The 72,089-nt window shown below is 31.9% G+C and overlaps 3 protein-coding genes and 1 long non-coding RNA gene across 4 annotated transcripts in view; all 4 read left to right on the top strand.

Moving 5' to 3' along the window:
* Nucleotides 1–3,009, top strand: part of LOC111718134 (uncharacterized) — a 4,190-nt gene extending 1,181 nt beyond the window's left edge. The window contains exons 2-3 of the long non-coding RNA XR_002768994.1: nt 2,254–2,345; nt 2,949–3,009. This is a non-coding gene — a long non-coding RNA (uncharacterized LOC111718134). The remainder of the gene's footprint in view (nt 1–2,253; nt 2,346–2,948) is intronic.
* Nucleotides 3,010–5,064: 2,055 nt separating this feature from the next.
* Nucleotides 5,065–16,207, top strand: LOC111718135 (kelch-like protein 20). Its single transcript, XM_023493646.1, has 10 exons — nt 5,065–5,173; nt 5,661–5,735; nt 6,155–6,188; nt 6,983–7,054; nt 7,604–7,655; nt 8,216–8,359; nt 9,362–9,457; nt 10,463–10,579; nt 14,600–14,665; nt 15,798–16,207. The coding sequence occupies exons 1-10, from the start codon at nt 5,081–5,083 to the stop codon at nt 16,015–16,017; spliced, it is 969 nt and encodes a 322-aa protein (XP_023349414.1). The 5' UTR covers nt 5,065–5,080; the 3' UTR covers nt 16,018–16,207.
* A 1,880-nt stretch (nt 16,208–18,087) lies between these two features.
* LOC111718152 (uncharacterized) lies at nt 18,088–21,106 on the top strand. The gene is made up of 4 exons (XM_023493665.1): nt 18,088–18,104; nt 19,446–19,579; nt 19,919–20,045; nt 20,996–21,106. Exons 1-4 carry the CDS (start codon nt 18,088–18,090, stop codon nt 21,039–21,041), a joined length of 324 nt encoding a protein of 107 aa, XP_023349433.1. The 3' UTR covers nt 21,042–21,106.
* Nucleotides 21,107–29,860: 8,754 nt separating this feature from the next.
* On the top strand, nt 29,861–46,011 carry LOC111718178 (protein zntD). Its single transcript, XM_023493700.1, has 17 exons — nt 29,861–29,947; nt 32,005–32,125; nt 32,366–32,438; nt 32,816–32,894; nt 35,010–35,178; nt 36,365–36,411; nt 36,688–36,733; nt 37,838–37,905; nt 39,420–39,535; nt 39,933–40,019; nt 42,796–42,863; nt 43,329–43,405; nt 44,215–44,267; nt 44,383–44,441; nt 44,885–44,963; nt 45,327–45,445; nt 45,813–46,011. Exons 1-17 carry the CDS (start codon nt 29,862–29,864, stop codon nt 45,957–45,959), a joined length of 1,494 nt encoding a protein of 497 aa, XP_023349468.1. The 5' UTR covers nt 29,861; the 3' UTR covers nt 45,960–46,011.
* The last annotated feature ends 26,078 nt before the right edge of the window (nt 46,012–72,089 follow it).

Here is a 72,089-nt window from a genome sequence, read left to right as displayed (position 1 = left end):
ATGCATGAACTTGAGAAAAACCCAGTTTTAGCGTCTTCTTACACCCAAGTCAAGTCAAGACTTGGGTTTTGGATGGTCTTGGGTTTAGTAAAACCCAATCGCCTTGGTTTTTTTTCACTTTTTCAAAAAGCTGATGATTTCGTAAAAACTATTATATTTGTACATTTAAAATCTTGGGAATTATTTTAAAGTTTCCAATTTGATCAAAGGTAAAAATAAACATACTTTGAAAATAATTGATCTGGGTAAAGATTTATAAGCATGTGTTGTATGCTAGAAAATTTTAATAACTATTTTGTCAATATTTTAGAGTACATTTATTGCCTCTGGATACAAATACATGATGAATTACGAGTGTATTAACCCTATATATTCCTGCTGGGGGGGGGGGGGTCAATTTTAATTCCCCCTTGTTTTTTTTATACAACTCAAAAAGCATTGGTCTGAGACTGTTGAAATTTTCTGACTTTTCCTGAATACCCATAGCCCTCCCTTTAGGTACAAAACAGGGCTTTTATACTAACTGCCTTGAGTCCTCAGGTACACTGCCTGAATGACTACTTTTTCCTGTAACGAACTAAATCTTTGTTTTGACCCAATTTTTAGTTGTCAGATTTCGAAAATTTTTAGCTTTTTGGAAAGGAAACGGATTGCACAAGTTTTGAAAAGAAATTTTTGCAAATTATTTGCATGCAACCGACCCGTCAAAAGAAATTTGCACATTTTTAGCTTTTTTTAATTGCACATCAGGTTCTTTAAAATGTTGCTAACATTTTTGAAATGGCATTGATAAGGCCTTTTTAAAAATGTATATTTTGTCCTTTTTTGGAAATGTTTTTGCAAACTTTTTTATTATATTACTGGATTTTGCCAAAAAAAATTAAATTTTTGCGAATTTGCCCATTTTTTTGCAGATTCTAAAAGTAGAGCATAAGAGCTTTCCAATGATGTATCATATTCATTTGGACATAAAAAAATGGGATGTAGAGGGGTGGGGGCTCAAATTCCCCCCCCCCCTCCTTGTGAATCCTGGTTTTCAAGTACCCCAGCAGGGATATGGTTACAAGAAGGGAGAGCACTAAACAGGCGCCTTCTATAGCCCTTAAATTTAAATTTAAATGTTTTAAATTTAATTTGGATTTTTAAGAATAGATTATAAAATTTCCCCCTCCCTCAAAATTTGAACAAAAATAGCTAAAGTGAGATAGAATTATAAACACATAAAATGTTTAAAAATATGAAGATGTTAAAGTATTCTAATATATGCCAATATCAATAATTTTAGAGAAAATTAAAAAAAATTGAAAAAATGTTGGAAAATGAATAAATCCAAAGGGTTCCTTCCCTATTAAAAGTTATAATGACCAACGAAGAAAGCTCTTCTAGTAATTCAGTTGGTAAGCAGGACTCCTTCGGTAATGATATTTTTTTTATATCCATATATTGAAATACATACTAAAGATATCAAACGAAAGGTTCACTTTTTCATTAAAAAAACTAAAAGTTTGAAATATCAAAGGATTATAAATTATAAATTTGATTTTGCAACAAAAACTCATTTTCTTTGCAAGAGAATATTCTTCTGAAAGTAAAAATAGGCGACATTTTTTTTTGTCTTGCATACAGGGTGTCCCACGAAACATGATAGTTGGTGATTAGTTTGAAATGTCTTCTTCCATAATTAATATGTCAAGTTTTTTGTTGCCAAACAGAATAATATAACTATTTGATGGCATCCATATTATAGTAAAATTTATTTCTAAGTAAAATATATTTAAGTAAAGTTTTTTTAAAACTATATAAACTGCGAAAAGTCTTTAATATCTGATAAAGCATATTGAAGAAGAAAATTAAAACTATTCACAATACTGTCATCTTTCGTGGGACATCCTGTATCTAGGGCAGGACAGATAGAAAGTGCAGATTTTAAGTTTGGAATTTTTTAAATACTAAGTATTGTTTATCCCCCATTAAACTCCTGTCACTCTTACGGGAATCCAGAAAATTTAACAAATTCAAAAACATAACGTCCTACGTCCTTCGTCCCCCCCCTAGAATACATATATTTAGACCACCCAGCTTATATAGGGTTAAATATGTAAATAGATTTTATTATCTAGTTAGTTCCTGGACATTAACTAGTTTTCAAACTTTTATTATGAACAAAGTTTATCAGCAAAAATTGTATTACATTTCGTTTTTATTTGCAAAAAAACATTAATGATAAAATTTTGACCTGAAATATTTCTTTAGTAGTCTGCAGAGTTAAACTTTACGTTTTACAATATGGTTGTTCTGCGAACTGGACTTATTTTTCTGTTCTTTGGCTTAGTTGCGGGAAGCAGGTAAAAATGCAAAACATTGATAAATTCTCAAAGAAAATTTAAACACTTTTTCTTAAGAAGCTTTTGGATTTCTAGTTCATAGCCAATAATTGCCTCTCTGCGTGTATGAAAGAGGTTGAGAGCAGGCGCGTACACAAAATTTCAGCCGGGGGGAGTTCGCGAAGCGCGAAATTGTTTGTCCCCCCCCCTGTCTTTTTAATTGCTCTTATTCTATCTAAAGTTTACATATCCCCTTAGTAGTCCACTGTATTCCCAATTTAAGGACTATATATTAAATAATGTAGTCCACTGTAAAGTTCTGTAATACTTCCTGAAGTCCTGAGTAGTCTCTTGTAGACAATGGCAGTTGCAAAAAAGTTGTATTATGATGCATATTGCTATAATTGTTTAACATTACAGGGGGAAAACATCTCTTTTTAAGAAGAGGGCAATCTCATTTTTACCCACTGGGATGCTCGGGGGGGGGGGGCGGCAAGAGGACTACTGCCCCCCCTCTGTGTACGATTGATTCTACAAAAGAACATACCAAAAGTTTTTAAAAATAGAAAACTTTAACAGTATTGTCCATATTAATGGAAAATATTGATATTAATTATATTTAAGAATGTTCAAGAAAATGAAGAAAATCTCTAAACCAACATGGGATAAAGCTAGAAATACACAGGAACAATTAAATATTTTTTTTTCAAGCTTGAATTAGTATGAAATAAAATCCTAATTTGGAATTTTTGAACTTGTTATTTTAGTCATGTAGATACATCCATGGATATATAATAGAATGGATATATCATGGCCAAGATTTGATGTAATTTTCTGGGTGGAGTGTCATGCAGTACGTTAGACATTGGACCTTGATATTGACCTTGATAGACATTGATTTTTGTAAAGTTAGTTTGTCAAAAGAATACTTAAAAACATTGCAAGTCTTTAAGATTTAGCCTCCTTCATAAAAATTGTCGGAGATACTAAAGAATTAAACAACTTTGGTTATATTCATTACTTTTAATTTTAGACTAATTTCTCAATATCTCAGTCAATTCTTAAGATATAAAAACCTCAGACCACATTTTGGAAATTTGAAAACAAGGCGCATTTGATGCTACCCAACTTTTGGGGAAGCAATGTTATGTTTACAAGATTTTAGCGACAGTATCTCATTTCTGCGTACTCCAGGGCCCACGATCTACCAAAGCTCTTCTTTGATTTGGACCCTGAACTTCAATTCAAACTTTTTAAAAGAACAAATTATTTTTATAGAATGAACGACAGCCAGAGTGAAAAGTTGTTATGAGTGAAAAGCAGAGATTTAACAAATTTCCCAAAAAATCTAGGGTCGACTCAGCTTTAAGAGTTAGCTGTGAAGCACACCCACAAAATTACATGTACACTAGCTCAGAAAAGTATAGATCGATAGATAGAGGCATATCTATATGCGGGCCATGGATACATCTTTCACAAAGACTTGGTATCTTGTTCATTTCTAGGGTTTCCACGAAATGGCTAACTCTTTTGCGCAAAATTTGCGCTATTTTCGCGCAATTTTTTTGCGAACTTTTGCGCTATTTTTGCGCATGAAACGCAATGAGTTTTGCGCGGTTTTGCGCTATTTCTTTTGCGCAATTTGCGCAAAACCGGAAATATTTTTTGCGAAAGTTGCGCATGAAACGAAATTTTATATTTGCGCAATTTGCGCAAAACCGCAAGTTTTACGCAAAATGTAACTTTTTAGGTAAATTGTCAAAGATTTATTCCATACATAAAAAAAAATATTAACATACGAGTATGATAACGATTATACTACACTCAACTGGTTACTTCCAGTTACAAAAAGTTTAAATTAAGGGACCAAAATTAATAAAATAGACATTAGAGAGTGTGAAACTTGGCAATATTTTAATCCTATTAAATAATTTCAAGTGACCCTTAAAAGCTTTGCCTAATCAAGTATGAATTATATTCTTAAATTTTTTTAATCAAATTTCTGAAATCTTTTTAATCTCATATAAAATAATGCAAGAAATTAACCAATGCCTGAAGAATCCACTTTTAGGAAATATGCATGTCCAAAACTAAAATTGTCGAGAAAATTGTGAGTTTGAAATCTTCTTAACTGTCATTGGTCAATTATGTAAAAGTGACCAATAGGAAGACATTCCAAAACAAGATTTTTCCAGAATTGAATTCTAAGAAACACACACCGTCCCCAACCATTTGATTTTTACGAAATTGCGTTGCGGAATTGCACAAAACTTGAGTTTCGCAAAAGGGGAAAGGGCAATTTTGCGCGAAATGACTTTTGCGAATGATTGCGCAAATTGTTTTTTTTTCGCGCAAAACTGATGCGCAAAGAAAGAAAAATTTTGCGTTTGCAAATGGAAACCCTATTCATTTCAAAACCAATTACAATTATTCATTACCCCCTTCTCATATAGAAACCTTAGGATGTCTTGATTAGTTTTTTTTATAAAGTTAAAAATCTATACACATGAATGAAGGATGGAAATTGTAACAATAATCTATCTTTAATTGGATGATAAATATTTACTTATTACCTAGATTGTCAAATATGATATTATACAGTGTGCAGGGGTTTGTCTTGTCAAGAAGGATACTTGCAATGTCCTCCAATATTATTTGGAAAATTGACACTTTCTGCTCAATTGGGATTCCGGTATTTGATTTTTTAGAGCATATCATTAGAACATTTATTGTTTACAAAGATAGTTGAGTCTAGCATGATAGAGTGTTCTGGAACCTGTGCTAGGATGAAGGATAATTGCAATGCTGTGCATTTTGAAGCTTCAAATAACACGTGTTCACTTGCACAGGTGGTGAGATGACGTTGTTTGCTACAGTCTGATTTTCAGTAAATGTAACAAAGAAAAAGCATAAAGTGCAAAATGTTAAAATTGTATGGCTCTAAAATTGTGATTAAACATACAGGGTTGCCCAATATTCTTTTTAAATGACTCAAGAAAGTGCTCTAGCGTTTAGTTTTTATTTTTAGAAGGGGTTGTTTAGGTAGCATTTTGGTTGTTTGATTCTTCTGCTTGTCGTAAAACAATGTCGAATGTTCTAAAACCTTTGTTTACTTTAATCTGTTAATGATTTTTTTTCTATTCAAATCTAAAATGCAGAGGGAAAAAATATGCATAGAAAAATAATGAATAATACTTAATCAAATTACTATAATGTTTGAAATTTGAAATTACTTCATAAAGAGGCACAAATTTGATGCTTTCACATTGTTACAGTGTTAGAAAAAACATTAAAAAAAATAAAAAATTAATAAATATACTCTTTATTTCTTTAAAGTTGATTTTACTGGAGGAGCTACCTGAGGAGGAAGCATTTCCTGTGTTCATTGAAACTCAAGCATTCAACTCTCTGGTGAATAAGTAAACATGTGAATAAAGGAAGTGGGTTTTATTAGCTTGAATGCAAATACAAGCCTTTGCCTGCAATGAAAGTTAATTCTGTGCAATTCCTTGATAATTGTGTGCAAAAAATATAAATATTTTGCAAATCCACCTAAACTTAGCGTTTTGTCTTGTTTCTAAGAATATCATAACATAGTTTTTTTTACATAAACTTTCATTAATAAAGTATCGTATTGTACTTCACTCTATGTCACCTGCTTAATTATATGTCACCAGAAGAATAAATTACAAAGTAAAGTTAAACCACAAGACTGAAATGGTAGGGTTTCATAAAATGATTAAAATATTTTGGTGTATTTTGGATATTTTCTGACGGATTGATATATTTGTTTGAGTTTAAAGTTGTAATAGTATTTTATTTCTTTTTAGGAACAGAAAGAAAATTTTCTTCTAATTGGACAAGGTACATAAAAAGTAAACAAAGAATTTGTTCAAAATTATTGTATGAATGACAAGTGCAAGCATTTTAAAACTAAAAAAAAGGAGAAATACGTGACAAATTTTTATACATATTGAATAAATAAATTTTTATTTAGAAAATGTCTATTCTACTTACTATTTGTACATGTGGCTTAACACTTATTTGTTTATTGTTTATTTTGCACAAAATCATAAAATAGAAATTAAATATTTTGGATAAAAACATCCGACTGGACATCTTTTTAGATTCCAAAATACCCTCTAATATAATTTCATCATAACATCATGAATGATGATTCTTACTGGCATCACCTGTTTTTTTTTACTTTTTCTGAGGCAATACAAAATGTTTGTAAAATATTGTTTTAAAATCTAAACTTCCTAAAATTCCTTTTAAACCCTAAAACAAATCATTTCCCCAAGTTAATACACAGTAATAAAAAGTATTATTTTGATTGAACTATATGAAAGAAAGTATCAACACAGAAAAAATATTTAGAAAAAAAATCAAACCTTCTGTTTAAATAGTAAGATTATGGTTAATCTAAAAAATCAAACAATATTTTAAAATAAATGACATATTAAAGGGGAATTTGAATAATAAAAAGCAAAATTAAACTCAGGCATTGAAATTTAACACTTTAAATTTACTTTTGTAAAGATGATAGTTTAACCGTCTTAAACAGCTTCATATAATTGGTGTCTAATTTAGCTTCGATGGCCTACTCAATTTATGAATTTATTTTTACTTTTTCCACATCACTATTTATAATTTAGGGATTGACAAGGTCCAATCATATCCGTGTAATTTTACTTTGCCCATAGGAAATATAGATTTCCAACTAGGAGGTAAGATGATTTTTTTTTTATTCACTTTACATCAATAAGAACTATCTAATTCAAAGCTATGCTTCAGCAACATTGTCAAATTCATTCAGCACAAAATGTTTTTGTAAATATTAATTTAATAGTGCAAGCTAAAAAACACTGAAACACTGAAATGTTAAAATGTTAAAATTATAAAAATCTGTTAAAAATTTAAAAAGTTATAGGCAAAAAGCAGAAAAATTAGTACAAATTTCCCAGAGTCCTCCAAAAAATTATGTTTTGGCCGTAGATCAAACAGTTTCTAAATAAAAAAAAATGGGCAATATTCATTATTCACTATTTAGATGCACTTGTTGTGTAATGAATTTGTATAATTCATTTGTATTGAATTTTACAGTTAGCATATTTCAAACAAAACATTTAAAAATGACCACTTCATGATTTTTGACCTTTTTTAAATCTCAAATTTTTTTTGTTTAAATAAACAATTTTTGCTGAATGTTGGTAATTTTGAAAGACGTAGAAACATAGAAATGTAATATTCTAATTCTAGTCCAATTCTAACTATAGGGATTGCTGTACTGAAAGGAAAAATTCACATATACAACTTTAAAACCAATAAGTAAGTAATTCATTAAAATGTCCATTTAAAAAACATAACCATCCTTTTTTTAAATTTTTAGAAATTCTTCTTTAAATCCATCCTTAACAATAAAATCTGCTATCAGGAAAAACGTATGATCGAGAAACTATAAAATAAGAAAAAATAAGGTTTTTTTTAATGAATATTGGGTTATAAAATGGCTTTACTTTTCATACAGTTTTTATTAAGTTATGAAATATCAGTCATTTTTTAGAAGATAGATGTTAATACTTTTATTTAAAAATATCACTAAAAAACTCAACCACCAATTTTTGGTTGACTCTTCGATGGCAAATAGTATGTTGGTGTCAAGAAATACTATTAAACTAAACCCAATTTTTGTTGATTTTCCTTCATTATCGGATATTTAATATGTTAATCATAGGAGAAAAACATATTTGTTTAAATCCTGGTCATAAAACTGATGATCATATGCCTTCTCTGATACATTTTTAAAAAAAAATTTCTTGCCATTAAATTCCTCAGAATGCTGTTTGCCAATAAGCATTCTAACATCAATTTTAACTATTCTCAAACAGGTGTTACCACCGTAGCATGGTGTTGTCTGGACCCTGGGACGAAACACCAGACTGTGTTACACCAGCTAGAAACAGCCCCACTATGACAACTGTTGGAGAAAATATATTAATGACTGGCGGATATGTAGAAAGTAGTTCATCAAGGTGATTAAGGTGTATTGGCAAAAAAGTCTTAAATATTGTACTTACTTAAATGTTGGTCTTGGCAAAATTGAGGTATCAAAAAGGAATTTTTTGAAGATTAATTGAAAAGTCCGTTAACAAACAGCAAAATCCGTTAATTTTTAAATTGTTAACAAAGAGAAATAGCTATTCTTTTTTTATTTCTTTTTAAAAAAAAAATGCCCTTGGATATGGTTAAGGAGACAAACAAACTTTTCTTGACCGAGTTGATTCCAGGGCAACAATCCACTCTTCTAAATTATAACATTATTAACTCATTGTATCACCAGTCAAAGGTAGGGTTTAAAGCAAAAAGGGAAAATCATTTAGCAAAAATTTTGCATTTTTCCAGGAAATAATTTTTCCCTGAATATTTTGCATATTTGCATTATGTTAGATCGCAAAAAAATGCAAAAATATTTGCTTATTTTACAGAATGTTGCTTTTAGCTGTTTCGTGAAAAATGCAAATTTTCCATAAATAAGCAATGTGAACATTTCACAAAAAATGTACAAGTTTTGAGAAAAAAATTCTCTTCATCCAACATTAATTAAAGTAAAGGAAGAGCTATTATTAATTATTATTAAAACTGCTGAGATCTCAGAGCAGAGAATTAAGAACTTTTCAGATATCTGATTGTTCTAAATGTTCATTGCTAAGAACTGAATGAAATGTTTACAACCTTTTCTTTTCTCTTTTATAATACTGTTTGTTAACAATTTCAATCTTTATTAGTGTTATTATCTAAAGATATTTTAGAAATCTTTGTTAAGAGAATCTTCCATTAATTTACAAAATGTTTCTGTTTGCTAATGGGAAGCTGTTCAGCCCTTCGAACAAGTTATTGTATGGGGAAGTAATCTCAGTTTATGATTGTTTTGATGGGTTGTGCTTCTTTTTTAACAATTTAAAAATTTGATTAAATTTTTGTTGTTAAAAACGTTTACTAAAATTAATTTTTTTTGTTACTTTTTTACTTTTCAGTTTGGATACTATTGAATCCTTTGACGGTACAACGTGGACAACTCTTAGCACTAAACTTAGTCGTCCAAGAATTGCTCACTGTTCTGTAGGGATAAGGTAATATCTACCAAGTCTTATTAAGTCATATAACTGAAATGTTGAAACTGTATTTAGTAAATTAAAACCTAACATAACTCCAAGACTTCCTTTCATTATTATAACCCAGAGAGCTAGACTTCCTCTACTAGAAGATAGAAAAGCCAAGATGAAAAGAGCTAGATCTCCATCCCTAACTTCCTCCCACTATTCCCCAGCTAGATGGAACAATTACACCATCAACACCTAAGATCAATTTTCTTTTATGGCCTGAGTATACTGAGGAATCTGATTCTGCGTATGCACCTGAACCTGAACCTGATCCTGATTCTGCTCCTGAACCTAAACCTGAGACTGAGTCTGCACCTGAGCCTGAACCTGAGTCTGAATCTGGTCCAGAATCTAAAACCTAACCTGAAATCAAATCATAACCAACTGTGAACATTGCAAACCTAGTTTTTAGTTTCTGTGAAGAAAACATATGTAAAGTTTGCCCAGTTAGACTTAGAGCATATGAAAAAGGCGATAACCAAATATAATAATAGTTGGTTAATAGTTATGGAATGTTAACTGTTGTTTCTCAGTAATAGGAAGTCAGCTGTGAAATATTGCACTGGAATTCAAAGTCTAATCTATGTTTCTCATATGAATCATAAAGTAATATAGAAAATAAATAATGTAGTTTTTTTCCATTAATGAATTTGTGAACTTTTAATGAAATTGCAAATTTTTAATCTCTGCTACAAAATAAATATTTAGATTTGAAAAAAATAGTAAAGTGTTTGAAGCGGAAAAGGCAAACAATTTTTTCTGCACAAATGCACAATTATTTATAGTTTAAAAAGCAATAAACAAATCTTTTTAAACAAATTATAAAATTTAATTTCAAAAAATTATTAAAGTTAAAAATGGTTTTAAAAACATACAAAATACACTTAAGATTTAGACAATAGCTCAAGAAAGTTGATGAAAGCTGGTCTTAAATGCAAAAAAATCTATTAATAAGGATTTATCTTGTTGTTTTAGTTATACGGAAATGATTGTGCTTGGAGGTATGAATGGCCCATGGCAAATGAGACTAGTAGAGAAATATGATGCTGATGGTAACATGATAGAAACTTTACCAAACCTTATCACTGGAAGGTAAACTTCTATTGTTGAATCCAAGGATTAATAAAGGCAGTGCTAGATATGGGGACCCCCCGGCCCCTTCCCTCCATTAAAGTGTTAAAGGTACGCTCTCCCCCTTGTATATCTTATTAACACTCATTCTTGGAGATTGTATCTCTACTCCTTGAGGCTTTTAAAGCTTCGCAAGGTTTGCAAACAAGAATCCTAATCAAATTTGGATTTACTAACGCTAATTTTACTTCTATCCATTGTACTTTGTAGAAAATGGCAGAGCTCATGTAAATTCAATAAACTTTAAAACTGGTCCTTTATATGTTACAATATCTATATAAATTCTGGGTCTAATTAGGGTTATTCAATTCTAGACAATATTTCATAATACTTTTTTAAATTATATGATGAGAGTGTAACTTCTTAGAATATTCATATCTGATGTTTAAATTTTTTTTTATAAAACACAGACGGGATTTTAATATTTTCCAATAAATGTTTTAAAAACCCGCTCCAGTCGTAAAAAAAAGTTTTCAAGGAAGAATAAGATTTGATTATTAAATTTTTAAAGGATCAGTTTTGAATATAATTTAATTATTAATGGTTTGAATGGAATAATGAAACCACACTCTTTGGTATTAACCTTTCTCAGCAATTTTCTTAATAACGCAACAGATAAAATAAAAGTAAGATTATCAGTTCAACTCTAGCAGCAGGTCCTAGGTAATTGACATTGGAGACCTTCTTAGTACCAAAGAAGGGAGAGAGAGAGAAAAATGGCAAACCCAGTTAAACATTACAAACATAATAAACTTAAAGAATGAGGGTAAATTTAAGGAGATGGCAATCTAAAAGCACAAGATGCTCTGCTTCATCAGTTAACACTGGAGAATAGAAGCTTTTTACCTCTCTAGGTTTAAGTTTAGCTATTGTAAAAGCTTGACATACATTCCTTAAAATCATGTCTGGTGCAAGCCAGTTTGTAAGTATATCCTTCACTGTTCAGTGAGAACTGAATATTCTTCAAACATTGCCCTTGTGATGTGGAGAAGCATCCAGTACAAGTATCATTTACAAGTGGTTCAATGGAAATGCCTCAACACGGAAACGGACCAACAAGGAAATGGACCAAAAAGTGACTTTTGGTCCGTTTCCTTCTTTTTCAAGAATTATCGGAAATCCCTCAAAAACTGAAAAGTTTTGAGGGATATCCAAATATTTTTGATCCATTTCCGATATATTTACGTCTGACTCGTTTTCCGTTTTTTTTATCGGTTTCCGCATATTTTTTGCTGATTGGTTTCTTTTTTTTTACGATCGGTTTCCGCATATTTTAGGTTGGTTTTCAGTTTGTTGGTTGGTTTCCTGTTTTTTTTTCAATCAGTTTCCGCAAATTTTGGTCCATTTCCGGCTATAAATTTATAAATTTTTAGTTTGTTTGTCGGTTTCCTTTTTTTCGATTTGTTTAAGGATTTTATGTTCATTTCTGGTTTTCAAAAAAAAGTTATAAATTTTTCAGTTTTTCGGTCGGTATACTTTTTTGATCTGTTTCCGCAAATTTTTGATTATATAATAATTATATAATATATAATACAACACAGGTCACAGATAAATGAAGTGAACAGGGTCAGACAAAAAAGAAGAATGTTGGAAAAAGTGAATATCTGCACTATATACATGTATCAATTACCAGTTGCTTAAAAATTGTAATTTTTAAAATATATGAAAAAAATACCCAATTTGTTAAAAAAAATTTTACACAAAAGTGGCGCCTTGGAGTTTTTGGTAGGAGGGGGTAGGGAGGTGCTTTTAGTATTCTGCAGTATTATTACAAGGCTTAAGCCTGACCCCCTTTCGTTTTACCTTTATTTTCAAAAAAAATATCTCTTTTCCCCTATTTGAATAAACCACCCAATAAATGTTTGTACTCCACATACACAATACACATAACTAACATTGTGTGGTAATTTCTTACAACCAAAAATGTATGATGAAATAAACTGGCAAACTTAAATTAGCAAACTTTGATAAGATCACACCTCAAGTTATCTAACCTTTATGTGATCAATTATCTTTGCTAATAGATAACATCATACATCAAGTTATCTCCATCACACGGATCAAACCTTTATACGATTACTTATCTTTGTAACCTGATAACATTATACATCGGGTTATCACCATCACACGGATCAAACCTTTATACAATTACTTATCTTTGCAACCTGACAACATTATACATCGGGTTATCACCATCACACGGATCAAACCTTTATACAATTACTTGTCTATGCAACATTTAACACCCACATTAATAAATATATTCTTATTTGATTAATCACATTTATTTCAAATATATTCATAAATGTATACATAATCACAATATAAAGAGAAATAGATGGTTTAATGATCAGCCATGATCCCTTAACATATTAGGTTCCTTAGCTTGAGCTTTGAGCGCTTTCTCAGTTAATCTACCAAGTCTCAAGTGCATGATTAATATATTAGTCAGTCCATCAATCAGATCTTTATCTCTTTTATTCCAGGTTTGCCGGTCAACAAGGAAATGGACCAAAAAGTGACTTTCCTTCTTTTTCAAGAATTATCAGAAATCCTTCAAAAACTGAAAAGTTTTTGAGGGATATCCAAATATTTTTGATCCATTTCCGTTTTTTTATTGGTTTCCGCATATTACAGGTTTGCTTCCGGTGTTTGGAAAAAGTTATAAATTTTCAGTTTGTTGATTGGTTTCTTTATTTTACGATCCGTTTCCGCATATTTTAGGTTTGTTTTCAGTTTGTTGGTTAGTTTCCTGTTTTTTTCAATCAGTTTCCGCAAATTTTGGTCCATTTCTGGTTATAAATTTTAAAATTTTGAGTTTGTTTGTCGGTTTCCTTTTTTTCGATTTGTTTAAGGCACATTTTATGTTAATTTCTGGTTTTCAAAAAAAGTTGTAAATTTTTCATTTTGCTGGTCCGTTTCCGGTTTTCAGAAAAGTTATAAATTTTCAGTTTGTTGGTTGGTTTCCTGTTTTTTTTCTATACATCTCCGCAAACATTTGGTCGGTTTACAATTTTCAGAAAAAGTTAAAAATATTCCCTTTGTTTGTTGGTTTCCAGTTTCCGCAAATTTTTGGCCTGAGTCCAGTTTACAGAAAAAGTTATAAATTTTCAGATTGTTGGTCAGTTTCCTGTTTTTTTCACTTTGTTGCCGCAAATTTTTGGTCCGTTTCCGGTTTTCAGAAAAGGTTATAAATTTTCAGTTTGATGGACGGTTTCCTGTTGTTATTTTTGATCCGCTTCTGCAAATTTTTGGTCAGTTTCCGGTTTTCAGAAAAAGTTATGAATCTTCAATTTGTTGGTCAGTTTCCTTTTTTACGATACGTTTCCACATATTTTGCTAAATATTTTTTACAATTAAAATCAAAACAAAAATTATGGTTTAATATTATAGTTTTATTAATATCTAGCTTTTAAAAAGCATTGATACAGAAAGCAAGGAAATAAAGAGAAGCTGCCAATTTGAAAAGCTTCTCTTTAACTACTTGTAACCTTGTAATTCGAGAAAACCTTGTTAACAATAAAAACTTAAATAAAAAGTCGTCTTCATTATACTGAAATTATTTGCCTACCACCACAGTATAATACAACACAGTTAAATGAAGTGAACAGAAAAGAATAAAGTTGGAAAAGTGAATATCTGCACTATATACATGTATCATGTACCAGTTGCTTAAAATTTTGTAAAAAATCTAAAAATAAAAAATACCCAATTTGTTAAAAAAAAATTTACACAAAAGAGGCACCTTGGAGTTTTTGGTAGGAGGGGGTAGGCAGGTGCTTTTAGTATTCCGCAGTATTATTACAAGGTTTCAGCCTAACCCCCTTTCGTTTTACGTTTATTTTCAAGAAAAAAATCGCTTTTCCCCTATTTGAATAAACCACCCAATAAATGTTTGTACTCCACATACACAATACACATAACTAACATTTGGGGAAGAAATGATTTTTGAAGAAAGGATATATCCCCTGCTTTATTTAGAGGTTACTTTGGATGTGGATTTTATCAAGGAGAAATCTATGCAGCAGGTGGAAATGGCATGTCGAGGTATAAGAATCAATCAATTTTTTTTCAATTGTAAAGATATTTCTTTACAACGATATATTTTTATTTTCCGTAAGCTATTTGAATTTACAACATTATTGCGGATCAAATATCACAATTATATATGTACGGAAATATGCTTACATTTATAAGCAGTTAAAATGTATTCTGTGTAAAGTTGAAACTTAGGAAGTAAAGCTTTTAGACATATAACTGCTTGAAATCACCAACAACATTAACCTTCTTTATATATGGAAATATGGTTACATTTATGAGCACTCACGATGTATTCTGTGTAAAGTTTGAAACTTGTAAAGCTCAATATCCAGCTAAGCTTTGAAAAATAAATCTGAACCATCACGTATACAACATCACGTATACAACATCACGTATACAGCATCACGTATACAACATCACATATACAACATCACGTATACACCATCACATATACAACATCACGTATACAACATCACGTATACAGCATCACGTATACAACATCACATATACAACATCACGTATACAACATCACATATACAACATCACGTATACAACATCACGTATACAACATCAAAATACTTTAATTAGGTTTGAAAGCTACTTTAATCACAAGTAGAACTACCCATATTAGAAGAAACAGTACAATTATTTTCTATAAACATTGGTAAAATGATTAGGAGTATCTTGGAATTTCCAGCCCTTAAAAATGAAAGACCTTCAGGTGGTTAGTTTTTCGGTCGTTGTTTCCTATATTTTCTCTCAGTGTCAAAATTTGGCCTAATAAAGAGCAGCAAATGTCTTCTAAATTGGTTGTTCTAAACATTTTTTGTTCTTTAAATATGTCAAATTTTGACCCTGACAAAAGATACGTTGAAAGCATGACAAGAAAAAAACCCCAAAACAAAAGTTTTCGGATGGTTTAAAAAAAGCAAACTTTAACATAATTCAGTTTTTAAATGTTGGAAGTTTTATTGAATTGTTTCTAAAATCGATTAACAAAACTACTTACAGTGGGAAAGGGTTAATTCTTTTTGCATGAGATGCCACTAATAGATATTAATGTTCAAAATGAAAATAAAAGGGCAAAGAAGGCTGATATTGTTCATTGTTTTATTATAAAATTAATTTAATTGTTTAGTGTGGAGGTGTACAATATGCAGAGCAAGAGGTGGAGAGCAATTGCCAACTTAAAATCAAATGTATTATTCCCTAATTTTCATGTATACAAGGAGAAGCTTACTATGTTCGGTTCTGATAATTCAATCCAGATATATAATGGAGAAACATGGGAGTTTGCTTCAGAGTCTCTTAAAAACAACTTCTACAGGGGTGTCTCAGTCAAAGTACCCTGCCATTGAACATCTTGAATTTTGCTCACCAATTTTCATTATTTGCTGTTTTGCTTCAAAAAGGAGCATATACATTTTTTAGGAGGCCTAGAATACCATCAAGCATGAAGCAAATAATAAAATAGTAGCATTTATCAATATTTGGCGTTAATTAACTTTACAAGCTAGCTGTGCTGTAAACTTTTAAGATTATAGAATAGTTTTCTTTAAAGAATGTTTAAAAACCTTTTTTGTTGAAAACTAATAATTTTTTATATTTAAAATCAACTTGTTGAATTTTTAAAAAAAAATTTTAATTCAAAGATCTTTTTTTTTTTTTTGTGAAAATCTAATCTCTAATGTAGGCAAGAAAAAAATCTTATAAATAAATCAAAATGGGTTTCAAAAATATCTGCTTTGAAACATTCAGAAACAATCATACAAATTTATGAAATTATAAACAAAAAATCATTTTTTTGGGAAAGATTTCAAAGCATATAAAAAATAGTCTTTTAGCTTTAAATCAAACAATTTTCCAAAAATGAACAAATAGATGTTAATCAACGTACAGTTCAAGATTGCATATTGAAACACCCATATTAACATATTTTCAAAGAATTGAAAAATCAACTTAAATAATGATATGTTTTATTTCATTTCATTTTAGCTGTATAAAAACGCCTTTTTTCCATATAGCAAACATCATATCAGAATGTGACAGGAGATTATAAAACAATTGATCCAGTATTTTCTTTAAACTTAAGATTTTAAAAATTTACCAGTGCACCTCCCCCCATTTTTATATGTTTTACATATGGTTACAAAAAGTAAGAAATTCTTATGCTTGCTTCATTTTATATTTAAACACCTATTAATGTTATGTATATGATTTTTTTCTTTAATATATACTAGCTGAAGAGCCCGGCATTTCCTGTGGAAATTTTTTTTTTAAAATATTGAAAAAAATATCTATCTTTTTAGTCTATAACTTAGTACGTAGCCTTTAGCTTATTACGTCAATAAAATTCACCAAACCCATACTGCAGTCCTTTAATTATCATACAGGGAAATTTTCATCTTTCAAAACATCCCAGGAAAAGATTTTACAGGTTCTTTAATCAAAACCGAAATTTGATAAAATGTTCCTTTAATTCCGTAAATTTAGGTTTAAGATGTTTCTATTCATTAATTGATTTTTGGCTAATTCAGCAATTTTTTAATATGTTAGTTTTTTAATTCATTAATCGTTAGATCATTGATTCATTAATTCATCAATTTAACAATTTTTCGGCTAGTTAATTCATCAATTCCATAATTCATTAGTTTCCCAAATCACTAACTCGTTAGTACAATAGTTCATTAATTCATCAGTTTATTGCTTTATTCACTCACCAGTTCATTAGTTTATTAATTCATTAATTCATCAGTTCATTGCTTCATTATGTCATTAATTCATAAATTTACCAATTCAATGCTTCATTATGTCATTAATTTATTAACTCACAAATTCATTTTGCCAAGTCATTCATTCATATTTTATTAATTCACTTGTACATTCATTTATTCATTAATCTTCAATTCACTAATCCATCGATTTACCGATTCATCATTTTTCTTTTCAAATACTTCCTGAAATGTATTTTTCGTTTAAATACATTTTTTCTTAATTCCAATGATCCTAAGTCTTACTTTCCTTTTCATACGTTTAAGTTTATTTTTCAATCAAGAAATTTTGCATTTTTTTAACGAAAAAATCCGTAGCTACAACAATTAATTGCGCAAAACATTTATGGAATTCTCTGCTCAAAAATGCGAAAATTTTGCGAAACGATTTCCCTTTTTCGCTTGAAACCCTAGGCCTGCTTCAGCTAATATGGTTGTGTGGTAAATTCTTCAAGCTAAGTCACAATGTCAAGCTAAGTCACAATGTCAAGCTAAGTCACAATGTCAAGCTAAGTCACAATGATTGTGTTTACAGGCTCCAAATGTACATGATGCCTCTGAACGAAAGTCAAAAAGCAATTTCTAGGTTGTCTGAAAGGAACTTGATTTCCAAAATTTATTCCTTTAATTTATGACAATATTTAAACTCAAGATGGCATGGCATTAGTTAACAAGTCAGTACTAAATGTTTTATGAATTAGTTAGGAGGCAAAAAAATAAAAGTTTGACATGATACAGTAAGAACCAGAAAACATGGAAAAAGTAATTTACATATTTTAGAATGAAGTTATGACTTTAAATTGTCAAATGAACATGAAACACAGAAAATGTGCAGTGTAAAAAGACCCATCTAACTAATAATAATTTTCTGGTAAAACTATTTGCTCTGTAACAACATCCAGAGATTTCTGGTTCTTATTGTAGCTCCCCCTCCTCGACTGGGGGGGGGGGGGNGGGGGGGGGGTATTGTAACGGTTTTGTCACAATACTCCTCTTAAAATGGATTTGTCTTGTGTTTCATGTTGAGAATGGACAAAATGAATATATTCTGATATTCTATTCATTTACAAACATTGTTTTAACTGTAGCTAGCACTGATTTATAATAATTTCAATTTATAATTACTTTTCCCGTTCATATATTTATTTTTAAATGGATCCTGTAAACCTGCAATATATATTGATGTCATCTTTGTTACCGCGAGTATTTCGAAAGAAAAACATATATTTTATAGCAAAAGCACAGAAAGCACAGGGGTTTCGGGATAATCTAAATATATAAATAGATTCTAACAGCTATATAGGAAAGATTTAGGGACTCCAGCAGCACCCCAAATCCTTGATTTAGTCAGAGTAGCGTGTTGAAAAATCCTATTTTTAGAGTTTTCAATGACATAGCGGGTTTTCTGTCATAATTCTTAACTAAAACATAACATTTAAACAACTTAGAGACTTCTCTCAATAAAAATTCTTAAAGGGCAAAGCCTTATTTGACATTAATAAGAGGTTTATGGAATAAATTCATTTTGACCGACTGTGCAACCCTCCCCCCATTTGTTAAATGCAATTACAAATTCTTATTAATCTATCATTTGATTTTGTAAAAGTGCTCGAATTTTAAATAATCGGTTTCCATTATATATATTTTATTTATTCATATAATAAATTCTACTTGTTTTTAACCTTTTTATTGTTTTACGATAATTTCAGGAAAACTTTAGTTTCACGACAGTATAGTTTGAAAAAACATCCCGCATGTTCTTTGATATTTTTTCAAAAAAAAATTTCAAAATGAGATTATAGCTTGGTCATGTATGTTTGTGTTTTCAGGACAACACAGCATGATTCATGATTGGCTAAGGCCCAAAGTCTTGTGAAGGAAAGGGGAAAAAGGGAAACAAAAAAAACTTAAAATACGAGAAAAATTTGTTTGCCAACGTTTTCGTCTGTTGGAAACCCTAAGCTGGAGTATATCCGTCATATAGTGTCCGGGTTCATTTCAGTTTCTAAATACAGAGCAGTGATCGGTCATAGTCCCAGAGCGGCACACCAGTTATATTGGTCCTGTTCATGTTTAAGGACTGGATGGTGCCACCGCATTGACGAATGGTTTGAAGTAGTCCTATATCTGTTAGCCGACTACCTTCCAGGTTAAGGGTCTCTAGAGCGTACAGTGTTCCATTCTGAGCCTCACCGGTTATATTTGTTCCACTGATATCTAGTGAACGAAGCGTGTATACTGCAGTGTACAGGCACAGCTTGGTTTAAATTTTTATATTATTCCTAATTCTCAGAAATTGTAAAAATAAAATAATAATCATGACATATGTGAAAACAGTTTTAAAGAGCTCCATATAATTATTCAATTAAAAACTAAATATCTGCAGCATTCCGTTGTAAGCAGGCTCAGAAATCAATGTTTCATAAATTCTTTAAACGTCTCCACAAAGGTCTGGTATAAACTGTATGCACAATCTCTTTAACTATAGTGAGAGATGAGCTGACCAGCCTCCTGCCCAACCTCTACGGGATCAGAAGAGAGTTCTTCGCCACCAGCCTCTACTCCCTCTTCCTTCAGCAGAATACCCTGCCCAAAAACCTCTCCTATATTTACAGGTTTAGAGTTATATTCATTAATGGGACTCTTAATAAACGATTAACAACAGTACCCTTTGAAGTGATGCTAAAGACTTTGTTGTTATTTTCTCTTGAAAATTGTTTAATTCTAGCAAATTTCTTTTTAATTTATAACTTTTTAACTTGATAATTTTTGCTTTTACCAAGGTTTTCAAATCACAGGGTACTCTTGGGAATCAAACAAGACCTTCTTTTAAATTGAGGGTGACCTTTACTTACATCAGTTATTTGTATTTGTTATTTGTATTATTTTCATAGATTAATAACAATACAGATACAACACTAGATGTCGTCTTTTCAAGATTTAGGATTTTTTGTTCTCAATTTAACACTGAGGCAGAGGCCCAAAGGAGTAACTCGTATTCTCTCTCTCTCTCTGCCGTCTATTTCAACGCTGTTTGCGCGGAACTCCTTTGGGATCTGCCTCATGGTTATTGTGAACAAAAAAAACCCTTCAAAATACGACATATAGTGTTATATCTGTATTGTTATTAATCTATGGTCTTTTAAATCCTCAACGTCTTACGACATAACCAATTTAAAATTCGTCTTTACAAAAGAGACTGTCGTGAGTGCCCCTTTATTTAATCAATAATGTTAAACAAATCATCTTTTTTCTCCAGCAGAAATCCGTAAATCAATAATGTTGGGAAACCACAGTTAAAAATAATCAATTTCGTATTAAAACATGGATAACATATTCATTCTTTAGATATCCATATGAAATTTTTATATAATTATACTAATTTTTGGTATTTAACAAGCGTTTTTAGATGCTTTTAACTTCCCTGCTTTTCATTATTTCTATATTTTTTTTGTAAAGCCTTAAAATAAATATTTGGGATGTTTTCAGCATTGTATTGGTATAAATGCCTAAATAAAAGTAAATTTAACAAAACATATACCTCAATTAATCTTTAGTATTTTAGGGAAATGAGTGAATATGTCCTGGTGAAGCTCAAAGCAAAATTTTGATAAAATGTTTTTTGATATATATATATATATATATATATTCCATGCCAATAAACAAAATATTTTTACTGGGTTAAAAATGGATTTCGAAGCCGAGCTTGCATATCTGGAGGCAGTATAGTAGGGATTTACAGAGGTGTCGATAAACAATGTCATGAAAGACACACACAACCACTAAGAATTACGAACCGGAACATAAAAATGAAAAACCGGATTTGTGGAATAATATACATGACATGAAACTTAACAGATATTTCTAGAGAAATCAAACTCAAGGTTCCGAAATATCTAATTATGAACTTTGAACAAAAAGTTGTAAACAAATTTTGGCCAAGTTCGAACTTGGAACAATGATCACGAGGGAGGGGGTGCAGAGGCGCGATGATCCCCGAAAAAATGACCTTCCGAGCCTCAGGATTTGCAGAATTACCTCCAGGCCCCGCAAAACTGGTCTCCCAGCCTCAGTGACGTTGAGACAGAATGCCTCTGCACCCCCTCCCTCGTTCAACTTTTCAAGAATATATCTATAACTTTTAATACCAGATAAGTCACATGTCAGATTTCTGTAAAATAAATGTCACAACCACAGGGTAAAGGTTCCCTACTGTAGGATACTGTGGGGTACTGCAGGGTACTGCAGGGTACCAGGAGGTACTACAAGGTACTGCAGGGTACTGTGGATATCTTTGGGGTACTGTGGGGTACTGAAAAGTAATGGAGAACTGTGGGTGACTGCAGGGTACCCCGGGGTACAAGGAGCATGGATACTGGGGGGTACTGGGTGGTAAGGGGGGGGGTACCGGTACTGGGGTACGGGAAGTTCTGTGGAGTAAGAGGGGTACTAAGGGTACTGGGGGTACTGCTGGGTAATGGGAGATACTGCAGGTTACTTTGGGTGATGCAGAAAAGTGGGCTTCACTTCTTGGTATTGCAGAGTACTGCTGGTTAATGTGCGTACTTGAGGGTACTAAGATGTACTAAGAGGTACTACGCTAAGTACTGCAGGGTGTTGTGGGTAATTGTGGGGGTAGGTTACTGGGGGGTACCCGGTACATTACCCTGTTGTTCCCGCCATACCCTGCACTACTTCGCAACACTCTGCAGTAACCTCAGTACCCCCAGTTCCCAAAGTACTCCCCAATACCCCAAAGCACCCCCTCTTATCCCTAGTACCGCCACATACCCAATATTACCCCCAATACCTGGAAATATGCTGCAGTACCCTCAGTACCCTTCAGGACCCCGTAATGACCTCCAGTAACTCCCAGTACCCTGAAGTACCCCTGGTTCCCCCTGGTACCCCACATTGCCCCCCCGTACTCCCCCAGCAGTCCTGCAGTACCCGGCAGTAACCAGCACTATTCTGAAACACCGAACAGTATCCGAGGAATCCCAGTATCCAAAATTACACCCCAGTATCCCCCCCCCCCCGGTACCGCCTAGTACCCCCAGTCGGGTAAAGCAGGGGTCGGTATTGTCGGGTAATGTGGCCAAATTAACGAATTTGAGCTGCGGCTCAAATATTGTTATAGGTCCACTTAAAACTGTAATTAATGTATGTTTCAAGATTTCGGCTGGCGTTCAATTGAACCCGGTTTTTGGCGAATTTGAGACGCGGCTCATGTTCAGTCGGTCGGATGATTAATCTAAAATCGTCTTTGAAGTTTAATAGTGGGTAACCCTGCATGTATATTTTTCAATGTACAGGGTTACCCATAAAGAATGAGACTTCAGTGATTTCTTATAATTACGATTCCTTGCAACTGTAAACTTGTTTGTTCTTTGCCAAATCTTTAAATAAGCCATCAGATATATCTGTCTAAGGCAGAATACATAATTAAACCTTAGGATCAGCACATTTTTTTAGTTTCCGGTCGTCTTCACAGTTTCAACAATTGTGGGTAACCCTGTATATATCGTAGAGGGGAAAGCTGATACAGCTGATACCTTTCGAGCAATTGCAAAATATCTTCACAAAAAATAACTTGAATGCGTATTCATAAACTAATTTATGTCAGGAAGGGAGTTTGCACCTTAGTTAAATCTTTAATAAAATGTCGTCTTTTCGTATTTGCAGCAGAAAAAAAACAAATTTTAAACCTAACGTTGCGTTTTGGAATGCGTAAGCAGAGAGCATAAAAACGGGTCACAATCACGACACATGAAATCTAAAAATATCTTTAATAAAAACTAATAGACTAAATAATAAATTACGCAAGAGCATTGAATAATATATGTTTTGTACACTGTAAATAAAGTAATATTCCCTTCTTGAAATGTAGACATGACCCTGCTTAATATATTTATAATAATATTATGTCATGCAAACAAAATTAGCCCTTAATGACTTTTTTCCAGTGGACAAAGAGGAATTGGGCCGTCTATGTGTCTATGTGTCTATGTGTCTATGTGTCTATGTGTCTATGTGTCTATGTGTCTATGTGTCTATGTGTCTATGTGTCTATGTGTCTATGTGTCGTGATACAGCAATTTAGTAGTGTCCGACGTAGGGAAGGAAATTCTTAATTATCAATTTTTTATTCATCATATTTTATTTCTTTAATTTTCCCCCCTTTCCTTTCTAATTTACTCATGAAAATTCTCTATCACAAAAAAAAAATATTTTGCGTTTACCAAGTTGAAGAAAGTATAATTTTTTGTAAACCCTGTAGAAACCAGGGAAAAGCAGTCGAGCCTAACACTGAGAGTCAGTACTGCTCAGTGTACGCTCTCAGCAATACCGGAAGTGTACGCAGAATGCGTAAAAATCCATTGCGAAATAGGTCGGAAGTTACGCACGAAGGAAGTAAAATGTCAAATTTAATTCAAAAATCATAATTTTTAAATATCAAAATATAGTTTTTTATATATTTCTAATCTTGTGTTTCAATGTAAAAATATAATTTTCTAATAAAATTGTGTAAGTATGTCCAATAGTCTTTAAGTGATAAATTCAAAATCAATAATTTTCTTGATTTTTCTTCAAAAAGACTTTCTCTTTGATACAAATTCGTAAAATTAGCTTTAAACTCTTAAATACAATTATATTTATAATCATAAATCTAACCAAAAATGCCCTTAAATTTAATTTGAATTAAATGATTTTTTTCTGCGCAACATTTTTTTGCGTCATGCGTGAATAAATTATGCGTAAAATGGGGTGTACAGTGTACACTTTTTAAACAATTTAAAATTACCGGAAATTTAAGTTGTAAAGATTTAAAAATTGATTACAATTTGAAATAAACAATATTAGATAAACAACAATTTCAAACAGAAACTACAATTTGAAACAGAAACTACAATTTGAAACAGAAACTACAATTTGAAACAGAAACTGCAATTTGAAACAGACAGGCCACAATTTGAAACAAACAGACCACATTTTGTAACAGATAGAACACAATTTTAAACAGATTGAACACAATTCTAAACAGACAGACCTCAATTTGAAACAAATAAAGCACAATTATAAACAGACAGACCTCAATTTGAAACAGAAACAATAATTTTAACAGATGATCTAGATACAGATAGATGCAATTTGAAACAGATAGAAATCAATTCTGAACAGATAGAACAAAATTTAAAACAGACAGAAAACAATTTAAAACAGATAGAACACAATTTGAAACAGATAGAACACAATTTGAAACAGATAGATAACAATTTGAAACAGATAGACAACAATTTGAAACAGATAGAACACGATTTAAAACAGATAGACAACAATTTGAAACAGTTTGATCACAATATAAAGCGGATAAAATAATTCTAATCAGATAGAACACAATTTGAAACAGACAGAAAACAGTTTGAAACAGATATACCACAATTTAAAACATATAAACCATTAGTTTGAAACAGATTGACCATTTATTTGAAACAGACAGAAAACAATTTAAAACAGCTAAAACACAATTTGAAACAGATAGACCATTAATTTGAAACAGATAGACCACAATTTGAAACAGACAGAAAACAATTTAAAACAGCTAGAACACAATTTGAAACAGATAGACCATTAATTTGAAACAGATAGACCACAATTTGAAACAGACAGAATACAATTTGAAACAGATAGAACACAATTTGAAACGCCAGAGACAGACCAATACAGAAATTAATTTTTTGCCAACACAGAAGATTTTTGAGTTCTCTGAAGTAATTCCCATGTTTATTGAGACATTATTGAGACAAGTTTTTAACTATACTCACTAATCGATATTGGATAAAAACTTTTCTAAAAATACAATCACGCAATCAAACTTTCTCATGTATTTTAGGAGAAAAAACATTGTTTAAACACACAATTTTAATGAAACTCTTAAAATGAATGAATTCCTGATTTTTTTCTCTATCAAGTCAAATTCGCTGTTTGTTTGTTTAGACGTTTGATATTAACTCATCAAACCCTTGACCAATGATTCGCCCTAAATTTTAATTGTGGAACTTGGTAGAACATGTAACGTACTTATTCTGGTTTAAGACTTCTAAGTTGAGCATGGGTTGGATAAACTACCTGCAAAGTACATTTTAACGGAGGAACAAGGTGGAACCACTGGAATGGTTTTTAGCTTGCAATAAAGAATTCCAAAGTTTTGCTTTCCAGTGGAAGCTTCAGGTTTTCAAGTTTGGATTTATATAAAATCAAAAATGTTCTTTATTTTTTTTTGCATTTTTAGTGGATCAAGATTAGGTTGCTTTATTTGCGTTTTTGCACCAATTTGTTCCAGATGTTCAAAACTCAATTATTACATACATTGAGAACCAGAAATGGGTCAGTTTACACTGCACAATCACTGTGCCGAATGTTCGTTATGGAACATTTTTGCACCGATTTGTTTTATATATCCAAAATTCAATTATTATATACAGTGAGAACCAGAAAACTGTGGGATAGAGAGACGACATTCAAGTAATACATTAGTGTGCTGTTGTTACAGTTAAATGGGTCTGTTCATACTGCATAATTACTGTGCCTTATGTTCATAGACTTTTTAAACTCATAACTTAAGTCAAAAGGTCGTCTTTCTGGTTTCTGGTTCTTACTGTGTTATACAAGTTTAATTACTGTTTTCAATCAAACATAACCTAAGTTAAAAACAAATGAACGGATGAAGTAAGATAATTTGACATTACATGAACTATGAATATTATTGATATTCTTGAACATTTTTAGAACCTTAAAGCAATTCTTAATGTTCTTAGCTTCTTTCCTTAAAACACAGAAAATATTGAATTAAGTCCAGATCAGATCACCCGGTTTCCGTATCAAGTTTAAACTTCGTATTCAGGAATCAACAGCAGCCTGAATCAATATAACAATAAAACAATTTAATTCACTAATTCACAGTTGCAACATAAATAGATTTATTTAAAGAGACTGTTTACAATACTGGACAAGTTTTTTTATTTATATTTTCTTAAGGGAAATAATTTCGGTGTTAAATATTATTTTTATTTAAAATTTTTTTTTGTCCTTGCATTTGAAAATTGACAACTTCAATCAGCCATTCAATATTTTTCTTAAAAATGTTAATGATCCTATTTTTAAAAATATAGCGTGTTTCACGAAACATGGCAATTGGTAAATAATTATGAAAGTCGTCTTTCATATACTTTATTAGATATTAAAGGTTCTTTGCAGTTTATTTCGTTAAAACATAGTTTTCTGAAACATATTTTATTATGAAACCAATTTTACTATAACTATACTATACTGTAATATTGTCTAATTAATGTCGAACAACTTAAAAAATTATGGAAGAAGACATTCTAAACTATTCACCAACTGTCATGTTTCTTTCGTAGGACACCCTGTACATGCCTGGAGGGAAAGTCCATATTTTTGCTTAGCTGTTTTACATTTTTATTCCTTAAAAAAACTTTATAATAAGTCAAAAATTAGATGATTTAGATTTTCACTCTATAAGATTTTACCCCACTCCCGTCCGTTTTTAACCCGTGTGCCCCCCCCCATTACAAAAACTTTCATTTAACAGCCCTACAGAAGTGTAACGCATGCTCCAACTGTGGAAGTTGAGTGTCTATCCGCAATGCCTAATTACGTCAGACTGCTTTAATTTAAAATAAAATGGATTTTCATAAAGGTGTTTTGGGTATTATTTTTTCTAAAGCCGGACACGGCCAGGGCTGGGAACGAGAAATTACCCTTTTCGGATTTTCCCAGAAAAATAATTTCTTTGCATGAAAACAAATGGAGTAATTAAAACTTCTTTTAATCCACTCTTTAAACAGAATTATATGGTGTAGAAGGTGCCCCTCGGCCTCAACATAGTCGTCACCCAAATTTGTTTAGTTGTCTACTTGTCCCCCCATTAAGCCGCCATTTGTAAAGACTAGAGTTGATCACGCTTGGACCACTCTGAGTCTGAACTGACCAAAGATAACATTGTTCTGAATCTATATATTTTAACTCAGTCATGTTTTGACATGATACTGATACAGTTGTCAAACTATGTAAGCGTGATGGATCTTATGTAAATTCTTGTCAGACCAAGCATGATGAATTTTTTAACACGAATCGTTGTTTTATTAGCACTACACATAAAGTAGTAATCTCTGTCTATTTGTTTGTATGTCTGATCGTAACTCATGAACCCCTTGACCGATTTGCCTCACATTTAGATTTGGGAACTATGCAGAACCACGGGAATGTACCAAGTTTGGTTTAAAAGTATTAAGCTGAAAAGGTCGACTTGTGTAGAAAAAACTTAGTTTCTTATAGGCTAATAATAATATAATGCTAGTGCTTTATAATATTTTCTAATTATTTCACATATTTTATTTATTTTCAATGCTATTTCACATATTTATTTATTTTCAATGCTATTTCATTTAACCAGCTCAAAACATGAGAGTTTAGAGACGACTGAACGGAATATATACTATCTGTTTAGAGACGACTGTACGGAATTTTTACATCTGTCTGTTTCCTTTTCTGGAATTAAATATAAGCTAATAAAAGGCCATATTTAAGGCAAACAACTGTAATTTTGGAATCGTGATAATTTTAGAGTTTCATGTCGTCTTTACAGTCTTATCCTCTGTGGATATCTTTTGTTTTTGACCATGGACAGTCTTGAGTTGTACTTTTAAAGTTGCTTCATTTATGTAAAGTCTTGTAACAGTTAAACCCGATTCTTATCTTTAAAAAATGCAGTGCTAGCATTCTAGTAAATTTTAGCCATCGTTAAAGAAACAAATTCAAATAAACTTGAAGGACACTGCAGGTAGAGGCCCATCTTTTTTCATTTCGTTTGTTCATTGTCAGGAGGGGGCAAGAAATGACGAAGTCCACCCTGTTTTGCAATTTAGCGATTCATGAATCCAGACCCTGAGGAAATTTAAGAGCTCTTATCGTAAAATAAAAAAAGATAATTGAACGTTAGTTTATTGAGCTTATAGTTCAATCCATATAGCACTTAATACACCATATACACACATACAGAAATGTCTAGTTGCGCGCCTGGTAAAAAACTTATTTTCCGGTTGGTAAGGTTAGTTTTTTATTGTTTAAGTATAACACACATTTTTCTTGCCCCCCCCCCCTAAAAATGTTTAGGGGGGGGGCCAACAAATTTTTCGCGCTTCGCGCGAAATATTTCCCACTAGCCCCCTCTAACCAAATGTCTAGTTGCGCGCCTGGGGGGTGGGGCACATTTTGTGTGAGGAATATATGCTCTATAATACAGGGGTGTCCCAATAAACATGGGAATTCAGTGACGAAGTTGATATATCTTCTTTTTAAATAATTCTTTGATTTAGTATAGTGATACCTACTGAGAAAGCTGTAATCCGTAAGAATTTCGTCTACTATGTTTACAATTTGTTTGTTTATGTTTTGACTGCATACGGTTGTACTTAGTAAAACAAGGAAACTACAGTAACAAAGATGAGTAAACTTGTCCGTCTTCACTGTTCATCTTGCAGAGACATTATAGACACATCTTTACAGTCTTTAATCCTTTATAGAATAAACTCTAGCAGACATAATAATATTATGGCTTTTGAAATCAGGTATTACGTACAATGCTAATTCATAACAAAGGCGCGATATCGAATTCGTCACTGAAATTTTTTTTGGGACACCCTGTACGAGGGGTGTATTCCCCTCCCTCTTTTAATTCTTACCATAGACCTTTTAAACTAATCAGGACAAAAAAGTCCTGCTTCTCTTAAAATCCCATTACAATTCTCTCCCCCCAGGCCCATCCCCTCCCTCGGACCCCTGAAATCTAAAAGGTGAGAAGGGGCCAAAAAGATTAATTAGATTAACTTATAATGCATTACGCCCTGAAACTTATAAATATACTGTCTAAAAAATTACTGTTTAAATATTATTTCAAATTTGAAAGTTTGAATTTGGCGCCTTATAAATGTTTAGTAGAATAGCGCCTACACTATTCGTACACTGTGACACTACCCTGCATGAACGAATTACGGTGTACAGTTGTACTGTGGCGGGGAAAGCCTTTCTTTTATTATTTATTAAGCCGTTTTGATTCTAAATTGATTTCCTCCTTGTGTCTTCGAAACTCTCCTCGGCTGGAAGTGAAATGTAGCCATATTATCGGGTCCGTCCTAAAGAACGATTTTTGGACCCCCCCCTGGCCCCCCTCCTATTAATTTTGTACATGACCACTTAAATTTTTATTTAGGGTTAGTTTAAGACATCTTTCTGGGCCGAGCGCTGCGGCTATGACAGGCTTTGGGGGCCGAGCGCTGCTAAAATATCCTAATATATCTTTAAACGGACAGTAGTTAATAGAATATTTAATTAATGTTTATTTCAGAAGTATGGATTTATTAGGGACCAAGTTATTGTCCATGTTTCTTTTAGGAGGGATTTCTTTATTGATAGGTCTCCTAGTATGGAAAGCAAGGTAAGGTTTTTCTAAGGGTGTGAATTTCTTAAAACCATTCCTACCTTAAAAAAAAGTTGCACCAAGCAGCAAATTTTGTTTAGGGTTTTATTCGTGGGTTTTTAGAATATAAATGAATTTTTGGATAAAAAGTTTGAGAAGGATAAAAATTCTTGAGTTTTGATGTCTAATATTTTTTTTATTCTATTGAGAATTGAATTATTATTTAATAAAACTGTGGGTGAAATTTATTTGTTCTAATAGTTCTTCTCCTGTTAAACCGGATAAGCATAGTAGGAATCCAAGGCTTAACCAAATTTAAGTTCCAAAAGTTTCAAACTCTAACTTTGCAACCTGAGCTGAACATTTTAGAATGGTGGATATCGAGATTAATGCTTGATCTCCTCTTTTTTTAAATCTCCAAGGCTGGGAACTTTTGAATGGTGAAAATCGGGATTAATGCTTCATCCTCTCTTTTTCTTAATCTTAAGATTAAATAATGATTGTTTTCCTCTTGTTATTAAGCTCCAGATTAACTAACCGATCGGGATTAAGGATATCACATTCTAAAGTTTTCAGCTCTGATGGTATTTAAATCTTTGATATTTCAATTTCTCCAATTCAATCTCAATTCATAATTTGAAATATTAAAGTTTTACAACATTATTTTGCTAAGAAAATATAGCCTGCGAGGTATCACTTAGATTATTTTTTTTTTATAATTTTTAACATTTTCGGTTTAAAAAAAGTATGCCCCATATTTGTTAGTATAGTGATTGTAGTAATAAAAATCTGTTTATATTTACTTGTTTATAAATTTTATTTTTATTTAAATATTACAAAAAAGTAAAAAACTTGAAAATAAATAAAAAAGTAGGGGTGCATTGGGGGGGGGGGGGTTACAAAATGTATAACTCTCCGGAAAATTTAGACAATGTTTAAACATAACTTAAAATTTTCGTGTAACGCTGAATTCTTGCATGCTAACTCAAAAATATGTATTGTAACGGCAAAATTATTTTTTAAAAGTGATTTATTTCCGATTAAGCTATGATTTAAAGATACAAAGAATTATGAGGATGAGCTGTCGAGTTCTATGAAAAGTTCAAATTTCTCTAAAATATATTACAAACCACTCCCCGGACTAGGCCGACATGTTTGAGATATATAAATATCTAAGTATCTAAATATCTAAATATCTGAATATCTGTCAATATGTTTTTGTGAATGTATCGGTTTGCTTCTAAAAGGAGACTGTCTAGTGTCTACGTCACTCCTGTATGTCGAGTCCATTAGCGCCTGATCCAATCAGGGTTCAAGCATGTGTTTGTTGTCTATTCTGAACCAATAGAAATAGTTAGACGGTAACATCTATCTTTCTATCTAACTCATTATCCAATCAGAGTTATGAATCCTTCAATCTGCGCTATCTGCAGTAAATGGAAATATTTACATCTACTGAAACTATGGTGACGTATAGTTTCAAATCAAATTTTATGTTATCCTTGGAAGGCATTTGAGATAATTTATACCTTAAAAGACAGAAATACGACAAATAGTTGATGTAAGGTTAATTTTCAAATTCAGCGTGTAACCTATTAATTTTAAGTTATTAGATACACCTTGGGATGTTTTTTTGAAAAACAAAAGATTTTTTTTTATCATATCATTTATTTTACGACGTTGAGTAGAATAAGGTTGAAAAGATTGAAAACCATTAAAGAACTATATTGAAAGTGTGAAAAGTAATTAATAAGTCATTAAACAATCAAAGAAATGTAGTCATCATTAAAAGAGCTGAAAAGTGAAACACGTCAGACTAAAGTAAATTTCAATAAAGATTGAAATCTTATGTTTCTAAACATAAATTATTTTATTAAAACGCTATAGATACGTCAAAAAATGTATTGAACAAGATATCCTTATTTGTCTAGCTAAAATTTGATTTATTGATTGATATCATGTGTACTCTACTTATCTGTAGAAATGTTAAGAACCTAAACAATTAATTCATAATTCAGTTTAATTTTGTTCTTAAATCTAATTAAAGGGAGAAAGAGTGCACAGATTTTTTTCAGTGGACTACTGGGGTTTAGGAAACAGAAGAATGGAAGACGACAATTAATCTTGACTTCTCTTCTCCTGTGTTTTGGTGGTGGAGTTCTCCTAGCTACAGCGCTCCTTCATATACTGCCTGAGGTATGTTTTTTACCATCCAAAAAAGACACATCAAAAATGAAACTTGACTTTTTAATGTCCAATATTTGTTTTCAGACCATCAAAAATCATTATTATATTATTATTATAAAGATTTATTCACACACAAAGATATAAATATATATATAAATGGTGTAGTTAAAATTTGTTTAAATAAATTTTTTTGAAAATACAGGTTTCCAAAAGAAAAGAAATTTATGCATAAATTTATCCATCTCCTAGGCCCAAGAAGGCCTGGAACTGGAAGCTGAGAAAACTGGAATACACTGGTTAGGAGAACTGTGTTTATGTTTAGGTAACAAATAATAAATAAAATAATAAAAAAAATCCAATTATACAAAACTAAAATGGTAATGCACATTAACGCATATGATATTATTTAAATGGAAGAAAACTGAGTTTCATACATTATTCTTGATATTCTTTTGAAGTGGAGATTTATCACGGAATAGAATGAACCTAAGTTGATGTTTACAAGTATAAGTTTTAAGGGTTAAACTTCTAAATTCAAAAGTTTTAATTGGAGTTAACGATGGGATTTTAGAATTATCAGGCAATTTTATATAGTAAAGATAGAATTATTGATAGTGAGAGAGGTTTTTAGAAGAAAAGTTATTAATTACACACAAACTAAATATTCTATTCTTCAAACCCTTTTATGTACACTTACAGGTTTTTTCCTGGTGTACATGGTCGAGGAGCTGGTACACCTAGTTCTTCATGTTACCAAACATACAGAACAAATACACAGGTATGTTGTATGTACAGTATGTACTGTAGTGTTCAGTCTGTGATTCAGCAGGGGTTTATTTTTTTTGTTGAAAAAAAAACTTTTTTTTCTCGCTTCCATTTAAAAAATTATTTTTTTCTTCAGTATTTTGTTGATGTTTAAGGGAAATAATTTTTAACTGACAAATTACGTCAAATTAAAGTAAATTGCACCCAATATTGAAATCTTATATTAGTAGAATCATAACTCCGCTTACTGAAAAACTGAAAATTGCAGTATATTTCACGCAATATTGAAATCTTATATGAAGAGAATAATAATTTCGCTTTCTGAAAAGCTATTTAGAAGGGCATAAATGTTTTGATTTTTTTTTAATAAAACCGGATAAATTTTCTTCCAGATCATAATTGTGCGCCGAATAAAAATTAGAGGAGCTATATAGTCACAAAGTCTGACCAGTAATGTTATATAAATGTGAAATATTTGTAATTTTTGTTTAAAATATCAAAAAGGGAAAATCTTTGAAAATTTTTTTTCGCTGTCCTCCAAGTATTATTACTTTCCTAGTGTCTAAGTCTCATGTTTATAAGACCTCACTGTATTAAGACTATATATAAAGCAGATGTATCATATAATCTCAGTGCATTCAAGTTTATCATTAAAAAGGTTGTTCAAGCGTTAACATTTCTACATTTTATATTCTTCATGGTTTATAGATCTGCCTACCACCCCCTTTGATGATTAGTTTGTCCTGCCCTCTCCCCTTTGATGATTAGTTTGTTCTGCCCTCTCCCCCTTTGATTATTAGTTTGTCCTGCCCTCTCCCTCTTTGATGATTAGTTTGTCCTGCCCCCCCCTTTTGATTATAGATGTGTCCTGCCCAGTGCCCTCCCCTTTTCTATTGTCCCGGTCCTTGTCCTTTCCCTCTATTCGCCACATTTTCCCCTAGTTCGGTCATCCTTTCTCAACCCCTAGTTTCCCTTCCCCTTTTCTCTTTTGCTTTTCCCCCTCCTTAGAGTTTCGGAGTTTCGTATTTTTCCCGATCAATTTCCTAGCTCTTGTATCGTCCCCTCTTTTTTTTCACGGTCTATAGACATATTTCCAACACCGTGGTTTCAGGGAGGGGGCTTAAAACTTGATCAAATATGACAAATTATTATGTACTAATACAGGGTTATTTACAAATATTCAGACTTCAGACAATCTCCTATTAAACATGTCCCTGCAGTTGTTCAACTCGTACAACTTATATTATTATTTATCCGTTTATTGTACGTCAAATTTTGTTCAGGATTAATTTGAAGTTTTTAAATCTTTAAATTATTAATACCTTCAGACACTTCTGTCTATTTATTAAGATCGTGTAAAATTGTGAAAACCAAAAAAATAGTTCAAACTTCTGTGTTCTAAAAACACAACAATTAGAATTCTTGCAATTAAGGATAAGCTGTTTATTCCTGCTTTTTCAAAGATTATATATTTCCATAAGGGAGAGAGGTTTATTAAAAATAGGAATATAAATGAAGGCAAAATAGGATATATTTAGATATGTTTTATTGTGTGGTATAAAACGTACAGGGTGTGGCACATTCAAAGCCTAGTTCCTACATTTATACATATATAATTCTATAATTTTAGTTAAATTTACAGGGTGTACTAATTCCCATTGATCGGTTTCTTTTTTCAATCAATATTGCAAAAAAAGCGTTTAAAATCCCCCAAAAATTCTTTTCTTTCGAACACACCTTGAACGTGTCAAGGACCAGCTCAAATTTTGAAACCAGGAATCTACTAAACGAAATATTTGAAGGAAGTATGGACAGGAAATTATAATCTCATTCTGAAAGGGACTGTTGACGTAGTTTAACGTCACTCTCAATTTGTAACAGCATGACCGATTCACAATGGTCCCCAATTGCAACCTTTGATTGACCAAAAATAACAAAGATATTTTATTGTTTTTAATATTTTAGAAATTTAAAACTGAGGAGAGGTGATTTTTTTTCCTGGTAAAATTAGACATAATTACCCGATTTTTGGCTTGAATTTTTTGAACTGAATGATAAATCGATGACGAGCTAAAATATCATTTGATGACCTGTAAAATTGAAAAAAAAAAAATCTATTTGCTTTTAGGACGTTTTCGATGCGAAAATCGAACGCAAATCATGACACATCGGATGGAAGGATTGAGGGAAAGGATGAGGAGAAGGATGAGAGACGGGATGAGGAGGATAAAGAAGGGTTGGATGAGAATGGAATCCAACCTGCTGATGTGAATATAGAAAATGTAAATACAGTCGAGGTATGGTTAAATCTAATAGTTAATTTATTATAATAATTATAATAATTAAAATTTAAATAAATTCGTAAACGTTAAACAATTCTAAAATCGTAAGTGTCGACAGGGGCGGATACAGGATTTAAGTGCTAGATTTATTTCGAAACATAAACATCCAGATTTAGGAACAAAATTTTTTTAAGATAGATATTTTTCCTGTTTTGCATCAGGTTTTCTTTCCCTTACGTGCTATTGAGGAGCAATTCTGAAATCTCAGGCCCCCCCCCCTGAATCCTTCGGGGGTGCGAAAGTCTTGCCCCTCCCCTCCCTGTATCTGACCCTGAGCGTCGACATTTTATCATGCGAGTTGGCACAACAGAGGAACTGAGTTTTTGCACATTCCGACTTTCTAATACCTCAATTAATTTAAGTTTGAAATATAGAAGCATTTCACCATCAAGTTGCAACAATATAGGGATTATAAAATTTGCGTGTGTTGCAAATAATCATTTCCTTTGGGCCCAACTAATTGGTTAAACCGTTATAACGTTATTTACATACAGACCAAATATATGTGTTTATTTCTATGTATTTAAGGATAGTTCGCGTAAATTCAAGGGACCCTACTTACAAAAATGACAATGCCCGATTCACAAGAGTTCCCTTGAAAAACCTTTATGTTATCAATAAAGGTATTGTCGGGTTTTCTAGGTTTAAAAATGATCAATTCGATGACTCCTATTTTTTCTTACTTTTAATCGAAAATAATCAGATTTGATTGGTCAAAGTTTTTAAGGGTACCGTTGTGAATTGGGCTTTTTCATTTTTGCATGGAGGGTATTTCTAAACTTTTTTTTTCAACTGGGAACAGGTTTAAACCCGGTTTAAATTCTTTCTCTCTGTAAACTCCGATTCATTTAAAATACCAGAGACCGAATTTAATGAATTTGAGCCGAGTCTCAAATCCTCCAAAAACCGGTTTCAATTGAGCACCAACTTAAATCTTGAAAACTTGAATGCAATTTTAAGTGGAACCAACCATATTTGAGCCGCGGCTCAAATTCTATAAATTCCGAATCAGGCCGGCTTTGAACTTGCTTGAGCAAGCTGTACGGTACACATTTAGACAATATAAGGCAAAACGGGACTGTACACCAAATTAACAATCCCCTTCTAGTGAAATTTATGTGTCCTAATCGTTTTATTTTAGAGATGTTGTGAAAACAAGCCTGAATGTCACAGCGATATGGAGCTTGGGTAGGATATTAGCTATTTTTATGGTTGGATAAAAGTCGGCCCACTTAACTTAGAATTTTAATTCCTGTGAATCTCCTGAGTTCCCCGACAAAATTTGGGGCCAATCTGTCCAAGGGTTCCTGAGTTATGATCGGACAAACAAACAAACAGACAAGCAGATATTACAATTTTATAATAAAAATAACATAGTGATAATAATAATAATGATTCTAAGAGCTACAATCTACATTATTGTCTAAAAATTTCAAATAAAAATATTTATTTTTTATCTTCCAGGGCAGTTGATGAGGCAAACAATACTAAATACAATCCAAAATATGAGGTATTTTTTCATTTTTTAGTTTAATTATCAATTTAATGAAATTGATGATATTAATGGGTTTGAGTTTATTAAGTTTGAATAGTTCACGAGATTTACTGGTTAATAAGTTTTATTTTTAAAGCAAAATATTTTTTATTTTCGTAAACATAATTAGATTTTACAAAATTTTACTGTTACGCTGTTATAACGAAAAAAGCATTTTATTTTACAATATAAATTGGCTTTACTTTCATAGCTATTATTGCAGTTGATAATGCTCGAGGCATAATAAGTTTTATGATATAAGACATTTTTGAAACTTATGAGTTAAATACGTTTAATAAGATCAATGATTTGAATGAGTTTGATAAAAATAATTGGTTGAAATTTTTTTTCAAGTTTAATTTGTTAAAGAAATATTATTATTAAATGGGTACGATTTCATTTAGTTTACATTTATTAAATAAGTATGAGTTCAGGGAGTTTACATGAGTTTAGTATGATAATTACTAATTAGTGTAGTAAGGTTAAAAAGTTAAATGAAAAAAATGAATTTCATAAGATTGATAGTGATATGAGTTTAGTGAAACTGGCAGGGTTGATGAGCTGAGATTGATTATTTGAACTAGTTTGATATTAGATCAATGGGTTTAATATGTTAAATAACTAATATGAGATTTATAAATTTTAAAATTTCATAATATTTAGTTTGCTTTTCAAAACTGTTTGGTTTTTAAAGATAATTTTAATTTTTCTCAATTTTTTATTATGAAATCCCTTTATCTTTGCAACCTAATGGTGTAAATCTTTGATATTACAAAATTAGATTGTTTGATCTAATAGAATTCATAGTTTGACATATCTTAGGGTCAGACATTGGGTTGCAAATATATAAGAAATCAGAGTTTGTGGCAAATACTCAATTCCATTATTTTAGATATACGAAAGTCAAAAATCAGTTAAATTCTAATTCCAATGATAGACATTTTAAGAAGAGAGGGAGGAAAGTTTTCAAGCTTCTTGGGAAATTCGTATTTTAACATTTTAACTTGAAAGCAAGTTTTCTAGAATATATGGAACATGAAGATATTTTAAATGTTTATAGAAACATATCTGCTATTGTAGGTTAGGTTAAGCCTGAGTACCAACACAATGTTCCCAAACTACCATTCCCCGGATACTGTTGATGTAAAGTAAGTTATTTATTATTAAATATATTGAATTTTAATGGAATTGACAAGAGTAAAAATTAACATAAGTATCTTCCTCTGATCGTTATTCAGATGAAGGTGTTAAGCGTTTCGTTGTAAATTTGGCAATTGCGGCGGAAGACGATTCCAACTGAACCGGATATCACGTGGGTGTCACCAATTTAGCTACGCTCAATAATAATAAGTCATGGGTTAAATAAATAACTTTATATACTAATTAAAAAACTAATCGTATATTTTAACATTAAGAATTGTGTCAAGCTATCGGTAACGTGGAATCTGTTTCTGCTCATTTTGCCGCGTCTTGATATCTGGTTCGGTTGGAATCGTCTTCCGCCACAATTGCCCAATTCACAACGGAACGCTTAACATCTTCATCTGAATTACTATCAGAGGAAGATACTTATCTTTATTTTTCATATAGTTGAATTTTGTCAATTTTCTTCCTCGTCTCTGCTGCACAAGTTGCTTTAAACAGAAACTTTAATCGAAAATGATCAATTTTCAGATAGAATAGGATGGATACCACTTTAAAATACGATGACAGTTTCTTTACAGGTTTTCATGGTGAATCAATTCAGCTACTTTCTTTTTTGAGCCATCATGAATTTTTAACAACACATATTTAGGGATTTTCTTTCCTTTTCATCGCTTTTCATAATCTCTAATTTTATTATCGAATTAAAAAGGTTAAAAAGATTTTTCATATACCTGTCCAGATTATTAAATTTTTTTTTCATTGATTTTTTTATTGCTGTATACTGTAATTTGCATACACATGGACTGGATGTGTAGTGAGGAAACCCTTCATTTACAGTGGACCAGGTCCAATTCACAACAGTACCCTTTAAGCCTATGTATTTACAGTGGACCAGGTCCAATTCACAACGGTACCCTGTAAACCTATGTATTTACAGTGGACCAGGTCTAATTCACAACGGTACCCTTTAAACCTATTCCTAGCACAAATGATAGAGAATTATTCCTATTTTTCTATCTGAACATTGATTATCTTATATCGCGGATTTATGCAGAGCTGAGAAAGGAAGGAAATTATGAGAATTGATATATTTTTAAGCAAGAAAACAATGGGTTCTTTTTTATTGCTAATCCGATGTATTTGAACATTAGAATCGGTAAACTGTACACTTTATTAGAATATAAATTACCTTGAAACAATAGGAGGAACAAGACACCTCTAAACATGAGACTATAAGACTGAAATAAATTTAAGAATTCAATTTGAATTTAATCAAGTTTAAAATTAACCCTAGACAGCGAGGGTTCTAAACCCCAAATATAATAAAACTATACTTAAATCATGATTCTGATTCTAGAAAGTAGATGGGTATTTACTCCCAAATCAAATCTAAAAATGTAAAAATAAAATGTATGCCTAAATTTTCAAACTTACTTTCAATAATTAATTCTTCCGAAACAGATAATCTCAATAGACATAAGAATGCGAAGACGACAATATAAATAGTATTAATTAGGTCCCCAAAGGCCGTGAGAAAGCTACGAGAATCAATGAGAAAGCACAAAGAGGCGCATGATGGTAAATCCCACGTGGTTGAAGCTTCAGAAAACATCATGAAGGATTTAATAACAGGTTATTATACTTCATCCATCTTTAAACATTTGTAAACAATTTAAAATCTTTTATATAAAATTTTTTTATTTACTTGCTTCTTGCAAATTATGAATTAAATTCAGTGGAGTATGTCGAGGGGGGGGGGGGGCTAAAAGGTCTAAGCCCCAACACCCACTGGAGATAAAAAACTATGATTTTTATTGGGGATTCCGTCCCACCGGGGGCTTAGTCCCCCCACCCCTCTTGAACAAAGAAAGGATATGCCCCCTCTTCTGGACAATTCCCTGTATACGCCCCTGGAATATTTACAAAATACCTCGGCATCATGAAAAGCTGTATCCATGCCCTTTAGTTCATAAGAAACCAACATTTAAAATTATTATTCTGTACTTTATATATATTTATATATAAATAGTATTGGCGCTATCCTTCCACGCTGTGTTTGAGGGACTAGCAGTTGGATTGGAGGAAGATATTGCAGATGTATGGACTCTTTTCGGAGGTAATTATTTGGAGGAAAACATTTCAATTTTTTTCGGAGGCTCTTTTGAAGATAGATAGATATTTAAGTTCTTTCCAAGATTACTTTTCGGAAGTAAATATTTAAGTTTATTTTGGGAGGAAATATTTAGATTCTTTTTGGAGGTATTTATTGGGATTCTTCTTGGAGGAAATATTTGAATTTTTCTGGAGTTTAATTCTTGGATTCTTATTGGATGAAATATTTTGATTCTTTTTTAAAGTAAATTTTTAATGGAGGTAAATGTTTGTATCTTTTTTTCGACTCGTTTTAGAGTTGAATTTTAAAGTTTTACGACCTAAAAGTGAAAAAAGTATTGAAAGCACAAATTGCATTTTCAAATTGACCATTAAAAGATGTAAAAATTAACAAGTTAAACATTAATAAAATAATAATTAAAAATGCTTTGATAAAGTCCTTATCAGTAACCTTTTCAAAGCATGTACAAAGTGCTAGGTCATGATTTATTTTGATTTATTGTTGTTTAAAGGGACTGTAAACATAATTTCAAATGACCTTTCAGTGAATGGCATGTCTGATTCATAATGGTACCCTTAAGAGCGTTGATTTGTCAAGTATCCATGATTTTATTTTTGAAAACCTTTTTTTCTTCCCTCCCGGGCTGCGTATTTCTGGAAACAATTATGGGACGGGCGGATTTTTGGTAATGTCAATTTGGTAATGAAAATTTGGTAAGGTGACAATTTGGTAATGACAATTTGGTAATGACAATTTGGTAAGCTCACAAAAGTGACAATTTGGTAATGACAAATTGGTAACGTCATAAAAGTGACAATTTGGTAATGACAATATGGTAACTACAAAAAAGTGACATTTTGGTAATAAAAGTTTGGTAACTACAAAAAAGTGACAATTTGTTGATCAAAGTTAAATTTAATTCAATTTAATGTTTAATAATTTGCTGTTTCTCACATCATTTAGGGTTAGGTTAGGTTAGGACAATTTCTGGGCCGAGCGCTGCGGCCTATTAAAAGTTTAATAATGTGCTGTTTCTCTCATTATTTTGGGTTAGGTTAGGTTAAGACAAGTTCTGGGCCGAGCGCTGAGGCTAGGATGGGCTAGGGGGCCGAGTGCTGCGGCCTATTAAATGTTAAATAATGTGCTGTCTCTCTCAATATTTTGGGTTAGGTTAGGTTAGGTTAAGACAATTTATGGGCCGAGAGCTGCGGCTAGGGTGGGCTAGGGGGCCAAGCGCTGCGGGCTATTAAATGTTAAATAATGTGCTGTTTCTCACATTATTTTGGGTTAGGTTAGGTTAAGACAATTTCTAGGCCGAGCGCTGCGGGTAGGATGGGCTAGTGGCCAAGCACTGCATCCTCTTAAATGTTAAATGTTGACTATAAAAGGGACAGTTTGGTAACTACATATAAAAAGTAACATTAATAACTTCCTAACATTGACATACATAAAGTCCGCTCTTGTTGTAGTATTTAAATCCTTCTGAATTTTGCCACCCCTAGAAGGGGTGATGAATAAGTAATTCATGATCCAAGTCTCCTCATTTTGCAGTATATGACACAAGTGCAGGTTGAAACGTGGTTTTTAGAAAATATCGCGAATTTTACAATTATTTTTGGCGCATTTCTTTTGTGCAGAAATAAAAGATTCCTAGAATCAATTATCTTCAATTGAATATAAAACTAAGAATTAAACAATTTTAAATAAAATCACTTTTATTTCGTTTACCCAGTTGTCACTTTTATGACGTTACCAAATTTGTATTACCAAATTGTCACTTTTTTGTTGTTACCATTTTGTCATTACCAAATTGTCACTTTTGTGAGCTTACCAAATTGTCATTACAAAATTGTCATTACCAAATTGTCACCTTACCAAATTGTCATTACCAAATTGTCATTACCAAATTGACATCACCAAAAATCCACCCATCTGATTATGGGTATAGCCCTTCTCTTCAATGGTGGGTCACTAAACTTTACGACAACAGGATCTAAATACTAAAAGTACTATGGTGCAACATTAAAGGAAATTATTATACTTGGAGACTACTAGAAAACCATTGCCGTTAGTGATTCTCAACGATATTCTTTGTATTCTTATGAAGAGAGATAGCATCGATTTAATTTAAGAGTCAATTCAAATTGTGTCGACAATCAGTTAACTTTTATAAAAACTGCACTGGCGTCCAAATTAATGAATTTAAGCCGTCTCAAATCCTCAAAAACCGGTTTCAATTGAGCGCAGGCTTAAATCTTGTAAAATTGAATACAATTTTAAGTGGAACCAGCCATATTTGAGCCGCGGCTCAAATTCTTTAAATTCGGCTTCTGAACTAGAAATATGTAAAATTAGTTTTTTTAAAAATATATTTGTCTCAATTTTTTTTGTAGCAAACATTTTGAAAGATGTTGTTCAACCAATTTTAATTTTAGAACTTTACGAGTTAAATTCACATACAGATTTAAACATAAAGGTTTCAGACTTCAAGAGACGACTGTTTGGAATTTACTCAGTCTTTTTTCTTACTTGCATGGAGTCTCCTATATGTTAGTTGCCTGAATTCTTTCCACCAAATTATTGAATAGACTCTCAGTAAAATATTTAACATATTTATATAAAATATATATCTTTTGTGGGTATCTCTGTATTATAATTTATCATTTTTATTAGGATTTGAAATTAAAAGGGTATTTAAAGCATAATTGTAAAAAAACTAATAAATTTGAGTTGAGGAAATGATGTTATTATAAATGTAAAAATGTTATGTTTGTTTTAGCGATAGCAGCGCACAAGTTCGTGATCACATTTTGTGTCTGCGTAGAACTAATGCAGTCAGGGACAAAGGTAAATTCTACGCAGCATTTTTTTATTTATTGCAATTTTATTATTCTTATCTTAACAAAATATACGTCAAGTTTTAAAAAGTCTACAAAATTAAAGTATAAATGTTTGTTTATGCTTTTAAACGTTATTTCAAGAACTAATTTAGATAGTACACTACCACGCCAAGTTAAAGTAAATTCTATATTAGACTCTCATCTTGTGCCAACATTTTTAGAGGAGAAATATTTGATCTCAAAGTCGAACCGGTAATGTCGTATATATTTGACCTTATCCTACTATTTTGTGGAGCAACACGTAATCCCGCTGAAAACTTTGTATAACTATGACCGTTTACTCGCTCATCCTGTGTTGTACGGAAACCCGAGCTAATTAAAGAATCTTGGAAATCAGGGTTACTTTAATTTTGACGAAAGTTTTTGTATTTGAAGTAAAAATTCATGAGAAATATTTGTTACTCTTTTTCAGACGTTGTTCTATTTTCTCTACCTGACTACATTTTCATTGGTTTCCCCCTTGGGGATAGGGATAGGCCTTCTTATTAGGTAAACAATTCTCCCCCCTTTTCTAAAAATAATTTTTTGTTAAATAAGAATTTTTGCGTGGATTTAAAAAAATTTCTTCTTTTTTCACTAAATTGATGAGATTTTATAAAAAGTATAAAATGTCAAAAAGGACTGAAATCAAAGAAATTAATTTTGGTTTCAGTCAATTATTTAATGTTTTTAGGTTTTAATTAATTAGTTATTCGATGAAATATTACCTTAAGAATATAATCAATCTAATGATTTTTTAAAAGAAATTTAAAATCTATAAATTCTATAAAACAACTAAGTTTTTGGCCAAGTATATATATACATTTTAAACCCCAATATCTTTGTTTGCAAAGCTTTCAATTCAAAAAGAAATATCTTGAGATGATCTATAGGGGGTTCTCCGTGTTAATAAAAAACAGAGCATTATAATGTTGTGAGTTTCTGGTTAGTTTCTCATTATAATGTTGTGAGTTTCTGGTTAGTTTCTTATTATTTTACGGTTTAACCAAGAAGAATTTAGAAAATGTTGTTTTCTTACAATTTTTACAAGTATTGAGATTAAGGTTTGATAGTCAAGACGACATTTTGTAAATTCTTAACCTACCGATACTGGAATGCTGCAGAAATTTAGTTTTTAATTGAAAAATTATATGGAAGAGCTTTACAACTGTTCCTGCATATTTTATTGATATTGATTTATTTTTACAAGTATTGAGATTAAGGTTTGATAGTCAAGACGACATTTTAGAAATTTTTTCGAAGGCTTCGAAGATCTGGGTTAAACCTAATTCTAGACGAATAATTGTATTATCTTGTAGTGAGCTGGGTAGTAAAGATGAATTTCACATGACAACAATAGCTGTTCTACAGGGTATTCGTTTATTCATTTATTCATTTATTCATTTATTCATTTATTCATTTATTCATTTATTCATTTATTCATTTATTCATTTATTCATTTATTAATTTTTATTCTTATTACCTAGGTTTAGCTGGTGGAACTATTATTTATGTTGTAATGTTTGAGGTTCTACAGAGAGAAAAGGAATATATTCAAAACATCTTCATTTTAAACATTTTTCGCCATCGTTATTGAATAATGTTTTAAAAACCGATTCTTAAAATCATCCCTTCAAAACGAACAATTATTAGGATTTGAAAGGTTGAATTTGCGCTCTTGCTGAACAAATAAGCTGCGTGAAAACGTCTTATTAGTCTCAAATGATTCCTAAAATTTTTCGCCACAATACTACATTCTCAGTTCAATTCTACCATACATTTCCGGTCACTCCCTTTAACTTAATGGTTGCATGATCAGAGCCGGTATATGGTTGCCTTTCTAGTATTCACCGTACCAGCCCGTTTATTGTGGTTGATAGAACGCATTTATAAATGCAACAGAATTAGGCGGGCTGATTTAGAATAGTGAGTCCGGACACACTTAATCTTAGAAGTTTCGTCCCAAGTTCTGAATATAATGGAGTTTAGGTTAAAGAGGTTTCTGGGCTGCTACAACTCCTCTGTATTATTATAGGATTCTCATTAATGCTCACAATAGAAGTTTTCGGTAATAATATAGATGTTCTGTAATGTCGTCTTCTGCGATAGACTTTTTTTTCCAGAGTCAAACAATAAATTACACTTACATTAACAAAAAACATAATTTATAATAAAAAACAACTATTCAATACTCTAGGTACGGTGGTATGCAATTTTTTCAATAGAATGAAGACGATTTTCAATCTTAATTTTGATTAATATAAAGCTTTTAAACTGCATGTAATGTATACACAAAAACATGGAAACAGAGCGAAGCTGTTAATTAAAAATGTTAACAATTAAAAACTCAATAAAAAGTCGCCTTCATTATATTGCTATAATTCGCCTACTACTGTAGATGTTTTAAAAAATTATTATTTCGATTTCAAAGGTGGACACAGTCATGAACATGAACACGAACATGAACATGAACATGAACATGAAAATGTTCGAAATAGTTCTCTTCTAATTCCAAGTTTTTTCAACCAAACAGACTTTGTTCCACTCGAGGTAAGCTAGAGCTATATCAGAAATGAGTAAATTAAAATAAACGAGCAGGACAATTTAAAGAGTTAATTCAGTCAATAAATATTAAACTCGACTAATATACAACCCTGATACAGGGGTTCCTTCAAAGGGTGAGACACTTACGACGACCTAAAACTCATAAAGTAAGACGACCCTCAGATTAAATTAAGCCTTCTGCTTTAAGTATAGTTTTACATTAATGATTTGGCAAAGATACAAACACGTTTACTATTGTAAAGAATTGTAAATACATGATAAAAGACAGTTTAATTGCCTAACAGTCGTCTTTGAAGTCTGATCCTTTGTGGGTAACCCTGTATTTAATTTATTAAATTAATTTATTATTTAGGATTTTGAACATGATGATCTACTTCACAATCATAACAATCTTGATGAATCTGGGTACCTAGTTGTTCAAGATCAACCCATACCTCAGCTTGATCTCGATCTACCTCCTGATCATGAACACCTTGATCATGATCATGATATCATTTAAATCACCTGTTTAAATCTTACCTTAGCTTAGTCCAATAAATCTGAATGTTCAATTGTGCATGGTAAAATCTAAAATCAATAATCATAATTTTGGTTCTCTTAAATACTCTCACAGGTTTGAATTATGTCTAGAAAACTATTTATAAAAATTTAGTATATCTAAAACAGTAAAAAAAACAGAAAGCTTTGGAATACGAAGACGACTTTTAGAAACTGAAATTAAAACTTGTCATTGTCAATCGAGCTCAGATACAACAATTGTGCAGCGTAAACAGACCCTTTTTTAAAAGACCGTGGTGCATCTAGGGTGGTAAGCAATTATATCACTACAATAAAGACAACTTTTTATTTAAGTTTTGATTGTTTATAAGCTTTTTTCGAATTACAAGTTTACAAGTAATCAAAAAGAAGCTTTTAGATAAATTCTCTTAACGTCTATGTTTTTTTGTCTCCACTATTTTGATATAATCGCCAACCACTGTATGTAGACTGGATATCGAATATTTTTGGCTCTGCTGATCATTATATTGTTTTAGCATATTCTATCAATTAAGAGAAAAAGGAGATTTATATTTTATAAATCTTTATTTCTAAATAAATCCATGGGTATTTTATATCCTCTTCTGAATTGAAATCCATCCCTACAATGTAATATATGGATTACTTATGACGTATTCAAAGATCTATAAGTAATAGACTACTTGGATCCGACTAGCTGGTAAATCAAAAAAGAAGAAATCAAGATTTAAATTTTTACACGGAGAAACTTAAGACGATAAAGTACAAATAGAAAACTATGGTTATAGGAGATAAAAAAGCAGCTTTTGAAGTTCAGAGAAAAGATTCAAAGAAACTTGACCAGGATATAAGACAAAATTATTACTATTTACCAAACCTAAAAACAACTAAAATGCCCTGAGGCCCAATTTAAACCGTGTCTAGAAATTTGAGCCAGGGCTCGATTGGAACCGGATATTTGCGGTTCAGCGACGCGGCATAAATTCTTTTAATAAGTTTGTTAAAATAAATTCGAAATAAGGAAGACGATTTTTCCGACTCAAATGCCGTAGCCTTTTCTCTAGATGTATGTGTACTCAAATCCATTTCCACCATGAAGCATTTTTTAAATAAATGTTAGAAATATCCATTTTAGATCTCTTTATTTTATTATAGTGACTTTTCAAGTCAACAAAGTTACAATGGTTTGTGAAACTTATTTGTCAAGGGACAAGAGGACTACCGCCCCTCAGAAAATATAATCCCTTGGAAGGTCAAGAGGACTACCGCCCCTCCCCACATCATCCTTTGGAGGGTCAAGAGGACTACCGCCCCTACCCATATCATCCTTTGGAGGGTCAAGAGGACTACCACCCCTCCCCAAATCATCCTTTGGAGGGTGAACAGTACTACCGCCCACTCCCCACATCATCCTTTGGAGGGTCAAGAGGACTACCGCCCCTCCCTACATCATCCTTTGGAGGGTCAAGAGGACTACTGCCCCTCCCCACATCATACTTTGGAGGGTCAAGAGGACTACCGCCCCTCCCCACATCATCCTTTGGAGGGTCAAGAGGACTACCGCCCCTCCCCACATCATCACTTCACTGTAGTCCGTAGATTAAAATTTAGTCTGATAGTAGTAATTGACTGATATTTGTTAACTTAAATTTGGTTTAAAGCTTTTATTATTTTATAAGCCTTGGAACCCAGCTTTGCAATCAAACAAAGTATTCTAAATACAAGTCAATAATCTATTCAACTGAGGACCTTAAACCACACTAAGAACTTTCGTGTGGTTCTACCCAGATCCTCAATCAAAATCTGAATCAAATCGGGTAAGGGGTTACTAAAGAGTTTACTACTTTATGCATACAGAGGCCGAATTTAAAGAATTTGAGCAGCGGCTTAAATTTAAACCGCGGTTCCACTTATAATTGTATTGAGTTTTTCAAGATTTAAGCCAACGCTCAATTGAAACCGGTTTTTGGGTGATTTGAGACGCGGCTTAAATTCATTAAATTCGGACACAGATTATTTATTATTTCTAAATATTATAATATCTAGGCAGCATTGTCGCAATGTTTAAATAGCTTTTGGTTACGGTGATCTTGTTGCATAAAAGTTGGATCGACTTTACACTTGGCAATTCAGACTGGACGGTACAACTAAATGCGTATACATTATACAGTACCAGTAGGGATGAATCGGTTTCACTTTTTGGAAAACGACATTTTTCTTATGACGAAGATAAAACGAAAAACGAAACGGTCGTTTTTAGAAAATGAAAAACTAAGAAGTCTTTTTTTAGTTTTAGTCCGTCGTTTTGTCAACGAAAGTAGGCCTTTTTTTATTAGACAACCGTTAACGACGACCCTTCATAATAATGACCGTAATTCCGTTGACGACAGCCCTTAGTTAACGTTCTGCCTTTGTAAAATAGATCAATTTTACACTAATTATATCGTTGACGGGAATTATCAACCATTACCATATCCAATAACAAATTAAATTAAATCAGAGTTCAAGGAATGTCCTAAGTACCGTGTTTAGTATACTTACACAACTCTCTTAATAATTCTTTTCAAATTGCTAGTTCAGTATAGATTGACAGCCTGTTTTAGACAACATACATTTATGCAGTGCTTAGGATCCGGATCCGCAAGATTTTGGCTTCCTGGATCCGGACCCGCAAAAATATGCGGATCCACGGATCCGGATCCAAGGGGTAAAATATCAACCAAAAACGACAAAAAACTTTTTTACTCATAAAACTCAACTCTGAACTTTTGAAAAACGAGATTGTAAAAATTTCCTCATTTCTGAATGGTTGATCAAGTTTTAGGATTAAAATAAGCGAAAAAAAATGAGACAAAAGATTTGAAAATTATTTTTTGTAAATCTTAAAGAAATGACATGGATCCGGATCCATTTTTTTCCAGTGCGGATCCGTATCCGCATCAAAATTAAATGGATCCTAAGCACTGCATTTGTGGGTCGGAAAACACTAAAATCAGACAATCTTTGGATCAAAAAACAACATTCACAAAATTTTCTTACTATAACAAAAAATTGAAACAAATTGTTAAAAAACTTACAATTATGAACGAAATATTTTTTCAAAAATGATCGTTTTTTTCAAGAATACCATTGGGTCGTTTTTCGTTTTTCAAAAGTTCGTTAGTTGTGACCATAATGTTGTCGAACAACTATACGCTCGTTTTAAGAAAAATATCGTTTTACCGGCTTGGTTCACGTAAATTTAAGAACATCGTCAGCGTTTCATCCTTTGCTGGTTAACCTGTTTGTCCCATTGAAACACTCAATGTATAATATATTATGGACTTTACCTGATCGTCTTTAACCCTTTTCCAACGGGGGGGGGGGGGTCAATTAGACCCCTGTTGTATTTTTATTTACATAACTCAAAAAGTATTGGTCTGAGGCTGTTGAAATCTTCTTACTTTTCCTAAATAACCACAGCCCTTCCTTTAAGTAAAGAATTCGGGCTTTTATGCTAACTGCCTGAATGATTACTTTTTCCAGTAACAAACTAAATCTTTGTTGTGACCCACTTTTAGTTGCTAGATTTTGATATTTGTTAGCTTTTAAGAAAACCTAAGGGCACAACGAAACGGATTGCACAAGTTTTGCACAAAAATTTTGCAAATTATTTTCATACAACCCGCCGAAAGAAATTTTTACATTTTTAGTTTTTTAGTTTTTTAGAATATTTGATATTTTGCCAAATTTTTTGCATGTTTGAAATGGCATGGTCCTTGGTCAAGAGCATTCAATGAAGTGTATCTTATCATATTTTGAAAAATTTCTTTTTGCAGACATTTTACTATAAAACTGTACTTTTTGTATAAAGAATTAAATTTTATGAAATTTTTTTGCAGATTTAAAAGTAGAGCATGAGAGAAAGTACCCTAATTATCACTGAAGATCTTAGATCTATACTTTGCAAAAGCTTTATCCTAAAAGAAAAAAACGACCATTGCAACTCATTCGTTTTTTGATTGCTTTTTGCACATTTCATCTGCAATCAGGGTAAAAATTTGACAATATATAAGAAGAGAAAATGTTTAGAATAAAAATGTTTTAAACATTTACATTATTATAATTTTTTCCTAAAAGAAAATAAAGGCAAAAAGGAGAATGTATTGGCACAACGTAGCTTATTTCAAAGTGGGACATTTTTAGAGGATTAAGTAAGGAATAATGAGAATTAAAAATATCGTGAGTTGCAAACTAAAACATACTTTTTTTCTCTCACAATCTATAATAAAGCTCTTATACAGGGTAAACCACAAGGGATGAGACTTAAGAAAAGATTGTAGGGAATTTGTTTAGTCCTTTTTCTTGCATTCTGGGTTCCTTGAAGACCAAAAGTGGCTTATATCTGTACTTAATAATTTATTAAACCTTCAAAATACTGATTTGAATGCTGAAACCAAAATCAAGCTTCAAATCGTCATATTTTTTATATTTTTGGGTCTTCCTAACAGTCTTATTCTTTGTGGGTAACCCTAAAAAAATTATAAGGCTCTTAAAAAGAAGGAAATTTTTTAAAAGTTTTTTTCAATTGTCAGTTTCACGAACACTTCAGTTAGGTTATACTTAATGTTTCTTCAAGTATAATACAAAACATAAAATATTTTCAAGGAAAAAAAAACATGTAAAAAAATGATGTCGAATTTAAGATTTAGCCATGATTTAATGGAAAAGGGAAAAATATCAATATCTATGAATTAAAAGAGTATTATTTCCAGTCTTTGCAAGGGGGTGTCATCTTCATGCTTCTATAGAGTTCGGAACCCCCTCCCCTCTTGTACTGTAACACTTCTATAATCTGAGTTTTATCAAATACAAATTTCAATTTGATATTTAGTCTAAAAATTATTGATCTATTCTTAAGAATATTTGTTGTTTTCATATTTGATCCAAATATTTGAGAAAACAAATATTGTGATAATTGCAAATTTTACAAATACTGGATTTATCTATCTATTTATCTATCTATCTAGAAGCCTGAATAAGCATAGTAAAACACAGGAAAAGGGTGTCTTATAAAATATGGTATACTGATAGGGGTCTAACATGTGTGTATCTTTAAAATTGGCAAAGATATTAAGAAAATTGTCAACTAACATTAAAACTATTCAACTTATTCAAGGCGTATATTATTTATTGTGTTTATTGGGACACCCTGTACAATATTCAAGGCGTATATTATTTATTGTGTTTATTGGGGCACCCTGTAAAATATTTATTGTGTTTATTGGGACACCCTGTACAATATTTATGGTGTTTATTGGGACACCCTGTACAATATTATTTATTGTGTCTATTGGGACACCCTGTACAATATTATTTATTGTGTTTATTTGGACACCCTGTACAATATTTGTTTATTGGGACACCCTGTACAATATTATTTATTGTGTTTATTGGGACACCCTGTACAATATTTGTTTATTGGGACACCCTGTACAATATTTGTTTATTGGGACACCCTGTACAATATTGTGTTTATTGGGACACCCTGTACAATATTGTGTTTATTGGGACACCCTGTACAATATTGTGTTTATTGGGACACCCTGTACAATATTTGATTACTTTTCAGAGCATATTACCCCATTTTCTAGAAAGGGAAAAATTGAACCATTTTGGAGAAATGGACAAAATAACTTCAATTTCTAAGGAAACTCTTACTTTCGAGGGATAGAAGGTATAATAACCCCACTTTCGACAAATCACTCCATTTTCCAGTGATGGGACACATCACCCCATTTTCCAGGGATGGGACACATCAAACCACTTTCCAGGGATGGGACATATCACTCCATTTTCCAGGAATGGGACACAACACCCCACTTTCCATGGATGGGTAATATCACCCTGCCCCATTTTCCAGTGATGGGACACATCACCCCATTTTCCAGGGATGGGACACATCAAACCACTTTCCAGGGATGGGACATATCACTCCATTTTCCAGGAATGGGACACAACACCCCACTTTCCATGGATGGGTAATATCACCCTGCCCCATTTACCAGGAATTGGATATATTACCCCACTTTCCAGGGATGGAACACAACGACCCACTTTCCAGGAATGGGAAACAATTTACCCCGCTTTCCAGGGAGAGGAAACATTACCACATTTTCCAGGGATATGCCACATTGCTCCATTTTCCAAGGATGAGAAAGATCGCTCCACTTTCCAAGGATCGGACATATAATCCAACTTTCCAGGGATGGGAAACATTACCACACTTTCCAGGGAAGGGAAACTTAACCACACTTTTCAAGGATGGGACACATCACCCCACTTTGCTGGGATGGGACATATCACTTCACTTTGCAGGGATGATACACATCATTGCGTTTTACAGGAATGGGACACAACACCCCACTTTCCATGGATTGGTTATATCACCCAACTTTCCATTGATGGGACATATCACCCCAGTATCCAGGGATGGGACATATTGCCCAATTTCCAAGGATGGTACATATCACCCCAATTTCCTGGGATAGGACACAGAGACCCATTACTTTCCATGAATAGGACAGATTTCCCATCTTTTTCAAAGATAAGATACATCACATATCTTTGTAGGGATGAGATACATCACCGCATTTTCCAGGAATGGTACACAACATCCCTCTTTCCAGGGATAGGATATACTGTAATAAATATTGTAGCTAACCCCATATTTATAAACCTGAACACCTCTAGATATATTACTGTGTACATTGTAATCTAACTACGCTTGTAAATAAATGCGTAAAACTTGTAATTACGTTCAATAACTTAATTCTGTACCCTAGAATTCAAAATATAGTCAGTTGGAATTACGGTACTAGAGTAATTGTAGTTTCTTGTGTAGCAATCGAGATAGAGACTTGAGGTTGTATCTCAACTTATTGATACCTATTAAGCATTACAGAGTTGTATCAGGGATACATGTCAATGATTACAGAGAAGTGTTTCATGGATACATTTTAAAGATTATCAGGGATACACGACAAGGATTACAGAAAAGTGTATTAGAAATACATGTTAAAGATTACAGAGAGTTGTATCTGGGATACATCTCATTAATTACAGAGAAGTGTATCAAGGGATACATGTTAAAGATTACAGAGAGGTGTATCAGGGATACACGACAAGGATTACAGAGAAGCGTATCAGGGATACATGTTAAGGATTACAGAGAGTTGTATCAGGGATACACGACAAGGATTACATAGAAGAGTATCAGGGATACTTGTTAAAGATTACAGAGAGGTGTATTAGGGATACACGACAAGGATTACAGAGAAGCGTATCAGGGATACATGTTAAAGATTACAGAGAGTTGTATCAGGGATACACGACAAGGATTACAGAGAAGTGTATCAGGGATACATGTTAAAGATTACAGAGAGTTGTATCAGGGATACACGACAAGGATTACAGAGAAGAGTATCAGGGATACATGTCAAGGATTACAGAGAGTTGTATCAGGGATACATATCAAGGATTACAGAGAAGTGTATCCAGAGATACTAACTTGAGAATACAGAGAGCTAGTTCTAGTAGGATACAAATTGAGATTACGGAAGGCCATACCTGTATTGGGACAGACTTAAGAGAACTTCTTTGAGTAAGGCATTTATCACAATACCATTTCCAAATTTTCAGGGATGGGACATATCACACATTTTTCAGTGATAGGTATTGCAAGCAATACGTTTGCATATTATTTTTAATTTGTGGAAACCATATTTATGGTTCGGGGTAAAATTCCATTAAACCAGGTAAAATCCTAAAAGCTGGAAATAAAATCAAATTTATTGTTTAATTAAATTAAGTTGAAATTTGGAAGTAATTTTTCCAATATGCTAAATATTAAGGCAAATAAGAATACTCTGATATTTAGATATTTAGCTCTGGTGGAATTCATCAAAATAAGAGTACATTCTCAACAAAGTTTTGAAACTAATCAAATATAATTAAATATAAAATATGAAATTCAGCAAATTAATAACTGAAAAATAATAAAATATAAAATATAATAATTCAGCTAATTAATAAATGAAAAATATAAGATATGAATTATAATAATTCAGCAAATTAATAAATGAAAATATAAGATATGAAATAAAATAATTCAGTTAATTGGTAAATGAAAAATTAGAAATATGAAATATTACAATTCAGCTAATTAATAAATGAAAAATATAGGATATGAAATATAGTAATAAAGCTAATTAATAAATAAAAAATAATAGAATATGAAATATAATAATTCAGTTAATTAATAAATGAAAAATAAAAGATATGAATTATAATATTTCAGCAAATTAATAAATGAAAATATAAGATATGAAATATAATAATTCAGTTAATTAATAAATGAAAAATTAAAAATATGAAATATTACAATTCAGCTAATTAATAAATCAAAAATATAGGATATGAAATATAGTAATAAAGCTAATTAATAAACAAAAAATAATAGAATATGAAATACAATAATTCAGCTAATTAATAAATGAAAAAAAAAATATAGAATATAATAATTCAGCAAATTAGTAATTGGAAAATATAAGATATGAAATATAATAATTCAGCTAATTAATAAGTAAAAATAAAAGATATGAAAAATAATAATTCAGCTAATTTTATCAGTGAAAAATAAAAGATATGAAATATAATAATTCAGCAAATTAATAAATGCAAAAGGTATTTCAGTTTGCTGAAGGGCGCAGATGACAAATTTGACAAGTTAAATAAAAAATAAAAAGTCCTTTTCGTAAAGTTATTCTATTTTTTACAGTGTCAGAGTTTTAAAAATATGTAGTCCTGATTTTTTTTTAGGATTAAGCTTTCGTTCCAACAGTGCGCATGGCAAAATTCTTAATTCATAACTTTGATAAAAAAAAACTAGGATCTGCTTGCAAAGCTAAATTAACTTGTAATTAACAAAAGTGGCAGAGTAGCAAGGTAAAAATGTGCTGTCCTGAGGCCAAACATGAATAGCGAATGATAGTGTTAAGCTTTAACTTTAAAAATGAATCAGTGTTCAGAGTTTTAAGCCAGAGCTCAATTTGAACCAGTGATTGGCGGTTCAAACTTTTTAATTTGGCTCTCTCTGATTTTTCTCAGTTTTAATTGTTATGTGACACAGTTTCTAGCTCATGGGTTTGACTAAGATTTGAAATTTAAGGATTTGGTTGCAAAGTCGAAACTTGGTAAAACAAAAGCGACAGAGTGATATTCATTGGACCAGGGCGGAACCAATTTTAATGAATTTGAGTGAGGTCGCTGGTCGCTATTGCCGGTTTAAATATTGAATCACCAATTTGAAAATTAAGATTAATAAGGTTTTGAATCATTAATTCAGGACTAGAACTGGTGGTAGGTAATTCAACGATCTTTCCAATCCATTAAAGTTTTGTTTGTCCGAAAAAAATGAAAAATATTAACTGAACTACTCGGACAAAGTTCACCCACTTCCCCTTTTTTGCACTAGTTCAAGCCAAAATAAGTTGTTGAACCCTAGAGACATGTTTTAGTAAGGCTGGGCTGGTCCCTGATTTTTGTAGGTCTGAATTTGAAAAAAATATAATAAAAACCCCAATCTTGATAGCTGGAGCAGTTTCTTTATAAGTTGCGTAGGTTCTTTCAGCTCAGCAGATAACAATGGAGGAATACTGGAACTGCAGAAACTTTACAGTGGAGAGTAAACTTGGTGAATATCCTGGAGTATTCATCATCCTCACAATCCTCTTACTCATCGGTACCTTGCTCTTCTGGGTTCTTCGCTGCTTCTACATCAGTATTGAAGATTACAGGATGAACATCAACACTTTCCTCAACAAGCGGATAACAGAACTGTTGATAACTGGAATCTTTGTTATGGTAATTGTACTTTGTTGTAAAGCAAATTATTAGCTCAGAGGAATTAAGTCTCTGAAGCGACAAACTCTGATTTTCTAATCCCAATAATTTTGCAACCCAATGTTAAAGAACTTAAATATTTTAAAACTATGAATCTATGAGATCATAATCTAAGTTTACAAAATCAAAGGTTTACACAATCAGGTTTGAAAGGTATAGGAATTAGAAATTATGAGTTTGTGGCATAGACTCAATTTCTTTTTATTTCAAATGATTTATTCTTAAAAGTGCTACAGCATTTGATCTTTGGCAATTTGCTCTATACGACTCTTGATGAAGGCATGTGCTCAATGCTTATCAGTGCTCTATTACTAGGTCATTTGTATAATTAGCACAACTTCAATATGCTATAATTAAAAAGTATTCCCACATTTCGATGATTTTTGAAAATTTGTATTCATTCCTTTCCTTTAATGTCTGGATGAAATGACTTTATAGAACAAGGGAGCCAAGACTTAATTGTGTTATTTATGGGATTTAATGTCATACATATTAATTGATTAAAGGGATGAAGCATAATTTTGATTGACACTCCATGCAAAGAATGTTTTGCCTGATTCACAACGGTACACTTGAAACATTTAACTGTTCATCGAGTAGAGAGATATTTTGTTTAAACATATGGAAGCCGGTTTGAGTTCTTCTAAAACACAACTGTAGTACAATCTTAACTCAAACAGTTGATCTGCTCCTTGCATAACTCGAAAGTAGATCAACTGTTTCATGTTAACAGCCTTTTCAAACTTTCAAAAGTAAATTTCTATGCTCTGTCACTTTCAGAAAGTAACTATTGATTTTTCTTAAATGTATAACAGCTAGCAAATAGAGTTGTTAACACAAATTCGAAATATAAGGAAGACGATTTTACTGACTCAGATGCCGATGACTATTCTCAAGACGTGTGTATCTATTTCCTCCATGAAGCGCTCACATGTCACCCTCACCCCTCTACACATCCCAGCCCGGCAGTCAGCCTGAAACTCTCAAGACGATCACAACTCCGTCTCAACCCTGACTCCTTCATGATGGTGATTCAGATACCGAGATAGATGCAGACTCTGCTTACATCTAGCCCCACAATGCTCCAGAGATCAACATTATCATGTATCACAGAGACAACATAATCGCTCAATGCACACGATAAAACCGTGATATCTCTCCCATAGCCTGAAACCTGGTTGTGAGCAAACCTGCTGTGATTGAAGATCTGCACCACCAACATGAAGCTCTATAAATATGTTCCAACTAATTCATCAATAGTTTTCTTTGTTCATTTTTAACCAACCAATTTTACTCCGTCTTGTGAAAATATTTCAAAACTTTTGTTTTTTAAATAAATGTTATCCATTTCAGATATCTTTGTTTTATTATAGTGACTTTTAAAGTCAACAAGAGTGTTTAGCAATTGAAAGCGTTTCAGTAGTAAATAGGGATTTGTCTGACATCCTTGATCAGTCAATGAAAGGCTTAAAGGGTATCTTTGTGAATTGTGGATGTTAATATTTAAATAGAATATGCTTACAGTCACTTTAAATGTTTTTAGTGTCTGCCCAGCCTGTTGAGTAGTGTGTTTGGTCCAATTCCTCTTCTGATTGTCAAGATTCTCCGATATGTTTCCATTACCACTAGTTTCATCACCGCTACTCTCTTCCTCTTCATCTCAACATTCAGAATCTTCTTAACCTACAGGGTTCGTTGATTCATTTACCGCCTTTTCATCAATATAACTGATTTATGATTCCCCCAACATACACCGGAATAATACATTACTTAATGTTTCTAGGACCAATTATTTAAAATAACTTCCCGCTCTGCAAAGTTTCTTTAAAAAAGTCGCGCATTTTCATCTTAAAGAGGATAAAATTTTCCACAACGTTTTCGGGTAATTTATGTTACTTAACCCTTAAGAAACCTTTGTAAAGTAGAATACCCTTAACTTGTCGTGTTATTACTGGGTGTTAGAACTCACTTTTGAGCCAAGTTACAAACTGATTTAAATAATAGTGTTTAAGAAGAGTTTTTGCCTCCAGATTTGTCCATTCATTCCAAAACTGGATTTTAACTCCGACTTTTGAACCAAGTTGCAAACTGAGACCCAAAAAGTTGAGTTTTGCCACCACATTTCACCCAGTTAGCGAGTAGACATCTAGAGTAGTCGGTGTTAGCACCTAGTAATGGCACAACTATTGCAATGTCTAACTGCCCTTTGAAAATTTTCTCGGATTTTTTAAAGAAAAGAAATAAGTCTGTGCCACCAACTAGTGTAAAACTCCAAAAGTATTCTCTAAACAATCTTTAACTCTTTAACTCTACCGATGAATGATTAACACAACCATTCCTATTCAGAGTATCTCTGTAACAATCTATATTTAGGTATATTGAAAAAGGTAAAAATTAGACTGACCGGCAGTCATATCATTGAACTTTACAGTTTAGCATATAACATATATTACATAGTAAAATATAGTAAGATTATATTACATTTATTATGTTAGGAGTTTTTAACCCTATTTAGCCTGAATTCTAGTTTACTGACTGGCTGCCTGGGGGNGGGGGGGAAATGCCCCAATCCCCTCTATTTTCTTTTTGTCATACAAATCTAAAACATATAATCTATAAGTTTAATCAATTAAAACGCAGTTTTGATTTAGAATGAGTGGATTATGGAGTTTGATCAAGAAAAAATGTCCCAGGAATGTTTCTACTTAGCTCTTCTTCTGGCAGCCATCATATTCCCTGGCTTTTTATTGGTGGAAGTAGCACATGGTAAAAAAATAAATATATAGAGTTTATATCCCCTGATGCCCCCCTTCCCCATCACCGGAACCCTTGGCGTCTGAGAATACTTCTACGTGCGCAGTTTAATTTACATTCCGCCGCATAGAAATTCTGAGCCTGTAGAAAGCTGAGAGAAAACCGGATTTGACTTGCTTTCCATTAAAGACTACATAAATAAACTTCATGCTAGCTAGCGCCATCTAGTGTGAGAAATGTTTTTAAAATCTACACATACCTGATTCTGCTTGTACTCAAGTACACCTATTATTCTTATCTCAGTTAACATTTGTAAACACATAATTGACTATTTTAAATATGAAAGCATTAGCCAAAGTTTACTTTTCTAATCCCTTTATCTTTGCCATTGATAATAGTGAAAATCTTTAATATGTCAAACTCATAGGTCTACGACACCATAGGCTGTAAAAATATAAAGGAATTAGAAAATTAGAAATTATTACAAAGACGTAATTCATTTGAGTATGAAAATGAGTGCCAATGAACCAATGAACCATGCATGGCTAATATAAGAAATAAAGGGACTGTAAACGTAATTGTAAGTGACCCTCCATGGGGAGGGTAATGTCCATTTCATAACAGTACTCTTTAAACCTGTGACTGATCAGACTTATCCACATTGCTTGCAATTGTTGACATTTTGTTCGCAAGATGTTTTATATTTAAAAAATATCCATTTTTACTTTAAAGGAGTCGCCGAAAATATTTGACTTTTTGAAAACCTTTTTGGACATGAAGTATTTTGGATTTTTGAGTGTGCATTCTTATGTGAAGTCAGCTGTTTTGAGCTCACACTGACCGCTAGTGTACACTCTCCTTTCACGGCATTTCGAACACACAGATTCCTTTGGTCTCGATGATCAAGTTTAAACTTTCAAAGGGTACCGTTGTAAATTGGACATTGGCATCTTTGAACAGAGGGTCACTTGAAATTCTGCTGATCATTTCATTTAAGTGATTTCTGGTTTAAGGAACTGTGGTTGCAACAGAAACGTTTCCAACAAGATGTCCAATAACTATAGAAAAGAACACCATTGCTATCATATTTTCAGTTATATTCACGATTTACTTCTGTGTCTTCATAGCAAGCAATGTAGTTCTCAGAATATCTTTGCGGAATGAGGCTGATGATAATATCTTGGACTTCAACTTGAAATCTGTAACAATTGGGATGATTTTCATTGTTGCTGCTCTTGGAGTTGCAGCAATGGTTCTACTGTTGCCAAGATATGATTTTGATCTAAAAATTGTCTACACCATTATTCTTCTGGATATCTCCGCGTTGTTGTTGTACATTATCAAGGAGAAGGAGTTCACATTCCCCTATATTCTATCCTTGTGGAATAGATTTAGAAATCCAAACGCAGTAGTTCCTGGACCTTTGCCTGCACTTCCCCTCCAGGAGCTGAATCCTAGAGTCCTTGAGAACAACAGAGCTGGACAAGGTTGCAGGATCATAGATCTTGAGGATGATGGAGGAATCTTTACCGGATAATCCCGCAGGGTTCACAGGGTTCAGGGTTCAGAGAAGACTGTACGGAAATTATAATGTCACATTTTTAAATAAGATCTGCAACCAAAAACGTGTTCCATTCTTTGCAAAAACATTCAAAAGGACAAAACTTACTTCAGTAAATGTTTTATGCTTAGAAGTCATTCCGATACTTCAAATTAACCAGAGTTTTCATTGTGGGTTTATTCTGCAGGATCTACATCCTAAAGCCATGGGAAAGGTCGCAGCCGGTGGCTAGAATTATTGGATTGTGGATTGCAGGATACTACAGGGTGTCCCAAAAAACATGGGAATTCAGTGACGAATTCGATATCGTCTTTGTTATGAATTAGCATTGTAATACCTAATTTCAAAAGCCATAATATTATTATGTCTGCTAGAGTTTATTTAATGAAAAGGGTAAAAGACTGCAAAGATGTGTGTATAATGTCTCCGCAAGATGAACAGTGAAGACGGACAAGTTTACTCTGTTTGTATACTGTAATTTTCTTGTTTTACTAAGTACAACCGGTTGCAGTCAAAACATAAACAAACAAAATGTAAACATAGCAGACGAAACTCTTACAGATTACAGCTTTCTCAGTAGGTATCACTATACTAAATCAAAGAATTATTTGAAAAGACGATATCGAATTCGTCACTGAATTCCCATGTTTTTTGGGACACCCTGTAGTAAAATATATATTTGTTGACTGATCCTTTTCGCCATAAAGGAAATAAGTCCTTGCCATGCACTCAAATATTCTTTTCCTTTAAGCTATAGACCTTTGATATTTCAAGGTCCAAGGTCAAAGACATTTATTTGCAAATATAAAGAAATGAGAAAATCTGACTTTGTTGCAAAGACTCAATTTCTTTATTCTTATGATTGCCTTTCAAAACATTATTACGTTGTTCAGAATTTTTAAAGGTTTCACAAAAATCTTTACACTATAAGTTTCAGTAGAAGTAAATATTTCCATTTACTAATAGCGCCGATTGAAGGATTCACAACTCTGATTGGATAATGAGATAGATGGAAAGTTAGATGATATCGCCATACTAATTATATTGTTCAGAATAGACAACAAACACATGACTGTACCCTGATTGGATCAGGCGCAAATGGACTTGGCATACAGGAGTGTTTAAAGTGTTGTAAATTTCAAAATCGTTTATTATATGTATATACATTTTATATTTTGCCAGTATGCCGAATTTTAACCCTAAGAGAAGAAACATGACAATAGCCAACTAATTTTGTTTATAGTTTTTCTCCCTTTTCTTTATGGAACTTTATTTTATGGAACAGTATATCTTGTGGTGTCTTTTAAAAGTTGAAAACCAAAAAATCTCTTGGATAAAGATCCAAAGACCTGTGTAGACCTACAAAGGATGAGACTGCTTAGAGGATTAGAAAAGAAAGCCTTGATACTCTTAAAATATGACTATTTAAAGGTTATATTAAGTCTTATGCCTTGAAAAATAGTCTTTCAATTGATGGTGATTTAGCAAAGAGAGAATGTACAGGGAACCATTAATCTTAGAAAACAAACAGCGTCATAGTTTCATCCCTTGCTGGTAGCCCTGTATACTTCAAGCCAGATACAATATGAAAAGAAACAAAGGATTTAAAATCCTGCTTAGACAAACACTTTTGTACAATATCTAACAAATTGTGTGTTGTTAAAATTAAATATGTCGTGGTACGTAAAAAAATGTTTTATATTAAATCTTACTATTCTATGAATATATTTTGTATTATCCAAAATAGTACAGTGAAACCCTTAGTAACGAATACATCCAAAGAATTCATCAAATGTCGTATTCTTCACTTTCTAATAATGGGTAGTTGCAGATATTAGTTTTTTTTTTAAATTAAATGATTATATGGAACTCTTTAAAAATGTTCCCGCATATTCATGGCTATTTATTTATTTTCGCAAATACTGAAATTTACGTAATATAGTATAAAACTGAATAAAAAATTGTCAAGACGACATTTGATAAATTCTTCCGATGTATTCGTTATTAAGAGTTTCACTGTAAAAAATTTAATGCATATTTAGATTATTTTTGATTTTGATCTAAAACGTTATTTCACACTTTTTATTGGGTTTAAACACAGTTTCTCGAGAAATTGATAAAAAACTGTGTCAAAATTATACCAACACTTATTTATTAGATTTGGTATAATAATCTAAGCTTTAAACAGATCATAATCAGCAAATATGCAATCAATCTGAAAACGACGATATCCCAGAGGAGCCTGAAAAACCTAGGTTTGCTTCTATTAGTATTTAAATTTAATAATTTTTCGCTTTTAATAGATATAATTGATAATATAATTGATACGTCTGTATCAAGTGACAAAACCTCCCACCAATTACAGTGCAGTATCATTGTCACGTGATACAGACGGAGACACAGTTTTATATCAATTTCTCGAGACAGGAACATCAGAAGAATGCTTATGGATCTCGATCAACTCCTGAAGTTCTTAGGTTTCCGCCAATACCCCCTTTCATTTTTCCTTTACAGTCCCTTTAAGTTTAGAGTTTTTCTCTTTTCGTGCTTTGGAGCAAAAATCCTGTTAGATTTTAAAAATGATTCAGTTTCAGAGAAATGTTTCTCTTTGCTGAAAGTTGTAAATGCTCTATGAAAATCACGCAACCTCTCTGGCCTAACTAATCGCTCTGTCTTAACAAAAATAACAATCAGGAATCTTAAATATAAAAAAGCAATTTGTTATGAAATTAAACTAAAGTTAAAGTTTAACTTAACACCCATTAGTGACGAGAAAGTAATTTAGTTTTGAATCTATAAGATTGACATTTTTTTTGCTAGAAAAAATTTAAAGACATTTTTGGAATCTTCTTTTAAAGATCTAAATACCTAAATTATGAAGAGCAAAGTTTTGAAGATAATTAAATAATTATGAACAACCAAAGTTTTTTAGATTTTCATGTTTTACAGGTCACCCTGTACAAAAAATTCAAAAATTTAATTGAACATCGTTTTTTGATGAGTACAATCAAGTTTTGTTTTGACAAGATCCTTTTAAAACAACTTCACTAATAGTTAATGGTCTCGTCACTAATGGGTTATTAATCTAAGAAACAACTTCACTAATAGTTACTGGTCTCGTCACTAATGGGTTATTAATCTAAGAAACAACTTCACTAATAGTTAATGGTCTCGTCACTAATGGGTTATTAATCTAAGAAACGACTTCACTAATAGTTACTGGTCTCGTCACTAATGGGTTATTAATCTAAGAAACAACTTCACTAATAGTTAATGGTCTGGTCACTAATGGGTTATTAATCTAAGAAACAACTTCACTAATAGTTAATGGTCTCGTCACTAATGGGTTACGTTGTTAACATTGAAATAATTATTTACTTAAAATGACAAAGGTTAAGAGTAAAACAAAAACTCTTTAAAATATATAACCCATAGTTATCACACTTTTAAAATTCTAAAATGACAATTTTTGAAAACTATTCTTAACGTCTTAACATTTAAAGAATGTATGTTATTAGCCAACAAATCTTGGGAAATTCATATATATATATATATATATATATATATATATAGAGTTAAACGCATGATATGATACTTTTCCAAAGGCCGAATTTAAAGAATTTAAGAACCGCGGTTTAAATCTAAGCCGAGGCTAAAATTTTGTTGGTTCCACTTAAATTTGTATTAAATATTTCAAGATTCAAGCCGGTGCTCAATTGAAACCAGTTTTCGGGGGATTTTAGACGCGGCTTAAATTCATTAAATTCGGACACAGGCGATTGTTATACAGTGATAACCAGAAAAATTTGGCAGTGTAAGTCAACTATTAGACTCATGAGTTATGAACTGATGACTTTAAATAGTCCAATTAACAGAAAGATTGTAAACAGACCCGATTTACTTAATTTGTGATTTAATGACTTACTGTTGAAGCTATTTGCTTTGTAACAACATCAAATGCACTTCAGTATTGCTTTAATGTCGTCTTCCTATTCTACAACTTAGTGGTTATTAATGTAGTTAGGTTTGTAAAGTAATTATGTTAATACATTTAGCATTCACTTTTTTTTTATCTTTTCCAAGGGTTATTAGTAACTGATCCCTAGTTGGAAGAAACTTCAATTTATATGCTTTTCAGGTGATGGTGCAAAGCCCTTGATATTTTAAACGTTGACTATATTGCTGCTCAATTTGAGCACTCTTGCAAAATATATACTTTGAAATACCAAACACCAAAGGTCTACGACATCATAGGGCAAAGATATAAGTGCTAAACAATTCGTTTGACCAATAAAGAGATTCGATAAATCAAACCGTTACAATATGAATTTTTTAAATTACTCGAATATTGCGTAAATAGTTTAAGGAGAACATGTGTTTTAATATTTACAAAATTATTGCAATTTTTTGTAAAAACTCTTGTTCTTCGAAGATGTGCAAATAAAGACCAGATGCGCAGAAATACGGAAAATACGCAGGGAAAAATATCAGCGCCCCCTCATACATAGTAAACTATTATTCTTGTAATATTTTTGAATAGAGATAAATAATAAATCACGTGTTATCTCTTGTTTGAATTTAAATCAGCACTAGATAAAAACACCAAGGCTCACAGGAAGAAAAATAATTGAAATTATGAAAAAAATTGTAAATTCCAACCTCGCAATAAATAAACATAACAGTGTGAGGTGTCAACAGCTCAACAAATCTCATAGAAAAATAAACAATTACGCATTTGAAAAAGTGTAGTGTTTTTCATTTTAACAAGTAATTAAACAGAAAAAAAGGCATTTTTTGAAAAAATTTGCATTCTAAGTTTTCTGTTTTCAAAACCCTCTGTTCAAAGTCATGATATTTTTGAAGCGAAACTTTGAAAAACTATCAGAATTTTCTAATTTTCTAATTGAAGTTTAGGCGTGAGGTGCAGTGTTCCTCTGTGTATTATGTTTGTTGAACCAATTATAGTTGAATCCTGATATTTCTTGGCCAAGTATGAACTGTGGGTAGATTACCCTACAGGGTGTGTCTCAAGAAATGTATTTTTAAGAGATTTAATATTTTAGTAAGATGTAGAAAAATCACTGGATTACAAACAACAAATGAGTCTTCAATGGCGACCTAAAACGCTAGAAACAAAATTTTGAACGTTATTTAATTACCAGTACTGACTAAAATGACTAAATAAATTCTGTAGACCAACATTTTTTTTTCACCCCCTGTTTAAAATCAAAGAATACATTATAATATACACCCTATCATATAAACTGTGTTATGTAACAAATATTTAAAATAACCTGTTTTTAAATAAAGTATATTTTTGTAATACAAAATTTTAAGATATTTCTCACCCTGTGGCAAGCATACTTTTGGTTCAACTTGTAGATGACAAAATGTTTGTTGACACCCTGTAGAACGGATCTTATCCACAAACCTGGTGAGAAACTACCAATGTTTTCAGATTAGATAGAAGCATGGACAGATACATGGGATATTATCAGATAGAATAGATAAAAATAAATATTAATTAAATATATTCCTGAAAATGGTGCTGCTTATCAGTTTACGTTCTGTCACGATATAACAGATAGCTTTCGGGTCATTTACATAGATACTAGAGTGTCTTTATGTAGACAATATCAGCTAGTTATTCTATATATTTACATAGATACTAGAGTATCTTTATGTAGACAATATCAGCTAGTTATTCTATATATTTAAATAGATACTAGAGTATCTTTATGTAGACAATATCAGCTAGTTATTCTAAATATTTACATAGATACTATAAGAGTATCTTTATGTAGACAATATCAGCTAGTTATTCTATATATTTACATAGATACTAGAGTATCTTTATGTAGACAATATCAGCTAGTATTCTATATATTTACATAGATACTAGAGTATCTTTATGTAGTTAATATCAGCTAGTTATTTTATATATTTACATAGATACTAGAGTATCTTTATATATATATACAATATCAGCTAGTTATTCTATATATTTACATAGATACTATAAGAGTATCTTTATGTAGACAATATCAGCTAGTTATTCTATATATTTACATAGATACTAGAGTATCTTTATGTAGACAATATCAGCTAGTTATTCTATATATTTACATAGATACTAGAGTATCTTTATGTAGACAATATCAGCTAGTTATTTTATATACTTACATAGATACTAGAGTGTCTTTATGTAGACAATATCAGCTAGTTATTCTATATACTTACATAGATACTAGAGTGTCTTTATGTAGACAATATAAGCTAGTTATTCTGTATATTTACATAGATACTAGAGTATCTTTATGTAGACAATATCAGCTAGTTATTCTGTATACTTACATAGATACTAGAGTGTCTTTATGTAGACAATATCAGCTAGTTATTCTGTATATTTACATAGATACTAGAGTATCTTTATGTGGACAATATCAGCTAGTTATTCTGTATATTTACATAGATACTAAAGTATCTTTATATAGCTAGACAATATTAGCTACTTATTATCCAGCAAACCAAACAAAAAGTGCACATAAATAAGATCATTAAAAACTGTTACAAACCTATTTCTGTTTGGTTTTGTTAATTGGTTTAATAAACTACCCCTATTGTGAGATGAATCTTAGATCAATTAAACATCATTGATATTAATTAATCAAACCTGAGTTTAAATCAACGCCCAATAATATTGTTTAAACATGTAAACATCAAGCAATTAGTTTACACAGTTTGAGGTGTGCCTGCAACACGGTTCCGTACCGCGCCGTCTTTTAAGCAACTATAGCAAGCTGTACAGTACACAGACGTTTAAGGCAAAAAACAAGCCAAATGAATGTTTCCCTTCTAGCGAAATTTAGGTGATTAACGTAATAAATCTTTATCGGAAAAGATAAATATGGCTGGATTTAAGACAGATTTTTGACTGTATGTCTACAATATAGATAAGTTTCACGACTGTATGTCTTAAATCTAGTTAGGTTCCTTGACTGTTTGTCTTTAATCTTGATAGATTCCTCCACAGTATTTTTACATTCTAGATAGGTTCCCCGACTATAAGTTTAAAATCTAGATAGGTTCCTTCAATGTATGTTTTAAATATTGATAGGTTCCTCGCCTTTATGTCTTGAATAGATGCCTTTAATGTATTCTTAATAGATTCTTTCAGTGTTTGTCATAAATCTAGAAAGGTTCCTAGACTGTATGTCTAAAATCTAGATAGTTTCAAAGACTGTTTGTCTTAAATCTTGAAAGGTTCCTTAAATGTATGTCTTAAATTTTGATAGATTCCTGGACTGCAGTTTGTCCTAAATATAGTTTCAAAGACTGTTTGTCTTAAATCTTGATAGATTCCTGGACTGCAGTATGTCCTAAATCTTGATAGATGTATGTAGTAAATGCCGTACTCTTAAAACTTCGACCAGATCTGTATCCATCCAGGTAAAACTCGTCAGCTATCAATGTCAACAGGGACACAAGCTCTTAAGCAATCAATGGCAAACCAATGGACAAAATAGTTTCAGCTCTTAATGTCAATGCAGACACAAGCTCAGCTATCAAGCAAGCTATTAAGCGATCAATTCCAAACTAATGGGCACAATCTTATCAGCTCTTAATGTCAATATGGACACAAGCTCAGCTATCAAACAAGCTCTGAAGCGATCAATGCCCAACCAATGGGCACAATCTTATCAGCCCTTAATGTCAATATGGACACAAGCTCAGCTATCAAACAAGCTCTTTAACGATCAATGCCAAACCAATGGGCACAATCTTATCAGCTCTTAATGTCAAAACGAACACAAGCTCAGCTATCAAACAAGCTCTGAAGCGATCAATGCCCAACCAATGGGCACGATCTTATCAGCTCTTAATGTCAACACTGAGACAAGCTCAGCTCATATGTCTCAATGAGGACCAAATTTCTTCTATCACTGTATTTAAAGTGGAGAATCAACCAACTAATGTGATTTAATAATCTATGTTACATGTTAAGTTAATATAAAGATATAGATTGTCATAGTTAAGCTAATCACAATACGTAGCTAGTTTTGCGTATTTGAGGATTAGCGCAGTAAGATTTACAGACAATGTACAATGCAATTTATCTAAGTGTGTTAAAACTGTATCTATTACATGTGAGTCTTAAATTTTGATAGATTCCTCGACTGCAGTATGTCTTAAATATCGATAAATATGTCTTACATCTTGATAGATTCCTCGACAGTATGTCCAAAATCTTGATAGATTCCTCCACTGATTTCCAATCACGAAGTTGAATGCAGTGTGTGGGTGGGCGGTACAATACAGAGATTTAGAAAAATGAGAAAACTGGAAAATTTTCCAGCTGGGTAATCAATCAATCAATTCATAATCAGCCAATCCATCCGCAATCAATCAATGCACAACTAGACAAATCTAACATAATAATTCAGTCATTTTGTGATTAACAAAAAGTATCATCATATCGGTCAATACATAACATGCTAAACCAACATCATCAATCAGTCAATTCATAACTACCATGATCCAGCCAGAATCAATCTTTTCATAAAATGCAAAACTAAAAATGATTATTCAGTCAATTCTAATCAGCAAAAGTATTCAACATCAGTCAATACATAAGTGAAAGCAAAAACGTTCATTCAATCCAAAATAAGCCAATCCATCAGCTCAATCCCAAATCAATCAGCTCAATCCAAAAGCAATCAAGTAAAACAATCTGAACCCAAAATAATCAAACAATCAATTTTTAATAACACATGCTTTTTCAAAATCAATCAATTTTTAACAATCTAAACAAATTAATGACTATGAAAAATCCAAATCAATCAAGTATAACTTAATCTTAACCAATTATAATCAAACGATCAATTTCTATCAACTCGTGCTCAATCTACAATCAATCTATATATAACAAACTTAGCTGTAATCAATTAATCAGCTGATGATAAAAAGAAATCTAATATTAGTTCATGATACAACCAACTTAACAAAACATAATTGATCAGTTAATTCATAATCAGCCCTGCTCATCTACAATCAATCTATGTATAACAAACAAAGCTATAATCAATTAATCAGCTGTATCTAATATCAGTCAATACCTTAACAGTACACAATTGATCAATCAGCTTTTTCAAATTAATCATATTATTATAATATCATCAACTTTATAATCTAACTAGTTTAGAAACCCAGCTTTCCCTGGAAAATAAACTTTCACTGCAAAGTCAACTCACAATATTTAAAGAGATTAAAAGTAAGTTAAGAATATTCCCGTGGTTATACCGAGTTCCCCAATAAAAAACTTGAGACAAATCGGTCAAGGGGTTCATGAGTTATGATCGGACATCTAAAAATTACATTTTGGTGAAATCATGTTATTTCGTCTCTGGTCGAATTTCCTGTGAGAAACCCATAAAATAAATTTAATATTTCCCTTGTTTTGATTAAATAAATAGATGGTGGTACTAAACATCAAAATGGGGTTGAATTAAAATAATTTCTGATAAGGCGACTCAAATTGAGAGAACCCGTCAAAATATTTTGTTCACAACAAAAATCAAAATTGATTAAAAAAGTATGTGTATCGAAATTCAATCTTTTTTATGACAAACATTTTTCCGGGTTAAGGTAAGAGGGTGTGTTGGAAGGGGGTGGTATTTATAGACTGCATGGGGGGGGAGGGGGTATTAAAAGAGGCGGATGGGGGGGGAGTTATAGCTTGTTGAAGGTTTGAGAAAATATAACAGTTTGAGTATAATTGAATTTGACCGGGATGTATACACTATTTAAACTTCATGCAGTCTTTTCCTTAAATAAAATAGAGGAGGGGGGGAAACTTTTGTATCGTTTATCTCCTTAGAAACTTGTATATTCCGGCAGATATAGTTATAGTGTCCTCAGGGGATATTCATAATATTAGCTAACGGATTATTTATGAAATGAGCATTAATTGCGTTCTGAGAGATGAAGCTAAGACTTATTGAAGTTCAAAAAAAGTCAGCACTGCATGAAGACCTTTTTTTAAGAGATGCCCGTGACTGCATTAAGTCCTCTGAGAAGGCTCGAACCCATATTTTTGAGCCTGTATCCTGGTAAATACCGTGTATTTTTCACCCGTGAAACAATATCTGAAAATTATTCTTTACATTAGGGAGACGATGTAATACACGCTTTTTACACAGAACCAGGCCAGGGGAGTATATTCCGTACATCAACATATGAAGCAGAAATCCTTCCTCACATTTTTAACCGTCAACAAGTTACACAAAATTTTAAAAAATTGTAATTTTTAACAAAAAATATTTTGAGATGTATGAGTAATACTAGTTCTAATGGAATACAACAATTTTGAAAACTAACAGAAAGTAAATATATTGAAAAGGAGAGGTATAAAAAGGTTCAAAGTTAAAAGAAACCGCTTCATCAAGTTTGAATATATTTATCGTTTAAAAAACAATGTATTTGATTATATGAGATATTTCCGTTTTTTGTATAAAACAGAGCCCCATGGAAAGGATAGACTAGGAATGTAATATATATCCCCGAGTACTATATCAGGGAAACCTGATACCTTATCTTATGTCCTAGTTGGGTGCCCGCTACGCCGGTCACCCTGTTTGACCTGTAACCTTATGTTTCATTTTTCAATAAATAGTTAGTATAATGTAAAACCTAGCGTTGAAAAGACCTAGCTTGAATTCTAGGTAGAGAAGACAGAAACACAGTGCGTTTTCTGTAATTAAGATAGATTCGGAAGGACTGGCATTTTGTGACAGAAATATATAGTATATATACATATTTTGAAAAGAACCTTGATTTTAAAAGTGACTTTTCTGATACACACAGGTACCCATTAAACATCTATCTGATTTCTTAAGTCATGTTGAGCTACGAGGTACGACAGTTTCCTTAATATTCTTAGTAGCATAAATATTCTTATTATTTTAGAAGGCGCCCACAATTGGAAATAACAATTTTTCTGAGAGGAAAAGATGAAAATCTCATTCAACTTTGACCAAACAAAGTTTTATGGGGTACCATTGTGAATTCCATTCTAAAATCTATTTTTTAAAATACAATTTTGCAATATTTTAAAAGTACGCGACACGCGGCTTTCATGAATTCTTGAACATCCTTTAATTGCAGATTACAAGCGTTCGTTCGTTTTTTTTCCTTTATGACACCCTTTTCACGAAAAATTTTGTTTGTTCTCAAAACTTTCGTTTGTTCAAAAAGACGATGCCCATCTCTAGCAGCCGGCATGAATTTATGCATAATGGAACACCCTGCAGAAGTGGCTGCATATATCCTGGTACACCCTGTAGATGCGGATAACAATGTTTGATTGATTGATGGATAAGATGGGGACAAGATACAGATAAAGGCTGCATTCTTTAAACACACGTGTTCATACCACAGATTTGAGTTTTCAATTCTAGGACAGGGGACAGGGAGCAGGGTCATAGGAAATACTACTACTTGGTTGAAGAAGGAAATTGGAAGATGTGGGGGGGGGGGGGATTGAGACATGAAAATGTGTGACTAATTGAGAACCAAAATATAAAAAGTGTATAGAAAAAAATGTTTTATATTACACATAAAAGAACAAGTGATAAAAACATAAAAATAAATGGAGGCTAAAAATAAATAAGTGCTAAGTATATAAGTGAGCAAAAGATAAAAAATGTACAAAAAGAAACAAAGAAAAGAAGAACGAAGTGCTAAGAATGAAGAAAGGGAAAAAAGATTGAAGTGCTAAGAATAAAGAGAAAAACTAGGTGCTAAGAATAAAGCAAAGAAAAACTAAGTGCTAAAACTAAATTCAGAAGAAAGAAGTGC

Source organism: Eurytemora carolleeae, unplaced genomic scaffold, assembly GCF_000591075.1.
Source record: "Eurytemora carolleeae unplaced genomic scaffold, Eaff_2.0 scaffold13, whole genome shotgun sequence".
Lineage (NCBI taxonomy): Eukaryota > Metazoa > Arthropoda > Copepoda > Calanoida > Temoridae > Eurytemora > Eurytemora carolleeae.
This window is presented reverse-complemented; position numbering and strand designations above follow the sequence as displayed.

Excerpts from the sequence above, each read along its gene's own strand:
- LOC111718135 (XM_023493646.1), top strand. The coding sequence starts at position 5,081 with ATGATAGAGTGTTCTGGAACCTGTGCTAGGATGAAGGATAATTGCAAT. Across the intron at positions 5,174-5,660 it reads ACACGTGTTCACTTGCACAG|TTGATTTTACTGGAGGAGCT; the intron begins GTGGTGAGATGA and ends ATTTCTTTAAAG. Across the intron at positions 6,189-6,982 it reads TTTTCTTCTAATTGGACAAG|GGATTGACAAGGTCCAATCA; the intron begins GTACATAAAAAG and ends TTTATAATTTAG.
- LOC111718152 (XM_023493665.1), top strand. Across the intron at positions 19,580-19,918 it reads GTTAGCCGACTACCTTCCAG|TGAGAGATGAGCTGACCAGC; the intron begins GTTAAGGGTCTC and ends CTTTAACTATAG. Across the intron at positions 20,046-20,995 it reads AACCTCTCCTATATTTACAG|GGAAATGAGTGAATATGTCC; the intron begins GTTTAGAGTTAT and ends TTAGTATTTTAG.
- LOC111718178 (XM_023493700.1), top strand. The coding sequence starts at position 29,862 with ATGGATTTATTAGGGACCAAGTTATTGTCCATGTTTCTTTTAGGAGGG. Across the intron at positions 29,948-32,004 it reads CTCCTAGTATGGAAAGCAAG|TGGACTACTGGGGTTTAGGA; the intron begins GTAAGGTTTTTC and ends GATTTTTTTCAG. Across the intron at positions 44,442-44,884 it reads AGGTTCTACAGAGAGAAAAG|GTTAAAGAGGTTTCTGGGCT; the intron begins GAATATATTCAA and ends AATGGAGTTTAG.